Source organism: Prionailurus bengalensis, chromosome D4, assembly GCF_016509475.1.
Source record: "Prionailurus bengalensis isolate Pbe53 chromosome D4, Fcat_Pben_1.1_paternal_pri, whole genome shotgun sequence".
Lineage (NCBI taxonomy): Eukaryota > Metazoa > Chordata > Mammalia > Carnivora > Felidae > Prionailurus > Prionailurus bengalensis.
Genome location: NC_057359.1, coordinates 66,155,154 through 66,210,982, shown reverse-complemented (window position 1 = coordinate 66,210,982; position 55,829 = coordinate 66,155,154). Strand labels below are relative to the sequence as shown.

Below are 55,829 nucleotides of genomic sequence, written 5' to 3'. Positions count from 1 at the left end.
AGAATTTTAATCTGATACCAGTGTACTTTTTTTTTTAATATATGAAATTTATTGTCAAATTGGTTTCCATAGAACACCCAGTGCTCATCCCAATACCCATCCTCAATACCCATCACCTACCCTCCCCTCCCTCCCACCCCCATCAACCCTCAGTTTGTTCTCAGTTTTTAAGAGTCTCTTATGCTTTGGCTCTCTCCCACTCTATATACCAGTGTACTTTTAAAATCCATTTATTTTAAACTTAGTCCATTCTGACCACATATAAAATTTCTTTCCAAAGATTTCCCTTCACAAACTTTCTACACCTTTTCTTTGGTTTCAGATTTTGAATCTAACCCCCTTTTTACTCCAAACAACTAGTCTCATTTAGGACAAAATTACTTTCTTTTTCTTTCAACAAAAATGTATTCCCATTCCTTGTATCTTTTTTACGTATCTCCTACTTTTCTACATATAGAGTTACTTTTTTTCTTTTTATCAGTCTAATTACATTTAGCAGAATTTTAACTCTTAGAAACATTAGTCTCCAGTGAAAACTAAGTAGTAACCAATTGTGAACTTATCTGTTACATCAGAATTTTTTTTAGATAGCAAACTTATGAATCTATTATGCATAAATCATGTTTTTTAAAACAGATTTAAATACCCTTTTTTTTTTTCAGCAACCTGGGTTAGGTTTTGGAATACTTCTACATATTGATCAGGGTTTTCTGAAAATTTGCCCAGGTCCTTTTTATTTGCTTAGAATCTTGCAAGGAAAATGGAACCTTCTTGGGGCCAAACTCACCATGAGGCATTTTAGTCAATAGATACATTGAATGTGCCTTCCTTTTAGGGGGAAGAGTTTTCATCCCTCACAGTCCTGGATAAGGAGGGCTTGAGGGTCTAACAGGTGGCTTTTCTTGAGAAGAGGCATTGGAGGGCAAGTCTGCAAGTTCTTGCCTTTCTCGGTCCCTTAAAGGGGCCAGGAGGTTGACACCTTACAACTCTTACATAAGGAGCTTTTCTTTTATAATATAGATCTAACTTTAAGACAGTACTGTACTGAACACCTCCTTCAGGAGGCCAAGACTCTCCATCTTCCAGGAGATACTTCAGGCGCCTCTTAGCATTGGTAGGTTCAGTATTAAGCCCTGACCCAAATCAGACTCCTGAGGAAGTCTGATGCCACCTTAAGCCATATGAGGTCGCCACGGAACCACTGATTGGGACTCAGCACTGGCTTTGACCCCTTGGTCAGGTTGGAGCCTTTCTGCTGTCCATTTCATTCACACATGGTCACATAGTGACTCCAACCTGCCACCCAATGCCCAGCTCCTTAAGGTTTCGTTCCTTCTTTTTTTTTTTAATTTTTTTTAACGTTTATTTATTTTTGAGACAGAGAGAGACAGAGCATAAACAGGGGAGGGTCAGAGAGAGGGAGACACAGAATCTGAAACAGGCTCCAGGCTCTGAGCTGTCAGCCCAAAGCCCGATGTGGGGCTCGAACTCACAGACCGCGAAATCATGACCTGAGCCAAAGTCGGCCGCTTAACCGACTGAGCCACCCAGGTGCCCCTTTCGTTCCTTACTTCTTATAGAAATACTCAGGGCAACTCTGGGAAGTGATCAGGTTCCTCTTCTGCCTCTTAGGGGCAGGTCTACCAAAATGAACCTGGGTTCTTACCAGTTTGTGGGGCGGTGCTCCCTAAGCTCTTCCTGGGCCTTACTAAGTTCCAGTGTGCTTCCAGACCCTTGCCCCATCGCACTGGGAGGGGCTAGTCTCCTATGGATCAAGCAGTGCACTGGTGCCAGGCGAGGTTGCTTCTCCCCATGCTCGGAGGTTCGCACCCTGGTGACAAAGGAGGCGGGAACGCACCATCTCCAAATCCCAGATGGGAACCCCCAAGAGATACAGCAGGATTCTCGCATAGAGAGACGGGACACCGAGGCTTCCTTTGTCCAGGAAGCAACTTTATTCATTGTGCCAGCTTGGGCTCAGTGGGTTCGAAATGAAAAACTGAGCCCCAAGTGCAGTGGAGTGTAGCTTTTTATGCAATTTCTACTTCTTTGTCTCCCATATATGGTGACACATATAGTCTGATCAGACATAGTCCAAGTCACAAACTCGTGACAGAGCTGTGCATACACAGTACAGGAGTTGATTGCATCATGCTACTTTCCCTTGTTCTGAGGATGCCTCCACCAAATTCCTTAGGGAGGGACGCTACCTCTGCCACAATTTCAGTGTAAGAAAGGAAAGACTGGGTAAAGAGCTCTGCTCTTGGGAAGGAAGCTTAGTCACGTGGTGGCAGACCAGTACCTAAGAAGGTATGTCCAGGAAGCAATTCCTTGTGGTCAGCCCAATGAACTTCAGAAACATTGATGTTGGGTACTCAATTTTAACTTGTTACTGTTCATTTCTGTTATTTTTCCCCTCTGTCATTATACTTGTAGTCAAAGTCTTTTTTACCTGGGATAGTGGTTTTGTGGTGAACAAATTGTATTCATTGTTTGGGTGAAGCATTTCAAGGAAAGGAGAGCACCTCCTTCAAAAGTAGAAGATGGCTGAGAGTACCTGGGATTTTATACATGTTTTCACCATTACCTCCTAATTGTTTAAATTAGATAGGTGGTGGGGCACCTGGGTGGCTCAGTCGGTTGGTGCCCAACTTCGGCTCAGGTCATGATCTCACAGTTTGTGAGTTCAAGCCCCATGTCGGGCTCTGTGCTGACAGCTCAGAGCCTGGAGCCTGCTTCAGATTCTGTGTCTCCCTCTCTCTCTCTGCCCCTAACCTACTCGCATTCTGTCTCTATCTCTCCCAAAAATAAATAAACATTAAAAAAAAATAGATAGGTGGTGATTTTATGCCAATTAGTGTGGGGGATAGGTATATATCTATTTAGGCAAATTCTTTGGAGATGCTTACAGTATGGAGTGGGATTCAGTTACAAATTAGGTGGTAGACTTACAATAAGAAAACTGAATAGCTTGATGGCTTCTAGGTTTTCACTGTATGGTTGCAAATTTTCTGAATTTCTTGTGAATTTCAAAATGCCATGCATAAGCACCAGTAAATTCTGATTTTCAACTTAATAATTTTTAGATTATTTTGTACAATGAAACACGTTTTCTCTTCACTCATTAATTTAACAAATTAGCTTAATATATATAAATTCTTATAACAGTGCCTAGAAATTTGTAAGTTTTTACTCTTGCTATTAATAACTAAGAGCTAATGTAGCTAAGTGAGGTCTTTCTACTATATTATCAATAAGACATGGTAGGATGAACAAAGGTATGACCAGCAACTGGAATATATTTGGATTAAGGATTTCAACAGTATATGATTATAGAGAATGGTATAAGACACATCCTCAAGATTCCTGACTGGCTATTTGTAATACAGTATGGATGTAATATAATTAAGTCGTTAAGGGATTATTCTTGAACTTTTCAAAAGTTTTGAAAGTCGTTCTCCTGAATCAATTTAAAGCTATGGCTTATTAAAGTGCATAAATCCATAAGAGAAAGAAATATTTAAATTGCCTTCCTGAGCTTGGAGAAAATTCTTTTTCTTTTTTTTTTTTTCAGGCATAAGAACATTTTATTTTAAGAAATGTTAGCCTAAGAGAAATTAATTTATTTAAAATTTTAATTATAGTAAATTCCCAAAGTAAAATACCATCAATGATGTTTGTTAGGATGGTATTATTCTTAGTAGTACTATTAATATTAATACTATTTTTTATTTAATTTTTTATTTTTAAAAATTTACATCCAAATTAGTTAGCATATAGTGAAACAATGATTTCAGGAGTAGATTCTTTAATGCCCCTTACCTATTTAGCCAATCCCCCCTCCCACAACTCCTCCAGAGTGTCTGCTTGAATGTCTGACTCCTGATTTCAGCTCAGGTCATGATCTCATGGTTCATGGATTCGAGACCCACACTTGGGCTTCTTCTTCTCTCTCTCTCTCACTCTCTTTCTCCTTCTCTCTCTGGCCCTCCTCTGCTCTCTCGCTCTCTCTCAAAATAAATAAATAAACTTAAAAAAAAAGAAAGTGACAAGTCCAGTTGTCATAGGTATTTTAAGTTTATTAATTTTTTTCTTTTTTTTAATTTTATTTTTTAGTTTTTAAAATTTACATCCAAATTAGTTAGCATATAGTGCAACAATGATTTCAGGAGTAGATTCCTTACTGCCCCTTACCCATTTAGCCCATCCCCCCTTCCGCAATCCTTCCAGCAACCCTCAGTTTGTTCTCCATATTTATGAGTCTCTTCTGTTTTGTCCCCCTCCCTGTTTTTATATTATTTTTGGTTCCCTTCCCTTATGTTCATCTGTTTTGTTTATTAAAGTCCTCATATGAGTGATATATGATTTTTGTCTTTCTCTGACTGACTAATTTCACTTAGCAAAATACCCTCCAAGTCCATCCACGTAGTTGCACATGGCAAGATTTCATTCTTTTTGATTGCTGAGTAATACTCCATTGTATATATATACCAATCTTCTTTATCCATTCATCCATCAATGGACATTTGGGCTCTTTCCATACTTTGGCTATTGTTGATAGTGCTGCTATAAACATGGGGGTGCATGTGTCCCTTGGAAACAGCACACCTGTATCCCGTGGATAAATGCCTAGTAGTGCAATTGCTGGGTTGTAGGGTAGTTCTATTTTTAGTTTTTTGAGGAAGCTCCATACTGTTTTCCAGAGTGGCTGCACCAGCTTGCATTCCCACCAGCAATGCAAAAGAGATCCTCTTTCTCTGCATCCCTGCCAGCATCTGTTGTTGTATGAGTTGTTAATATTAGCCATTCTGACAGGTATGAGGTGGTATCTCATTGTGGTTTTGATTTGTATTTCCATGATGATGAGTGATGTTGAGCATTTTTTTCATGTGTCAGTTGGCCATCTGGATGTCTTCCTTGGAGAAGTGTCTATTCATGCCTTTTGCCCGTTTCTTCACTGGATTATTTGTTTTTTGGGGTGTTGAGTTTGATAAGTTCTTTGTAGGTTTTGGATACTAACCCTTTATCTGATATGTCATTTGCAAATATCTTCCCCCATTCTGTCAGTTGCCTTTTAGTTTTGCTGATTGTTTCCTTTGCTGTGCAAAAGATTTTTATTTTGGTAAGGTCCCATAGTTCATTTTTGCTTTTGTTTCCTTTGGCTCCAGAGACGTGTTGAGTAAGAAGTTGCTGTGGGAAAGATCAAAGAGGTTTTTGCCTGCTGTCTCCTTGAGGATTTTGATGGCTTCCTGTCTTACATTGAGGTCTCTCATCCATTTTGAGTTTATTTTTGTGTATGGTGTAAGAAAGTGGTCCAGGTTCATTCTTCTGCATGTTGCTGTCCCGTTTTCCCAGCACCACTTGCTGAAGAGACTGTCTTTATTCCATTGGATATTCTTCCCTGCTTTGTCAAAGATTAGTTGGCCATACGTTTGTGGGTCCATTTCTGGGTTCTCTATTCTGTTCCATTGATCTGAGTGTCTGCTCTTGTGCCACTACCATACTGTCTTGATGATTACAGCTTTGTAGTATAGCTTGAAGTCTGGAATTGTTATGCTCCTGCTTTGGTTTTCTTTTTCAAGATCGCTTTGGCTATTCGGGGTCTTTTCTGGTTCCATACAAATTTTAGGATTATTTGTTCTATCTCTGTGAAGAATGCTGGTGTTATTTTGATAGGGATTGCACTGAATATGTAGACTGCTTTGGGTAGTATCGACATTTTAATAATATTTGTTCTTCCTATCCAGGAGCATGGAATCTTTTTCCATTTCTTTGTGTCTTCTTCAATTTCTTTCATAAGCTCTCTATTGTTTTCAGTGTATAGATTTTTCACCACTTTGGTTAGGTTTATTCCTAGGTATTTTATGGGTTTTGGCACAATTTTAAATGGTATTGATTCCTTGATTTCTCTTTCTGTTGCTTCATTGTTGGTATATAGGAATGCAACTGATTTCTGTGCATTGATTTTATATCCTGAAACTTTGCTGAATTCATGGATCAGTTCTTTTGGGTTTTACATATAGAGTATCATGTCATCTGCTTGTAATCTTTTGGGTTTTACATTAGAGTATCATGTCATCTGCGAAGAGTGAAAGTTTCACCTCCTCCTGGCCTGTTTGGATCCTTTTATTTCCATGTGTTGTCTGATTGCAGAGCCAATAGGGGAAGGCTCTCAGTTTTTTCCCACTGAGGATGATATTAGTGTTGGGTCATTCATATATGGATTTTTTGATCTTGGGGTATGATCTTTCTATCTCTACTTTTCTGAGGGTTTTTATCAAGAAAGCATGCTGTATTTTGTCAAATGCTTTTTGTGCATCTATTGAGAGGATCATATGGGTTTTGCCCTTTCTTTTATTGATGTGATGATTCACATTGATTGTTTTGTGGATATTGAACCAACCTTGCATCCCAGGTATAAATCCCACTTGGTTGTGGTGAATATTTTTTAAATTTTTTTTAATGTTTATTTATTTTTGAGACAGAGAGAGAGCATGAATGGGGGAGGGTCAGAGAGAGAGGGAGACACAGAATCCGAAGCAGGCTCCAGGCTCTGAGCTGTCAACACAGAGCCCGACGCAGGCTCGAACTCACGGACCGTGAGATCATGACCTGAGCCGAAGTTGGACGCTTAACTGACTGAGCCACCCAGGTGCCCTGTGAATATTTTTTTTAATGTATTGTTGGATCTGGTTGGCTAGTATCTTCTTTAGGATTTTTGCATCCATGTTCATCAGGGAAATTGGTCTATAGTTCTCCTTTTTAGTGGGGTCTCTGTCTGGTTTTGGAATCAAGGTAATGCTGGCTTCATAGAAAGAGTTTGGAAGTTTTCGTTCCATTTCTATTTTTCGGAACACCTTCAAGAAAGTAGGTGTTAACTCTTCCTTAAATGTTTGGTAGAATTCCCCTGGAAAGCCATCTGGCCTGGACTCTTGTTTTTTGGGAGATTTTTGATTACTAATTCGATTTCTTTACTGGTTATGGGTCTGCTCAAATTTTCTATTTCTTCCTGTTTCTGTTTTGATAGTGTATATGTTTTTAGGAATTTGTCCATTTCTTCCAGATTGCCCATTTTATTGGAGTATAATTGCTCATAATAGTCTCTTATTATTGTTTTTATTTCTGCTGTGTTGGTTGTGATCTCTCTTCTTTCATTCTTGATTTTATTTATTTGGGTCCTTTTCTTTTTCTTTTTGATCAAACTGGCTAGTGGTTTGTCAATTTTATTAATTCTTCCAATGAACCAGCTTCTGGTTTCATTGATCTGTTCTACTGTTTTTTTGGTTTTGATAGCATCAATTTCTGCTCTAATCTTTATTTCCAGTATTCTGCTGGTTTGGGGTTTTATTTGCTGTTCTTTTTCCAGCTCATTAAGGCATAAGGTTAGGTTGTGTATCTGAGATCTTTCTTCCTTCTTTAGGAAGGCCTGGATTGCTATATACTTTCCTCTTATGACTGCCTTTGCTGCATCCCAGAGGTTTTGGGTTGTGGTGCTATCATTTTCATTGACTTCCATATACTTTTTAAATTTCTTCTTTAACTTCTTGGTTAGCCCATTCATTCTTTACTAGGATGTTCTTCAGTCTCCAAGTATTTGTTACCTTTCCAAATTTTTTCTTGTGGTTGATTTCGAGTTTCATAGCATTGTGGTCTGAAAATATGCACGGTACAATCTCAATCTTTTTGTACTTACTTAGGGCTGATTTGTGTCCCAGGATATGGTCTATTCTGTAGAATGTTCCATGTGCACTGGAGAAGAATGTATATTCTGCTTTAGGATGAAATGTTCTGAATATATCTATTAAGTTCATCTATTAAGTCCAGTGTGTCATTCAAAGCCATTGTTACCTTGTTAGTTTTTTTGTTTAGATGATCTGTCCATTGCTGTGTTGAAATACCCTACTATTATGTTATTACTATCAATGAGTTTCTTTATGTTTGTGATTAATTGATTTATATAATTGGGGGTGCCACATTTGGTGCATAAATATTTACAATTGTTAGGTCTTCTTGGTGGATAGACCCCTTGATTTTGATATAATAATGCCCTTCTGCATCTCTTGATACAGTCTTTATTTTAAAGTCTAGATTGTCTGATATAAGTGAGGCTACTCTGGCTTTCTTTTGTTGACCATTAGCGTGATAGATGGTTCTCCATCCCCTTACTTTCAATCTGAAGGTGTCTTTAGGTCTAAAGTCGGTCTGTTGTAAACAGCATATAGATGGATCTTGTTTTCTTATTCATTCTGTTACCCTATGTCTTTATTTACTTGTTAAAAATTTTTTTTTCAAGGTTTATTTATTTTTGAGAGACAGCGCGTGAGCAGGGGAGGGGCAGGGAGAGGGGGAAACATAGAATCCAAAGCAGGCTCCAGGCTCTGAGCTGTCAGCACAGAGCCTGATGCGGGACTTGAATGCACAGACTATGAGATCATGACCTGAGCCAAAGTTGGACGCCCAACCCACTGAGCCACCCAGACGCCCCTACCCTATGTCTTTTGATTGGAGCTTTGAGTCCATTGACATTTAGAGTGAGTACTGAAAGATGAATTTATTGCCATTATGTTGTTTTAGAGTTGGGGTTTCTGGTAGTGTTCTTTGGTTCTTTCTAGTTTTTGTTGCTTTGGGTATCTATCTATCTATCTATCTATCCATCTATCTATCTATCTTTTCATCTTTTCTCCCCTCTGAGAGTCCCCCTTAAAATTTCATGCAGGGCCAGTTTAGTGGTCACAAACTCCTTTAATTTTTGTTTGTCTGCGAAACGTTTTATCTCTCCTTCTATTTTGAATGAGAGCCTTGCTGGAATAAGAATTCTTGGCTGCATTTTTTTTCTGATTCAGCACATTGAATATATCCTGACACTCCTTTCTGGCCTGCCAAGTTTCTGTGGATAGGTCTGCTGCAAACCTGATCTGTCTTCCCTTGTAGGTTAAGGATTTTTTTTCCCCTTGCTGCTTTCATGATTCTTTCTTTGCATGAGTATTTTGTGAATTTGACTGTGATATGCCTTGTTGATGGTCAGTTTTTGTTGAATCTAATGGGGGTCCTTTGTGCTTCCTGGATTTTGATGTCTTTATCTTTTCCCAGGTTAGGAAAGTTTTCCACTATGATTTGCTCACATAACCCTTCTACCCCTATTTCTCTCTCTTCCTCTTCTGGGACCCCCTATGATTCTTACATTGTTCCTGTTTTTTTTTTTGTTTGTTTTAATTTTTTTTTGCATTTATTTATTTGAGAGAGACAGTGGGAGCAGGGGAGGGGCAGAGAGAGAGGGAGATACAGAATCAGAAGCAGGCTCCAGTCTCTAAGCTGTCAGCACAGAGCTGGATGAAGGGCTCGAACCCATGAACTGTGAAATCATGACCTGAGCTGAAGTCGGATGCTTAACTGACTGAGCCACCCAGGCGCCCCTGACGTTGTTCCTTTTTAATGAGTCATGGATTTCTCTAATTGTTAAATCGTCCTCTTTTGCCTTAATTTCCCTCTCTTTTCTTTTCTGCTTCATTATTCTCCATAAGTTTGTTCTCTATGTTGCTGATTCTCTGTTCTGCCTCATCTATCCTTGCCGCCACAGCATCCATCCGAGATTGCAGCTCAGTTATAGCATTTTTTTTCATCCAGACTAGCTTTTACTTCTTTTATCTCTGCAGAAAGGGATTCTAATCTATTTTCAACTCCAACTAGTATTCTCATTATCACGATCTAAATTCTGATTCAGACATCTTGATTGTATCTGTATTGGGTAAGTCCCTGGCTGTCGTTTCTTCCTGCTCTTCCTTTTGGGGTGAATACCTCATTTCGTAATTTTGAAGGGAGAAAAGGAATTAATGTGCAAAAAAATTAAAATTAAAAAAAATTAAAATTGGGGCGCCTGGGTGGCGCAGTCGGTTAAGCGTCCGACTTCAGCCAGGTCACGATCTCGCGGTCCGTGAGTTCGAGCCCCGCGTCGGGCTCTGGGCTGATGGCTCGGAGCCTGGAGCCTGTTTCCGATTCTGTGTCTCCCTCTCTCTCTGCCCCTCCCCCGTTCATGCTCTGTCTCTCTCTGTCCCAAAAATAAATAAACGTTGAAAAAAAAATTAAAATTAAAAAAATTATAATTTAAAAAAATTTAAAAAAACACACAAAATCGAATAAGTGGTGTTAGATTCTAGGTGTGTTTTGGTCTGGGTTTTGAAAGGGGCTTGATAGATGAAAAAGGGGAAAGAAAAAAAAGAAAACCATTTGAAAATTTGAAAAAATGAATACACTGAAGTAGACTTAAATGAAATGATGGAAGTAAAATAGAATTTGAAAAAAATTACACAAAAGTAAAAAATATAGTAGAAAAGAATTTAAAATATTTTTAATAAAAATTGAAAATAAAAATGAATTTTTTGTCTTTCTGTATTCAAGAAAAAGAGAAAAAAGAAAGAAAAAAAACAACAAAGAAAAATAAAATTAAATAGATGGACTGGCGAATAGACTGAAATGTGACTGAAATTACTTCATTTTCCCCTAGAAGTCAAACTATGAAGTGCTTTATAGTCCATAAACTAAGCAGGCGGAAAGACTTTTATTCCTTACGAGCGAGGTTGGCCTAGTTAGGTGGGGCTTAATGTACCTGCTCCATTCTCCACTAGTTGGTGCTGCTTAGCTTACTAGGGTGGATTGTTGTGGTGCTTGTAGGTGTGTATGTGCATACATGGGAGTGGTGAAAATGGCGTCACCCAGCTACCCAGTCTCTAGTATTGGAACTCTGTTCTCCCCCATCAGCAATAGCGCACCCATCCTTTGTGTTTGGCTTCTCTCCACTCCCCACTTTTACACAGTCTGTGACCAAGCCCCAAGCAGCACCACCGTCCTGAGTTTTGTCTCAGATGTGGCTGTTTTTCCTGATTCCTTACTTCTGAGGGACTGTGGCTTTGATCTGTTCTGCCCCTCTGCAGGAGGGTCTCACTGAGCAACGGCCAGGTGCCGGCCTCACCCAGGAACGTTTGCGAGACTGTGCTGCTGCCAATGCCCAGAGACTGTGCTGGGTGCCAGCGAGCCCCAGAAAAAGTTCACGAGATAGTGTAGCAGCAGCGTTTCAGTGATTATGGAAAAACACAACATGTGTCTGGCAGTAGGTTTCACTTTTAATAAAACTGTTCCAGCACCAGCAAACATGGTTGTTTTCCCGGGTCCACTGGGGCCTTGCCTTTGGGGACCCACATAGCCTCTAGCAGGTGTCCTCCCAGCAGGGGAACCACCTCTCCCTGTGTGGCCTGAAGAACCCCAGACTCCACTCTGCTCCTGCGGATTCGCCCTTCCCACCAGAGCACCGCCAGGTATGGAGCTGTGGAGTTTCAGACTCTGCACTCCCCCTGTTTATAGAGTCTTAAAGGAGGGAATTTAAACCCTCCCCTTTCTCCTTTCTCCTTTCTCCCTTTTTAGTTTAGTTTAGTGGAAAAAAAACTGTTTCCATTTTTCCACTTTCTCTCCAGCTGCTTTTGGGGAGAGTGCTTTGCCCGTATGCTCCCCCCCACCATCTCTATCCTGTCTCCACATGTAAAAGAGACTCCCTGCCCTCTGCAGCTTCTCTCTCCCCCAGTTCACCTCTCTGAGTTTTGTACCTGCTGAATTGTGTGGTTCAGGTTGTTCATAGTGTTGTGTAATCCTCTGATTAGTTTTCTAGCTGTGCAGGATGAGTTAGTGTTGGTCTGGCTGTATTCATGCACACAAGACACACAAAAAACTTCTAAGCTGTTCTGCCATCTTGGCTCCTCTCTGATAAAAATGTATTTAAAATTTTTTTGTTTTTACATTTTATTTATTTTTGATAGACAGAGACAGAGCACAAGTGGGGGAGGGACAGAGAAAGAGGGAGACACAGAATCTGAAGCAGGCTCCAGGCTCTGAGCTGTCAGCACAGAGCCTGACACAGGGCTTGAACTCACAAACCGCGAGATCATGACCTGAGCCAAAGTCAGACGTTTAACTGACTGAGCCACCCATGCGCCCCCAAAATGTATTTTTTTAAAAAGTTTACTTATTTATTTATTTTGATAGAGACAGGGAGACTTCAAGCAGGGGAGAGGCAGAGAGAAAGGAAAAATCTCTAGCAGGCTCTGCACTGTCAATGCAGAGCCTGATGTGGGGCTCAAACTCCTGAAGCATGAGAAATGACCTGAGCCAAAATCAAGAGGTGGTCGCTTTACTGACTGTGCCACCCAGGTTTTCCTGATTGATAAAAATTTAAAGTGACTCTTGTAGGAGCATGAAATTTGGGATGGATATGTAAAAGAATTTGAAAAAATAAGTCAAGAAAGATGAAGGAAGCCAAAATAGTGCTTATTATATGCTGGGTGCCTTATATGCACCATTTTATTTATTCTCCCAAGAACACCACAATGAGACTGTTAATTATAGGTGAGCATTCTGAGACATAAAAGTTAATTGCCCAAGATCAGATTGCTAGTAACTGGCCTTGTAAGCATAAAGGTCATAGATGTGGGATGCTAGCCCTGAGGTCATTGCTGGCCATAGACAGGCTTAATCCAGACAGAAAACATAAGAAATCTGTGTCTATGTGTTCTGCATAAAGAACCTCTTAATTATCCAGGGCACTGACAAGAGGGTTCCAATGAGGACTGAGTGAAGTAATGTGGACTGAATCTACAGTTTTACCAAAGCAGGGTAGGGCTGGGAAGAGGAAAATCTGGGGAAACTATAGGTAGAGTCCCCATAGCTCTTTCTGCAGCACAGACTAGTATGTGCCTACCTGAAACCCTATAAGATATCCTCTCATTATGAGTAAGGATTCATATGTGCCCATGGCAGCTGGGTCCTGGTTTTCTGGGGTTATCAACTCTGCAGTACAAACTGCATTTGTGGTACAATTGACCTTCTGTAAGAATAATGTCATCAATCATTTCTCCTGTGAACTTCTTGCTATCATGAAACTGGCCTGTGCTGACATCTCAGGCAGTGAGTTCATCAGGCTCATGGTCACAACACTGTATATTGACTATTAATTATCATTATCTTTTACACATTAATCATTGTCAGCATCCTCATATTTGCTTTTCTAAGGGGAGAAACAAAGTATTCTACACCTGCTCAGCCCATCTGAGGTAATAATATTCTACAGAACCATTCTCTTCATGTACATGAAGCCCAAGTCTAAAGACACACTTAAATCAGATGATTTCAGTGCTACTGACAAACTGATATCCATGTTCTATGGGGCGATGACTTCAATGATGAATCCTTTAATCTAAAGTCTCAGAAACAAGGATGTGAAGGAGGCAGCTTCATAGCAGCTTCTTTAGCAAGTTAAAGGAAAAGGTGATTGGACTGTGAACACATTGGACTTCGTTGAAACTTTAGAATTATGTTGGAAGTTTGGTTACTTTTACTTTTTTTGCACTTTTATATTATTTAGCAATTTTTCATAATGAAAAAGCATACAGCATTTCAATATTATGGCATGCTCACTATAGAGAATTTGCAAGATACAGACAGTAGGGTGAGGGAAATAAAGAGGTCACCTATTACTCTAACACTAGGAGATGGGTTTCAAGCGTTTTGAACAATATCTTTTGTGTTCTGTATATACTGCAATGTTGGAATTGGGTATTATATGTCTTTTTATGTTCACCTTTATACATAGTCCTATTTCATACACATCATTTCATCAAATCTTTCAAAATAAATAAGTTCTCTGTTGTGAGAAAAGCAAAACAGAAAAATCCTCAAAACTGCACCCACATTCTCCAGTGGAGAGCCTTGTGTTGTAGTTTCACATTAATCTCAAAATCCTCCTAAGTCATTGGAGATACTATTTTCTTGGAGAATATCTTTCCTGTGGAACTAAGTGTGCAAGCATTTGGGACTATTGAGGGAAACGGGTAAATGCCTTAAGGATGGAGCCTATGCAATCAATCAGAACGTCCTTATTTTATCTTCTTTCTTTGTTTCACCTTACATGTTAGCTCTAGCATAAAGAAAATTTTGCAAAATTAAAACTGGGTTGAAAAAATCAGTCTATTGGTCTAGACAGTAATGTGGACAAGTGTTGGGTTAGATGGCGTCATATCCATGCCCATTTAGGAGAAGCCAGGCTTTTTGATATCCTGAGATCATTCCAATACTTTTCCAAAACTTAGAAGAGTATCTAAGTTCTTGATTTCTAGTGTGGACCTGCATTGATGTCTTGTCTCTCTTACTAATAGCTTTGTCACCTTAGTGATCTGAGAAGGTAGATTTGGGGGGATGTCACACAGGATGTGATATTATCTTGATTTTGCTTGGCTTCCTCCTCACATTTTTACTCTATCTGAAGAACATTTCTAATTTACAGGCCAACAGGAATGAGAAAGTGTGTTCAAGAGTAAGCCACATTCTAGGAAATCCATTAGGCTGGATAAATTTTATATTGATGGAACAGTAAAGTTAGAAGATGTTAGAGATTAACATATTTTACATAGGCAAATAAGAGTTAAGTGCTTGTGGTAATTGGGTATATTAATGTCACTTTTCCAAGTTCAGTTTTTAATTTTAATGGCAGGAATATCAAACAGTCATGAACTCTATATAAGTCCCTTTAACTTCCATCCTAGATATGCACAGATTAAATCTGATGGCAAAGGTTGAGACTATTGATGTATTAGAAGCACACCCTAGTGAGATAGGCTGTAAAAACCTATTAGTGGGGTGTTTGGGTGGCTCACTTGGTTAAGCGTCAGACTCTTGATTTCAGCTCAGGTCTGCTCTCCCACTTCCTGAGCTGGAGCCCTGCAATGGGCTGTGTGCTGACAGCACAGAGTGTGCTTGCAATTCTCTCTCTCCCTCTCTCTCTGCCCCTCTCCAGCTTGGGTGCTCTCTCTCTCTCAAAACAAACAAACAAACAAACAAACAAACAAACAAACAAACATAAAAACCTATTAGTTTCCATAAACACACTCAAAGGACTTTTATTTCCTGAAGAATTCCTGGTATGTAGAAAACCTCTAGAGTCAAGCATATTGTGTTTGACCCACAGGCCATTTTGGATACTCAGACTCTACTTTCTGTTTTTGTTTTTGTTTGTTTGTTTGTTTGTTTGTTTGTTTTAGCTTAAATCAAACTGCTTCCATAAGCTCTCTGGGATGACTGACCTAGGGCCTAGTCTTCTATCAGACTTTAAATTTTTGAATCTACTTAATTAAAGAAAGTAGAAATTATATTGTATCTTTTCTAATGTCTTATTTAATTTTGAGAGAGAGAGAGAGAGAAAATGAACAAGTAGGGGAGGGGCAGAGAGAGAGAGAGGGACAGAAAATCCAAAACAGGCTCTGCACTGACAGCAGTCAACCTGGTGTGGGGCTTTAACTCACAAACGGTGAGATCATGACCTGAGCAAATCAGATGCTCAACCAAACTGAGCCACCCAGATGGAAGTAGAAATTTTAATATGCATATTTCTCCTCAGAAGAGAAGATGAAGATAGTTTTTTCCCTGTCAGTGTTGCAGAATAAATTCTGAAGAAAAGAAAAACAAGTCATCTGTTTTGATGTATCCATATGTTCAAATTGCTAGGCATACATGTTATCACTATAATACCGATATGCTTTATTTAATACTTCAGCCTCTACAGGGTTTTTCCGTTCAGGAAATTTATTTTAAAAGACTTTTCTATTTTTCCAATTCTCATTTAATTAGGATTTTGTGACTTGGAAAACTTAAATTTCCTGACAATTCTGGGAAGGAATTATTGCATAGAAACACTTCCATACTATTATTTAATAATAATAAATGAAATATTTTTTCCCATTCAGAGTGTATTCTATCATTTGTAACTAATCCCTGATTGATATGTATGGCATATGAGGTCATCTTTGCTTTGGTCTGTTTAGTTTCATCTTCCACCAGCCCCCATATGCCTCTCTGTTTATATTCTTGTGATGCTGCGTTATTTTTATTTCCCTGCCTTCATCATGCCATTTCTTGTCTTATACCATGGTGTTATTGTTTCTTCTTCCTGGATGTCCTTCCTCATATTATTTACCTCTCAAAATCCCACTCAAAAAGTTCAGGTATCACCTCTCCTGGCAAGTGTGTCTTGATTCTGAGTTACTTGTCACTTATACTTCCATAGCACATTAAACCATCATTTTATTTTCTATTTTTGAGAGAAAGAGAGTGGGGGAAAAGCAGAGGGAGAGGGAGATAGAGAATCTCAAGCAGGCTCTACTCCCAACACAGAGTCCTATCTGCAGCTCGATCTTAGAACTGTAGGATCATTCAGAACATGAGCTGAAATCAATAGTCAGACACTTAACCACTGAGCCACTCAGGTGCCCATAAACCATCATTTTAATTGCAGCATTACGACCTTTTATTGAAATCATCTGATTACATGGAAATTTTTATTACTACCTATAGGACAGGTAGAGACTGCATCTTGGGCATTTTTATATTCATAGAAATTCTTACTATTGGCTTCATTGAGTAATTGAGTATGTATATAATAAATATATAAACAGTGATTTTAGAAAATATAAAACACTTAATAGAAATATGGGTAGAAGACATGAGTATACAACACATATAAAAGACAATACAGCTATTTAAGACACAACAAAAGTTAAATATTATAGTAGTTAAAAATTCCATTAAAAGGCATGATGAGATACTATTTTAAGCCCTGTAGATTACCAAAAAAAAAATTCCACTCTATTGAAAGCATCATTGATGACAAGAGCAAGAGAAAAATCAGCAGTACTGTAATACTGGTGGAAGCATAAACTAGTATTATCTTTTAGATTCATAAAAATCGTCACTGTTTTTGGCCACATCATTTCACTTCTAGAATTCGATTTTAACAAAGTGATTTGAACTAATTTTGTTGAAAATGATTTAAAAAGAAAAAGAGAAAAATATCATTCAAAAGTAAGCAGCCTTAAGGTTCATCATTGGATCTTTAGAGGGGCAAATGATTTTAGCTTGATTTATTATGTTGTTTTATAATGAATATCAGGCTCCTTTCTGAACTATGGTTGTTTTCAGCTTTGTTTCTTAAACCTTTATATATTATCTGAGGATATCTTTTCTTTCCTTGCCTTTCTTTTCCCTTCTCCTTCCTTCCTTCTAAAAAAACATTTTCCTTTCCTGTACAAAGACTGTGTATTACTTTTAGAATATTTACAATGTAAATATGTGTTCATTCAAAAAGTCAACTTTTATTATAAGATAATTTATAAAGTGAATATAAAATTGTACAGTAAATAATCTATACTTCCAAAAAGGTTGTGTGTGTGTGTGTGTGTGTGTGTGTGTGTGTGTGTTTGCATGTGTGTAAGACAGGGAGAAAAAGAGATTGAAAAATTGAGAGAGAATTCAGTTGGGGAAATTTTGATGACTATACATGAGCCTCTTTATGATTTTTGTGTGAAACAGTGTAATGGGCCTCTTGTAATTAGGTCTTTAGGGCTTTATTTCTGAAGTCTCATGTTTTATACATATTTCATTTATGAAGCAATTTAAAGTTGCTCATAGAGGTTTAGAGAGGTCCTTAAGAACACTTAAATTGTGTCCTAAAGCATGGAGCAGATTCTTTAGATATTTGTGGGTCCACAATGGGGCAGTGTTTTAGCCTGCGCTTTATGGGGAAATTGCCCCATTCCTAAAATGTATGGTTAAGTATCAATTTCCTTCCTATTTTGAACTAGAAGAATCTAATGGTGCTTTGTCTGAACTAGCAGAATTTATCTTTGTATTCACACCTGTAACAGTCATGTGTCTATAAATGTCAAACAATCAGTGAGTTTCTATGGCCAAATGATTACTCACTAGTAGCTGCCTCTTTGGAGGCTCAGCTACTAATGTGGAGTCATGAAGATTGGCTGCAAGTAGAAAAGCAGGACAAAATCATCTGTTGCTGCAACCTAGAGAGACAGGCAGTCTCTGGGTTGAAGGTAAGTTACTGCAAAGGCAGGAAACAAACTTATCATCGATAAGTAGGAGTTGGGCTGATGCTTTAAAAGTGTCAATTTTGAACATGAGGTGTTTTTCTCATTGAGAGATTGAGTGTTAGAAAGGGAATTTAAGGGTCTAGTGACTGCGATGTGGTGGGGGAAAAAGAGCTATGAGACCAAAAGAGCAGTTCTGTATGCAAAGACCACTGCACAACCAACTGGAAGGAATTTGCCCAGCAGGATGAGTTACTTTTTATTAATGTTCAGCTTTTTAGTGTGTTACATCGTATTTGGACACTGTTATTTACTTGAGCGAATTGAGGCTTACTATAGGGTGTACAGTAGACTGTGTTCTTTGGTAAACAAGTCATCGCTGGTCCTCTAGCAACAGCTCAGTTCCATTTGGTTCAGTCACTTAAGAACCAGGTGAACTGTGTTCCAGGTACTGTTCTAGGGCCTCTTTATACAGAGATAACATACGAGGAGGATCCTATGACCAATTTGGATTTTTTTAAAGAAAGTGAACAGTATCGTTTTGTGAACTGAAAAAGAAAATATACCAAAGCAATGCATAGCCAGAAAGACACCTGCTTGGGCATTATTCTAGTATGTTTGCATGCAGTATTGGGGACTATTTTGAATATCTGCTTTTCGATCATTAGGTTATAATTGTAAAAGTGAGTAACTTTTCCTTTTCCTTTTCCTTTTTATGTCAAGAGGCTTGCTAAAAATGTTAAAATAGTCTTAGTCAAAAAAGTTAGTCATGTGTTTTAAGACAAGGAACACACTGGTACCTTACTACAACCCTATATTTTTATAGAGAGAATTGAATTTGATATAAGGCAGAACTTGAGATGATTTTTGCCATTTTGGCACCTAATTTTCTGGTGTCCAGAAGATTGGGGTGACTGTGATAAAGTGTATTAGGATCTGTATGTAGGATGAAATAATACCATTTGTCAGAACATTGTGTGTGATCTGATTAAGCTTTTAAGCTACATGTACTTGATAAAGAAATGACTGTTTCAGAGATGTAAAAAAAAAAAAAAAGAAGGAAGAAATGAACAGAGAGGCATGAAGGAAACCACTGACAATGGGAACCATTGTTGTGCTATTTGCATTATATGCACCAGCTCCTCTAGTCATATAAACAAATATTATGATATAAGTGTTTTTATCTTCATTCTTTACCAAGGATGATGATAATCAGAAACGTACCCAGGCCATCTAGTTAAGAGGCAGAGATGGTGTGTGACCTAAGTTTGCCTCCAAAGTCTGTGTGCCTGACAGTGGTATGGAATGTGCGTGTTAGAATATCATGTAGCATGGGGATAGCTAATGGAACCATGGTTTTGGCAGAGATGATTTTTCACAGGGGTGCATATAATCTTCAGTATTCAAAGAACCCCTGGTGTACCTAATGCCTTTGGGGGTCTCAAGTGGTTTGAGACCTAACCCAGAAAAGTATGACAAATTCTATAAGATGGAAATCTTCTAAAAAATTAAATAATTTTAAAAGTTAGGGCAAAGAGGATTTTAAAACAGGAAAATCAGATTTGGCTTTGGGTGATCCCAAGAAGACTAGTTATGGTCTGAAAATGAGAAGATGGATCCTTATTTCAGAGCAAAGTGCCTCATAACATTAGGTGGACAACGGAATTGAGAATGGAACAAGAATAATAGCTAGCATATTGAGCTATTATTTATTGAGCTATTATTTTGTGGGGAATTTTACTACTCATAAAAGCAATAATGCATTTAATGGAAAGGAAATGACATAGGATATAAGGATAGACCCTTAACCTGGTCAAAGAATAGTTTACAGCTTGATGGTGGGACAGGAGATGGTTATGGGCCTGAAAATCCTAATGATACTATTAAGTATCTTGAGTATTGAAAATTTGACTATATTTAGAGTACCTATTAGTCTCCAAGTCTCATGTAGTGTGTAATACTGAACAAGTTAGAACAATTTTCAAACATACCGCCTTGTGTCCTATGACAATGGATGGTTTGATGTAGTATATGTCATGTAGTGATGTAAGTGAAAGGAGAGAGAGAGGCAGGCAGTGAATCTCAAGAGCTTTAATGTTGCTTTTTAACTAATAAGCAATCTATTCATAAAGTGCCAAAATTTCAAAAAGTAGTAAAAGATATACTGTAAATAGCCAACTTTCCATTCCTGTTAATCAGCTATCCATTTCATTTTCTGGTGATAACTATTCTTGTTTCTTTTTCTAGAGATATTCTATATATGAGCAAAAATGCGTGTATGTATGTGTATCATAATGCATATATAATATTTTTTCACAAATGTTAGTGTGTCATATACTATTAATGCTATTCTGAGCATTAATTAATGCTATTCTGAGCATTAATTTTCCAGTTAATATTTCTTAAAGGTATTTCCACATCAATGCACAAAAAGACCCATATTCTTTTTGACAGCAGAATAGTATTCCATTATTTCTATGTCCCCTTTTCCTGGAAATGTAAACTGTTTCCACATCTGCTAATACAGACAATATGTTAATGAATCAATTTGTATGTAAATCACTTTACACATGTGCTAGCATAACTAGTGATAATTACTTACAGGTAGATCTTGGTCAATGATTATATGTATGCTTTTGATTTTGACATATATTTCCAAATTGTCCTCCATAGAGGATGTACCAATTAGAGTGTACATTGAGAATATAGGAGTTCCTGTCTCCTTGCCCTTAGGAGGCAAGCCATTAGAGGTGAAACCATGCCTTGTCCTTATGAGATCAGTGCATAGACATCTAAAGAATGAGTCATGGTGAGAGATGTAGGAAAATTCTCTGTAGCTCCCTGTGATGTTGGTCACTCAGTTTCTTGAAAACTTTTTTGAATATGTGTGTGTGTGTGTGTGTGTGTGTGTGTGTGTGTGTAGTGTTTGTATATTCATACTTATATGTATAATTATATATAAACTTTAATGTACCAAATAAAATAACGATGTCAATTAACAGCAGGCACAACTTATATATACATATGTATGTATATTACCAATATATATTTTAATATATACTTATATATTACATGTTATACATATATTTGTTGTATATGATATATAACTATATATTGTATATTATGCATAATTATGTATATTATATCCTTAGGGTATATTCTGAAATGTAGAATTTGGTAGAAAAGTCATGCATTTTTATCTGCGATTTTAAAAAAGAAAGATATTTGATAATTTATGGAAATTTAGATAATCTATTACATTATAATCTGAGGAAAATTCTGCAAATATACTCTAACCAAACCAAAATATAAATTAACATGTGGTCCTGAAGAGAATAGAAGAGAAACAGAAGAGAGAGGAACCAATAGTGAACAATGAGTAAATATAGAGTGGTAAATACATTGATGAAGAATATCCAATACGTATAGTGTAAGGGCTGAGAAAGAACTCTCAAAAAGGCTCATTGTAAGGAAATTATAAACACTTCTACATTATTTCACTGACTGAAATTTAGCAATTTGAGGATAGAAATGGGGGAATAAAAGTATTCTTGTAGTTCTGTCTTCATTTAATGTTTGAGGGATAGTTTAGGAGATTAGGCAGCACTCTAGTAGAAAAAAATAATCATTATGAGCAAATGGTTGGGTCCTGTAAGTCAAATTTTGAGAGTAGAGAAAGAGAAGATATCCACTTACTTATGGAATGGTAAAATTGAGTAGAGCGTTCAAGTTAATGAAAACAAATAAGAATGACAACTTAACCAGCAAAAATAAGGAAGTGGGAAAAAAAGAGAATGCACTAATGTAAAGTAAATAAGTTATAAAAATAAAGTATATGGAAAGAAGAAAATTAAATAGATTAATAACTATATTTTAAAGTGAATGGACTAAATACTTTCATATAAGACAGAGACTGTAAAAGGAGATTAAAAATTTAAACCAGATATATGTTACTTATAAGTACTATACTTAAAGCGAGAAAGAGAAAGAAAAGTTGAAAATAATGGGATGCACTAAGAGTAGGCAAAAGCTCCCAAACTAAGAGGAAACAGGAGTGTAATAGAAATATCCTAAAAGTGGAAAATAAAGCACAAAACAGGAGAAAGGCCAATTAAGAACAGTCATAGTTTATAAAGATTATTAGCCATTAACAACACAGAAGTAAGCATATAAAAAAATCCTACTTATATAGGCAGAACATGCTTACCAATATTTATATATAATTTATTAATTATAGATGACAGAAGTTAATTATTTCAAAGGTTTGAATAATACATTAAATAAACTTGATTATATGTATACATGTATGCATGTATTGTGTATCTATATAAAATCATATGTCTCTCTCAAAGAGAATTCATATCTTTTGTTAACATTTACAACATGGATCAAGTAATTGGCTGCCAAAGTCTCCATAACTAGAGAATTATAGGTCATTTCTCATGTCATAAAATTGGAAATAACAAAAATCGAACACAAATATCTAATGACTAGAGTTCAAGAAACACACACTTGGGTAACTCCTGGTTAAAGAGGAAAAGGAAAAATAATTATCTAGAAGTTAATGAAAAGAACATTTCATATCAAAATCTAAGTTTTTAGGAAACAACGTATTTTAAGAGCATGAATTACAGTTAGCAATAGGGAAGAAGGGAAATATTAAGGAATTTAGTTCTTATTTCATGAAATTAGAAAATCCAAATAAGCTTGAAAAAAATTTACAAACAAACTTCTTAAGTTCATAAGACAGGGATAAAAAGATTGGAAAGGATAAATCTATCCAAAAGCCTCCTTTCCTTTTAAGAGAAGATCTGTAATATAGGGAAATGCCTTGTGAGACTAATACAGAAAAAATATCACTTAAGATAGTAAGGAAAAAGGAGATAAAACGTCTCACAAGGGAGAGCACAGATTATAAGGATTAAATGCAACCCTATGACAACACATTTGTAGCAAAATATAAAGTATTAAAATGAATTTCTCTCAAATCTCCATGTTGAAATCTTACTTCTTTCTGAACAATCATCTATTTTGGTTTGATATTTCTTTTGAAACGTTAGTATTAGAAAATATTAGTAAATTAGATTACAAGGTAATCTAGTCTATGAGCCAAGTTCTCTGCAAATTGAATAATTAAGAATTTACACTCTGCAGCCATATGGCTTGGGGTTAATCTTAGTTATACCATTATTTAGCTATATGACCTTGACCTTAGGCAAATTACTTAACTTTTATGTGCTTTATTTTCTTCCTCTGTTAATAAAGATGATGATGCTAACAACAGTAATTGCCTAATACGAATGCCATTCAGACTAAATGAGGTAATGCATAAAGTAAGCAATTAGTAGTGGATTGGCACAGAGTGACAAATAGTAGTCATTATTTTGTCTTTCATTTTATTCCTTTATTCAACATATATTTTTGAACATCTCTTTCTGTGTCCACTTCACTATAGGTACTGGACTGTGGAAGTAAACAACAAAAGTACCTACCTTTGTAAAGTTTACATGCTGCTGGTCAAGACAGATAGTAAACATAATTTCAAGGAGTGACAAATTATAATTTCAAGGAGTGACAAGATCATTGATTTATTGTGTGGTGGTGTGTAGCCAGTAAAAATGGTTTATTGTTCAGTTACACATAAAATACAATGCTAAGTTTTTATTATAACCTCTAGTTTACATATGTAATGATAAATATGATAAAACGGCCAGGCTTCAGCAAGGAAGACTTAGGTTTGAATCTGACTTAGCTCTGATATATATTTACCTTTAGTCAAGTTTACTTAATATTTATACTTTAGTTTATCTGTAAAATGTGGATTACAATACCTCTATTTTAGCACTATGATGAGATTAACTAAATTACATGACACATTGCATGTAGCATAAAACATGTTAGTTTCCTCTTCCTTGCTTTGGTTCATTTTTGTATACTTCTTTTTTTTTCTTTAGTCTTCTCCTTTAGAAATATTTTTCCCTTCTGGAAGAATATGGTACTTGTAAACTAGTACACATTTGAAAGTAATCGTAAGATACACATTTTGTTTTAACAAATATTAATGTTTTACAGGTAAAAGAGAAACAGTAGAATGGAATGGGAAAATCAAACCATTCTGGTGGAATTCTTTTTAAAGGGACTTTCTGGCTACCCAAGGCTTGAGCTACTCTTTTTTGCACTGATCTTAATAATGTATGTTGTCATCCTTCTGGGCAATGGCACCCTTATTTTAATCAGCATCTGGGACCCCCACCTTCACACCCCTATGTACTTCTTCCTGGGGAACCTCTCCTTCTTGGACATCTGCTACACCACCACCTCCATTCCCTCCACACTGGTGAGCTTCCTCTCAGAAAGAAAGACCATATCCTTCTCTGGCTGTGCAATACAGATGTTTCTCGGCTTGGCCATGGGGACAACAGAGTGTGTGCTCCTGGGCATGATGGCCTTTGACCGGTATGTGGCTATCTGCAACCCTCTAAGATATCCTGTCATCATGAGCAAGGATTCCTATGTGCCCATGGCAGTTGGGTCCTGGATCATAGGAGTCATCAACTCTGCAGTACAAACCGCATTTGTAGTACAATTGCCTTTCTGTGGGAATAACGTCATCAATCATTTCTCCTGTGAAATTCTGGCTATCATGAAACTGGCCTGTGCTGACATCTCAGGCAATGAGTTCATCATGCTCGTGGCTACAACACTGTTTATATTGACACCACTGTTATTAATCATTATCTCTTACACATTAATCATTGTCAGCATCCTCAAAATTCGCTCTTCTGAGGGGAGAAGCAAAGTTTTCTCCACATGCTCAGCCCATCTGACTGTGGTGATAATATTCTATGGAACCATTCTCTTCATGTACATGAAGCCCAAGTCTAAAGACACACTTAATTCAGAGGACTTGGATGCTACTGACAAACTTATATCCTTGTTTTATGGGGTTATTACTCCTATGATTAATCCTTTAATCTACAGTCTTAGGAACAAGGATGTGAAGGAGGCAGTAAAACACCTATTGAGAAGAAATGTTTTTAATAAGTAAATGGGAAAGGGACAGGTTATTTTTATAATCACAATATGAAAATCAATTAGGGAAACCAAAGAGCCTAATAGATCGGTTCTTATTGCTGTGTCAAATTCATCTCTCAAATCTCTCAAGCTTTAAAAATTTTTTTGGTGCAGTGCATAATGAAAATAAGTAAATGCCTATGTTTTAGGAGTCAGCGATTATGGTTTTTTCTTATTGTTCAAGAGCTTGAACGTGAGGGCAAGTAGAGGGGTAATGTAATAGTGAGAGAGATTTCCAGACAGGACAATGTTACCCTTTAAATGCTTTTTGATAAGATTATTTTCAAAACCAATTTAATATTTTCTTACTTTATAAGACAGAATAAAAACCTGTTTCAGATTTTTAAAACTGTTAAAATCATGAACTTACAATATTGTATTTACTAAAAAATATAATTTACTTGGAGCTTGTTCATATATGTAATGTTGATTGTCCTCTGTCTAGGTAGCTGTACAATATTAAACTTTTTGGTTCTAGTATAATAATTTTTTATAACTTTTTGTTCATATCCACCTATGAAGTATTAAGTTATTATTCTTTTCTACTTTCAACATATCTACTTTGACAGTCTTTTTTTCTGAAGGCCTTCTGATACATGGGATCTAACTGCTTTGGATGTGGAATTAAATGACTGATTTTTAAAGCCTTTTGAAAATTAAAAGAAAATAACTACTTAGTGAAATATCCATGGATAAAAGTAGAACTATATCTTTTCCTTTGTACCACTGACTTTCTATCCATGAAGTATGTTGCTAATCCAGGAGGAATCTGTTATTATGGAATGGTGGATCTACCTTTAGATGGTTTTTACATTTGGTTTTTATCTGGGATTTCCATTTCTTTTCTATGTTATGGTAACGTTCAGCTTTAAAAACATTTACTTTTATCATTTTATTCCTTCATCTGAATTTCATACTTTAAATATTCATATTAGATTTGAATGATTAATATTATATATTTTTTCTTCCTCTATCATATTATTCTCAGAGTTTTTTTATTTAAAAATTTAAGTAATTTAGGTTATGTTTCTTTTTTAAAACAATATCCTATATTTTTAAAAAAATTAAATTGAAGTTAATTAACAAACAGTGTAGTCTTGGCTTCAGGAGTAGAACCCAGTGATGCATCACTTATATATGACACCCAGTGCTCATCCTGAAAAGTGCTCTCCATCACCCATTTAATCCACCCCTCCACTCACACTCCAACAACCCTCAGTTTATTTTCTGTCTTTAAGAGTCTCTTATGGCTTGCCTCCCGCTCTGTTCTTATCTTATTTTTCCTTCTGAGCCCCTATGTTCATTTGTTGAGTTTCTCAAATTCCACATGTGAGTGAAATCATATGATATCTTTCTCTGACTAATTTATAATACCCTGTAGTTCTATCCATGTTGTTGCAAATGGCAGGACTTCATTCTTTTTAATCGCCAAGTTGTATTCCATTGTACATGTATACCACATCTTCTTTATCAGTTTGTCAGTTGGGTGGACATTTGGGCTCTTTCCATAATTTGGCTATAGTTGATAGTGCTGCTATGAACATTGGGGTGCATATGCCCCTTCGAATCAGCATTTTTGTATCCTTTGGTTAAATGTGTAGTAGTGCGATTACTAGTTCTATTATTAATTTTTTGAGGAAACTCCATACTGTTTTCCAGAGTGGCTGTATCAGTTTGCATTCCCGCCAACAGTGCAAAAGGGCTTCCCTGTCTCCACATCCTTGCCATCATCTGTTGTTCCTATCTCGAGAAGCAAGAAATGTCCCCAGTACATAACCTAATCTTATAACTAGAAAGAAAGAAGCTAGAAAAGGAACAGGAAATAAAGCCCAAAGCCAGCATAAGGGAAATAATAAACATTAGAGGAACTAAATGATATAGAATCCAAAGAAACCAAAACAGATATATGAAACTAAGAGCTGTTTTTTTTGAAATAATAGCTTATGATTCTTTTAGAATTTTAGAAAACTTTAAGATATTAGTTTACTTGGTTTTACTCTGATTGCTTCAGCTTTTTAAACACTGCTTAAAATTCTACGTTATTTAATTGCTAATTTTTATTTAGATTTTAAATTTTTATTGTTTTTTTAACCTTTTAATTTTTTAAAAATCTTGTGTTTACTTTTAATTGTAAAATAGAGATTCATTTTCCCCTTATAGTTCAGAAAGAGGCAGCAGTGAGCATTTTATAAGATACTACATCACAAAAGAAAGGCCTCCTTTATTCCATTGTCATTATACTTCTATCTCTGTCTCCTTGAATCTTTTATTTTTCTTAGTAATAATAGTAGTAAATAATTATTTTCTGGGAATGTCCTTCAAGAAATTTGAGAGAACCACAAGTTCATGATCCTTCCAAGATCCTATATCTATCTAACTAACTAACTAACGAACGAACGAACGAACGAACGACAGCAACAACAAAAAGACCTAAGACCTGAGTGACTTCTTGTAATGGTGTACTTTCTGAAACTATAAGGGGGATAAAATGTTTTAAATTTCTCCAATATGCAAAGCTGTTAGGATATACTGAGCCAACATTTGTCTAAAACCACGAGCTGTCAGCATACTCAAGGAGGTAGTGAAAGATTTGACTGACAAACCACAATAGAGGTTTTGTATAACAGGTTCACAGCCTGATTTACATCAAACATATTTATTCCCAAGATGGAGTTCTTGGGAATTTCTTTCCAGAACAGTCATATATGTATGTCATATATATACTGTGTATATATATATATATATATATATATATATATATATATATATACTGTTTGTCACTCCTTTGCATTACTTTCTTTCATCATCATGATCAGTGAGAAGCTGGCTAGAACCCAGTTTATACAAAATAAGATTTTAAAACATGGCATCAGAGTCGTTTCACTGATTCATGGTTTCCTGACTTTGTTGGATTTAGACTTGGTCATTGTGCAGCTTCCCAGAAAGTGGAACCACCATATTGCAGATTGGCCCTTCTTTGGAAAATGCTTAGGGAGCAGATAGACTAGCAATTTGTAAACTTTAGTTGGCTTTCTTAGGAGAGAGTGATGTGCCATTCAGAGGGGGACAGAATAACTGAAGGGTGACTGAATGAGAGTGTTTAGAGACTACTGGTTGTGGCTGATCTCTTGTTTCATACCACTATTTAGGCTTCAGGACCAGTCATTTCTGCCTGTTCTTCAATGTCATCAATGCTGATGTCATTTTGATCCAGTTTGTCTCATCCCATGCATGGATTTACATTCCCTTCATTCCCTGAACTATAGCTAGCTCTGGGCTTCTATTTACTAACTGAAGATTTGAGGAAGATACAAAGGAATGACAATGCAGAAAAGGAAAAAAGAATAACCCTAATTAGACTTCAGATCTCACTCTATCTAACCTCCACCATGAGCTTACATAAAGATTCCTTATCATCCGTCTCTCCCCTAGGCTCTGGTCACCTGTTATGTTAATAGGGTTCACTGTTTCTCATTTAAGAATTATATCTTACATTTGTTATCATCCTTAGTCCCAGAGAAGCATGACTCCATGTACTTGCTTCTGGACCTTGGAAGACATCAGGTTCAGACCAAAACTTAAGTAGTTGCTGTCAGCTAGGGCACAAACAAAGCGTAATGCCAGTTTTTGTTTGTTTGTTTTGTTTGTTTTGTTTTTGTTTTTGTTTTTGCTTTTCTAGTCAAACATCTTGTGTCTTTGGAACATGATGGCCCTAATAGAATCAACCTTGGAATGGTGACCATATGTCTTATTTGCTCAGAACGAGTCTACTTAGCAGAGTTTCCCTGGTGTAATTAGTAATAGTTCACTTTCATTGTCAAGTGTCCTAGCTTGGATGAGAAGAAAAATTATGTAATGCCTTATAAGTGGAGATGAACAAAAAGTTATAAAAATAATACTATACTAAAATGAAAAAGTTTAATATTACATAGCTACATAGAACAAGGATAATCAGCATTTCATATTTGAATAGACTCCAAATAAATCAGATTCTTTTAGTAATTACAATATTATAAATTCATAATTTTAACTGAGTTTTAAAAATCTGAAACCAGTTTTCATTCTGTCTTGTAAAGAAAGTAACAAAATATCCTGGTAGTCCAAGCCTCCTTACCTTACTTTCTAGAACCTTTATATTTTTACCTTTCATACTGAGATACACAACCCATCTGGAATTGATTAATTAACAATCTCTGGGCAGATCATGCCATGCTGTTTAGGGTGTCCTAAATTGTTTTCCACAATTTACTTGGAAATTTGTTAATTTGCTTTACATTTATTAGACATCAGAGTAACATATTTTTACTTATTTTTATTCTCTTCTGTTTTGTCTCACTAAAATCATTAGAAATACATTTTATAGGATTTCTGGGAGCTCATTTACACCCAGTACTAAGAAAATGGACTTTATATTTATAATTGTATTTTGGAACTAGAAATATTTTGTGTCGTCTACAATTTGCTTGTTTGTATTATAAGAGGAATCTTAATTTTTAAGGAACCTAAAACCTAGTTTTAAATAGTCCTTAGCCATTTTCAGGCACCAATACATTTTTCAAATAAAATTCTCTCATTTTACCTTATATGTCTCAACTCCTGAATATGTTACTCTAAGTACCAGAATTCATAACCAGTACTAAAAGTAATGATAAATGATATAAATAATGAAAACAAATCTGTCACTATTTATGAATAATGCTCTATGATGTAGGATACTCAAATGATCTATAGTATTGGACTTAAAAAGTGAATTAATGTCAACTATGCTTCAATTAAACATTTTAAAAAATTGCAAAAAAGTGAATTTACCAAGATTGCTAAATATCAGTTTAGCATAGAAAAATCATTACATACCAATAACAAGAAAGTAGAAAATAGCATTTAAAGCAAAATTTATAATAGCATCAAAAATATAAAAATATATGACAAGACATTTATATAAGAAAAATCAATAACACATTATTGAGAGAAATTTAAAAATACCTAAATTAATGGATTAGAAGATTCAATAGTATAAAGATGTCATTCTCTCTAAATTGAAATATAGGTTCAAGGCTATCTCAATCAAAATTCCAGCAGATTATTGTGAAAATTTATACACAGACACCAAAATATACAAATGCCAACACTAGCTAACCCACCCATAAAGAATAAATAATTTAGAGGGCCAAAATCAAATCTTATTATATAGAGCTATAGCTAAAAAGACAATGTAATATTTGTGCAAGGATAAGAATAATAGACTAATGGAACAGTACAAGAGGCCAAAAAGAGATCCAAACATATATGGTCAATTAGTTTATATCAAAAATGATACTGTAGTGCAGTGGGGAAGAGAGCTTTCAATAAAATCATATTGAGTCAAATAGTGTACACATAGTAAAAAATAAATCCTGACCTTGCCTGATACCGTACACAAAAATTAATTCCAGATGGATTGTATATCTCAGTATGAAAGGCAAAAATGTAAAAGTTCTAGAAAGTAAGTTAGGAAGCTTGGACTCATCAGGATATTTTCCCTATGGATAAAAATAGGAGAGACAAATGAATAAAATTATGACTCTTTTAAGAGGGATAAAGACCAGGTGAGTCAGTGTTGGATAGGCGATGAAACCATTTATTGCTACATCAGTGTTACATTGTTACAATGAAACAGCATAATAAACAATCATAAAATCTCGGTGGTACACCAAAGTAAACATTTATTCAAGACTATGAGACACCTGGATCCATGTGACCTCAACTAAATTATCTTTATATCTCAAATCAGCTGTGAGTTGGCTTGCTGATTGTGGACTCACTCATTTGTTGGGGATTGACTGACTCATGTAAAGTCGCCTTGGCTGTTGGCAACTGAGGCACCTCAGTTCTGCTTAATGCGCATTTTATCCTCCAGTTGGATAACTTGGACATATTTTCATGATAATAGCAGAGATGGAAAAGAGAGGACTAACCTAAGTGAAAGTGCTTTACTAGTCTCTTCTTGGATTATATTTCTTAATGCTCCAGTGATCAAATCAAGCCACATGTGTAGGACCAAATCAGAGTAGGCAAGCCTGGGAAAGAGTGAAGAATTGGGGTCATTAATATAATTAATATACCACAATTGTATAAGATCACTTAGCTCACCAATAGTCGAGCTGAGGTTTAATTCACAACTCTTTACGTCTGGTACTCATTCCAATGCACTATTCCTTCAAAGACTGTTATATAATCTTTATAAAATCACAATCATTGTGCTAAAACTCAGGGTCTTCAAGGGGCATTTGATAGTAGTCAGTTATCTGATTGATCAATGTTCTCCCTTTACTCTGTGACCATTTAAAAGCTCAGTAAGGATGTTTTGTCTTCTGTTTTTCATATAACTGAAATATTTGGAGAGATTTCTGAAAATAATTCAGTTACTTTACAAGCTCAGAGGCCCTGTAGGAAGGCATTTCTATAGTTTTTAATTGCAGTGTTTGCTATGTAATTCGAGGGCAATCTGCAGAAGGAATGCAGGAGGCAAATAGTCTCCTACAATTCTACTTGCACAAAGCCTGCTCAGCAATCAAGTGTTTTATGGGCCCAGATAACTTGAATTAATTAAAAATTTTTTCACCTCATTTTTTGGTTCCCAATTAGTACATGGAACTTGGAGAATCAAACCCTGGAGAACTAGAAAGTTTCTTAACTTCTTTATGTTCCAGAATCACAGCATTAAATTGTTAAGGGAGTTGGAAGGTCCCTAATAGCAACAGGAGACTTTAGTAGTCTTAGATCCAGGGATAACCCTTTGGAAGTTTTAGAAAACAGAGCATAGGTGGTGATTTTGGCAGAAAAAAATCTTTGTCATTATTTTTCTTAGGCAGTTATTTTTATATTTTTACCAAAAGCTCTGTATGTTGAGAATTTGTGAATGAGGAAAGATCTGGCTTGATTTTTTGCAAACCAAGAGCATCCATATCCTTTTTCATTGCAATTTCTGAATAAAAATACCTCTGCATAACCCACTCTAATACAGTTTTCATGGAGAATTACCATAATTACAAAATTCAGATTCTTTTACTTTTCTGAGCACTGCACAAAGATTCACAAGCAAGACCATGCTGGAGATCAACTTTAAATAGTGAAGCATACATTAGTCAAAGAGGAAGATACTAAGGTAAATGAGAGCAGACCGTATCCATCTCTTTCTGTATCCTCCGATTTATAAAACTGATTCATGGGTCTCAGCTAGGCCAGGAGACCAGAAGAGGAGACCAGATATTTACTTTTAAAAGAAGTACTTGTTGATAAGGAAAATATTGAGTTGAAATGAGCCCAAAATGTGGGACGGAAGTTTTCGATTTGCTTTTGATTTTCTCATTTATCTCAGACAAGTCATTAAACTCCTTCAAGCATCCATCAACTTTAAAATTAGAATGTTGGGGTAGAACTCTGATTTGTTCTGGCTCTGACATTTGGGAAGGAAAAGGGAAGAGATTGTTGGAAAACATTTGGTTATCTTAGCCCTGGCATCTGAAGTCATTTTAGGGAAAGTATCTCAATAAAATGACTTAGGATAGGTGAGACTCTTACAAGCATTGTAAAGGAAGGATAAGGGAAAGAATAGGGACCCAATCTGCATGAGAAAAAGACATCATTATTTTGTTTATAAGAAAAGACCAGACAGTAGTGAAGAAAGAAGAGAAAGCAAGAAGAGCAAGAGCTAGAGTAGGAAAACTGGGTGCTGAGTGGGGAAAGACCACTAGAGAAGCCCTCAGTAGAAGCATGGTGTGTGCCGACCCAAATGAACTTTAAATTTTTTTTTTTCAACGTTTATTTATTTTTGGGACAGAGAGAGAGCACGAACGGGGGAGGGGCAGAGAGAGAGGGAGACACAGAATCGGAAACAGGCTCCAGGCTCTGAGCCATCGGCCCAGAGCCCGATGCGGGGCTCGAACTCACAGACCGCGAGATCGTGACCTGGCTGAAGTCGGACGCTTAACCGACTGCGCCACCCAGGCGCCCCCCAAATGAACTTTAAAGAGCAGAAACCTTTAACAATCACCTTTCTGGAACTAGTCAGGTGTTTCCTATTCACCTATGGATTGGAGGTTGACATTTTAATAGATTATGAAGAAGGACTAAGTTTTTTATCTGAGCCAGTGTGAACCAGCACTGGGTTAGCATAGGCAGGTATAGCTCTGAAAGAAAAGCAGGGAGATGATGAAATCATAAACGTTTTGTGATGTTCTGAAATATTAGAGAGGCCATGGAATTGGGTGGTGGAAAAAGAATTTTAAAATAAGTTAATCTAGGAATTGTCATCTTCCTGTATAGATTACAAAAAAAAAAAAAAAAAACCCAAACAAACTGATTTCAAAGAGGCCAAGTGATTTGCCTGATTATGTGCACCAGTAAGTAGCATGGTTGGATTTAGAGTCCAATTCTTACACTCAGAGGACAGTGGTCTAAAACCCTACAGAAGATGATTGGGGAACACCTCAACCTCTCCTAAGAGTACAAATGGCCATTGCCTTCCCCACCTCACTCTATGTCAAATATTTAAAACTAAGAGCTCATCGTCTTTGTTTCTTAATGAACTAGTTTCTTTAATGTTACAGATAAGGGTGCAGATCTAAATGAGCAGTTGAGAAATCTTAGGCTTTTAAGTTGGCACAGGGACCAATAGTGAAAATGTTCTTATTTGAATATGTACCAAACATTGTCCATGTTCAAGGGAGTGGTGTGTTATTAAAAATCTTGAATGTAAGTTATTCTTTGCTAGTACTATGGGGAACAAGATCTGGAGAAGCTCAGTTGTACCAGGGGTGGGAGCCAATGGGATGTGCACATATGGCTATTGTTCAGTGTAATATACTTGAGTAATGTAGGTATATATAAAGAACGAAGCTGTACTTGAGACAGTGGCATACAGTTTTGATGACTGGATAAATATTCATGAAAAACAAGACTGGAGTTGGTGAGAAAGGTAACAGCATGTAGATGAACTGTTGGTTATAGACGTAAAAATATAAAATGGCATGATAAGTATGAGAAATGACAAAGCTGGTTGTTGTTTCAGACCAGAGTCTGGAGCTGGAGTGTTGGAAGATGAGGTTGGAAAAGTAGGCAATGATGAGGATGTGAGGCTTGAGTGTGTGTGATTGATTGCATTTGAACTCTACTTATAGGACAGTGGTTTTTAAACATGTTCCCATATGTGACTAATTGTGAGATACATCACAAGTAATTAGAATTGCATTATAAAATCCTGAACCTTGAAAATCAGTTTGTTTCTAAGAAAGCGTGGGCTCAGGATGATTCCATATTCAAAAATGCCTTCTTGGAAATGGAAATCAGGTAGTGCGATAGTGATTGGACACAGGTTTATCTTCTATTTATAGTGTACTGCATATCCATGTGTTACAACACATAATTAGCAGGTTTATGAAATGCAACTAAATCCTTTCTCCATGTAAGGTTTTACAAAATTTTTTTTCTTCCCCAGCAAGCCTCCTGTGGTCCTTAACTCGATTAGGTATAATGCATTTTTTTTTAAAGTTTGTTTATTCATTTTGAGAGAGAGAGAGAATGTGAGCAGATGAGAGATGAAAGAGTGAGAGAATGAGAGAGAATCCCAAGCAGTCTCCGCACTGCCAGTGTGGAGCCTGACATGGGGCTTGAACTGAACCTGTGCGGGGCTTGACCATGGGATCATGACCTGAGCCAAATCCAGGTTTGATGCTCAACCACTGAGCCACCCATGCGCCCCAGGTCTAATGCCTTTTTTGATTAAACTAAGTGTCACAATGTCTCACTGACCAGTGTTCCTAACACAGAGCTAAGATTCTTACCCTCTGTGTTCTCATGGTACCCGAGGGTGTATTTATATGATGTTAATTGTATTTATTTCTTTACTTGACTGTGTGATATTTTATTCTGAGCTGCCCAAGAGTAGCTTTTTAGGTAATTCAAAGAGATCTTCAGTGACTTGTAGTGTATTCAACAAATGAATGAATGAGTGAATAATTAGCATGGTATTGCCAGAATAATGATCCTTTTAAAGTACCCCTAACTAATCCCCTTGAAAGATGGTAGAATTTGATTTTCATATATATAACAATGTATATTTTTATTCACTACTACAGATAAACGAAGAGGCATAAAATGGTCAAGGCAAACTTGACAGTCATTTCCAATTTTATTTTCCTGGGGTTTACTCCTTACCCCAAAGTTGAGGTCATCATATTTGTGCTGTGCTTGCTGATGTACCTGATCACCCTGCTGGGTAATATCATTCTGATCTCCATCACCATCCTGGATTCCCACCTACACAAACCCATGTACTTCTTCCTCAGCAACCTCTCCTTTTTAGACATCTGGTACACCTCTTCTGCTCTCACTCCAATGCTGACAAACTTTGTTTCAGGGAAAAACACCATCTCATTCTCAGGATGTGCCACTCAGATGTACTTTTCTCTTGCCATGGGCTCCACTGAGTGCGTGCTCCTGTCCACGATGGCGTATGACCGGTATGTGGCCATCTGCAACCCTCTGAGATACCCCATCATCATGAACAAGAGGGCTTGTGTGCAGATTGCCGCTGGCTCCTGGATGACAGGCTGCCTCACCGCCCTGGTGGAAACAGTATCTGTGCTGCAGCTGTCTCTCTGTGGAAGTAGCATCATCAATCACTTCACTTGTGAAATTCTGGCTGTCTTGAAACTAGTTTGTGTGGATACTTCCAGGGTGCAGTTGATCATGCTGGTGATCAGCGTACTTCTTCTTCCTATGCCGATGCTCCTCATTTGTGTCTCTTACGCATTCATTCTCTCCAACATCCTGAGAATCAGCTCAGTGGATGGTGGAAGCAAAGCCTTTTCAACATGCGCAGCCCACCTGACTGTGGTGGTTTTGTTCTATGGGACAGCTCTCTCCATGTACCTGAAGCCCTCCGCTGTAGATTCACAGGAAATAGACAAATTTATGGCTTTGGTATATGCTGGATTAACCCCCATGTTGAATCCTATCATTTATAGTTTACGGAACAAAGAGGTAAAAGTAGCTGTGAAAAAATTGCTGATTAGGAACCCTCTGTGTGCTTTTTTAATCCCCCATAGCAAATCATAACATTAGTCTAAGGGATGTATTGATGTGTTCAATACGCACCAGAACATTGGACTAAGAGGGGAAGACACTCATTTTAAATAAGATGTGTGATTTCCTAAGTTTCCTCCTTGACTGACTGCTGAAGCTCTAAGATAATATAGACATATGTTACATAAGCATATCTGAAATCTTACATAAAAAGGGCTCATGGTGACAAATTTCAATATTTTGTTTTGGGTGATAGAATGTAAGTATATCTTTAAACATTACGTTAGTGTATTGTTAGTATTCAAAATTATGTGCATGTAATATACAAATGTAAAAACTATAGTAGACTTTTTAGATAGTTTATTATTAACCTCTGTTTTAGGCTGAGTTGTGTCCCTGCAAAACTTATGTTGAAGCTCTCATCCCCAGTACCTCAGAATGTATCTACTTTTGGAGATAAGGCCTTTAAAGTGGTGATTAAGTTAAAGCGAGGCTATCAGTGTGGGCCCTCATACAATTCGAGTTGTGTCATTATGAGAAAATATTTAAGAAATTTAGACACCCATGAGTACACGAGTGTTGCTCACACACAGAAGCAAGGACATAGCAAGAAAGCAGCTCTCTGAAAGCCAGGGAGAGGCCTCAGAAGAAATCAAATCTGCCAACACTTTAATCTTGGTCTTCTATCCTCCAGAACTATGAGCAAGTCAATTTCTGTTGTTCAGCCAGTCAAGTCTCTGCTATTTTGTTGTGGTAGCGTTAAGAAACTAGTACAACCTCTTTTTCAGCATTGCTGAATTTAATGGGAGTAATTGCATAATCTATAAAGTGTGACTATGTTTTACATGTGTGGAAATATTTGTGCATGCAGATGGATGTGTGTGATGTGAATGTCTATGTACAAATGGAGAAGGTCTGCACAAATGTATACTGAATAGAAATGGGGTAGAGGAATGGTAGTCTGGAAAAAATATGAGAGAGTTTAGCAGTTTGTTGTTGGTCTTCGAGTGTTGATGTTATTTAGTAAATTCAAAGAAGCTGCAGGATGTTTCAGTGAAACTATGAAGGCCCTTCCCTTTTTTATTGTGATATCCGCTAAGACCTATATCCTTTAATTCAAGGGTGTAAATGAAGCCATAAGCATTTAGAAACAAAATACATAATGTATTTGTACTATAAAATATACAGTACCCCAAACCCACTAAAATGGTGTGAAGTAGTGAAATACATGAATATATCTTATAATATAAACCACAATATACAAGGAATTAAAAAATGTACACTTATCCGTATTTGTAACATTTGTATGTCCTTTCTGGACCAGATGACTAAATGTGAGGACAGTGTTCAAAACTGCTTTTTATCATGAAGCTGTCACCAGAGTCTATAAAATTGATATGATGCCTTGGATCCTGAAAGCAGTCGGTGAAGAAGATAGGATGAATATGGGATTACAGGGCTGTAGGGCTGGATTTGATTTCTCAGATATGAATGAACAGTCATCAAAGATGATTGGTCCATTGGTGTAAGTAAAGAACTCTAATGCAGCCATTGATTGCATGAGAGGAGATGCCTAAGGATGATGACTTCACAAAGTTAGGGATGTAAGTCACTTGACTGGTTGGCTGTGCATTGATGGTTAGACTTACAGATGAAGACAGATTTGTGAAATCTGGGCAAGAAATCAGGTCTAAAGCTATACATATGTTGGGAAATCTTTTGTACAGAGATGGAAATTGAGCCCTTGGTGTGGATGATGTTGTCTAGTGAGAAATTTAGGACAATTGCCTATAAAATAGTTGGCTATATTTTCCTGTTATTGATCACAGCTGTGGTAAAAATGAAAGTATAGTACACTTGGGATCTAGAGTAAGTTTTCCAAAGGATACAAAATGCTGATTTGATGAACACATGCATCCCAATGTTTTTACCAACACTATCAACAATAGCCAAATTATGGATAATCCCAAATGTCCACTGACTGATGAATGGATAAAGAAGAGAATGGTGTACACACACACACACACACACACACACACACACATACACACACACACACACACACAATGGAATACTACTGGGTGATCAGAAAGTATGAAATCTTGCCTTTGCAACAATGTGTTTGGAACTAAAGTATGTTATGCTAAGCAAAATAAGTCAGACTGAGAAACATAAATATCATATGATTTCACCTATATGTGGAATTTAAGAAACAGAACAGATGAACATAGGGGAAGAGAAGAAAAAAAATGAGATAAAACAGAGAGAGAGACAAACCATAAGAGACTCTGAAATACATAGAAGAAACTGAGGGTTGCTGGAAGGGAGGCGGATGGGGGATGGACTCAATGGGTGATGGGTATTAAGGAGGGCTCTTGTTGGAATGAGCACTAGGTGTTATATATAATTAGTAGAATCACTAAATTCTACTCCTGAAACCAATACTATACTATTGTTAGTTAACTAGAATTTAAATTTTAAAAATTTACATTTTTTTGTTTCTGTATAATCTTAGTGATTTTAGGAGATTTCTTTTTTTTTTTTTAATGTTTATTCATTTATTTTGAGAGAGGGAGAATGTGTGCACATGCCCTCAAGCAGGGGAGGGCAGAGAGACAGGGAAAGAGAGAATCCCAAACAGGCTTTGCCTCGATCACCTCCCCCTCCCCCAGTACACACACACACACAGTGTGGGACTTGATCCCATAAACCGTGAGATCATGTCCTGAGGCAAAATTAAGAGCTGGACCTTTAAATCAAAGAATTACCCAGGCTCCCTGATCTTAGGCAATTTCTTGAATATCCGAATCTAATTTCCTTGTTTATGAAATGGGAATAATTTATTTAAAAATTTTTAATATTTATTTTTGAGAGAAAGAGAGAAACAGAGTGTGTGAGTGGGAGAAGGGCAGATAGAGAGGGAGACATGGAATCTGAAGCAGGCTCCAGGCTCTGAGCTGTCAGCACAGAGCCTGACAGGGGACTGGTATCCATGAACCGTGAGATCATGACCTGAACTGGAACCTGGTGCTCAAGCCACCCAGGTGCTCTGGGAATAATTTAATATATTTATAATAATTATTTAAAAATTCATATTTGCTAATTCCCAAAGACCACCTGACAATTAGCTATGATGATAGCCTTATCACTTTGAGAGTCATTTTTTTGATATATTTTTTGGACTAGACTCTAGATCCAGTTAGTTTCAATTTACCTATGATTTCAAATGTATTGAGCAATATCTATGAATGTGTTATACACCTAGAACTGACATTCTGGTAGTTTTTAGGGATATAAGCATAAAATACCTCAAGCTATCTCTTTCTCTCTCTTTCACCCTTTCTCTGATTGTCTGAGCTGAATCATTCCCTGTGTGGTGTCCTCTTGATTCTACTGGGTTCTGACAACCTGCACTGGGCCTCCCTTTCATGTTGACATTTTACTTATTCCATCAGGTCCAAACATCCTGCTGAACAAAACAAGCAGGGATTCCCTTCTGAACTCTGTTGGGTTGTTGAAACCTTTGCTGGGTGGCTCTTGAGCAGAGCCGCTCTCCCCTATCCAGCTCAGGTTGTGGCACTGTACCAGGCAGCTCATCTGTATTACGTATAAATACATGTTATGATATCACATAAAAAATAAAAGTTACTACTTACTAGCAATTTCAAGGGGATTTTTTTGAAAGGAAATATTTAAAATGAGACTATTGCTTCTGAAAGAGTAAAATTATCAGTATTCCTAAGGATTTATCCAATTGATATATTTTTCCCAGCAATTGCTTATTACAGAATAATTAGACACTGATATGATTTTTGCCTTAAAAATCATAGCACATAAATCGTAGCACATAAAAATATGTGTTTTACTTGTTCAGTAGACCTACCTACAGATGGTCATACGTTAAAATGGTTTGACTTAGGATATTTTGTCTTCATGATGAAATGAAAATGATATGCATTCAGTAGAAACCATACTTTAAAATTTGAAATGTGGTCTTTTCCTGGGCTAGTAACATGTGGTATGATAATTTCTTGTTGCGCTAAGCAGTGGCAGTGGCCCCAACTTCTAGTCTGAGCCACATGATCATGAGAGTAAACAGCTGATTCACTCACAACCATCCCATACCCATACAACCATTCTGTTTTTAAGTTTCAGTACAGTACTCAAATAAGTTATATGAAATATTCAATACTTTATTGCAACATTCTTTGTATGAGATGGTTTTGACCAATTATAGGCTAATGTAAGTGTTCTGAGCATGTTCAATGTAGGCTAGGCTAAACTCTGATGTTCAGTGAATTAGGTGTATTGAAGACATTTTTGACTTAATGATATTTTCAACTTTCAATGGGTTTATCAGGATATAACCCTATCAGTTGAAGAAGATCTGTACTGGATTTTCTTGGAAAAGCTTAATTTCATTTTTTCTTATTTCTTAAGGTTTGCTCACTTCTTATACCAGTAGTGTCTACATTTTTATAACAGTCATTTTCATAAAAGGTGAAGTTATTGTCTTCACATTTCTTCCAACTCCTAAATTCTGTAATTTGACATACAATCTTTATTGTTCTCTTTATATGAAAAGCTTTTGTCTCAAATCTATGAGCTTATTTTGTGCATGAACTCAAAGGTATAAGTTTTTCATCCTTTTCTCCAGAACCAGTGTCTCCTCATCAATTTTCTCATAGCTCCAAGCACCTCTGTATTCCTCAGGCTATAGATGATAGGATTGAGCATGGGAGTGACTACTCCATAGAATAGAGTAATCAGTTTGTCAAAAGCAGAGTCTTTGGACTTTGGCTTCATATATGTGAAGAGGATTGTCCCATAAAACACAGTCACTACTGTTAAGTGGGCTGAACAGGTAGAAAAGGCCTTTTTTCTTCCTTCTGCTGAATTGATTCTTAGTACAGTAGAAAGGATGAAAATGTAGGAGATACAAATTAACAATAATGGAGAAAACAAAAATATTACATTGCCCAACATTATAGCAATCTCATTCAAGGAAATATCTGCGCAAGCCAGCTTGACAAAGGCCAATATTTCACAAACAAAGTGGTTAATGACATTTTTTCCACAAAAGGGCAACCGTATTGCAAGTATAGTTTCTGTCAGTGAATTGAGAAAGCCTAGTCCCCAGGAGAGGGCTGCCATCTGAATGCAAAGTGCCTTGCTCATGATGATGGGGTATCTCAGAGGGTTACAGATGGCCACGTAACGGTCATATGCCATCACTGCTAGAAGCACGCACTCGGTGGACCCCATAGTGTAGGAGACAGACATCTGAACAACACACCTAGTGAAGGAGATGGTTTTTTTCTGTGATAGGAAGTGAATCAACACTGAGGGGGTAAAGGAGGATGTGTAACAAATGTCTAGGAGGGAAAGATTACCAAGGAAGAAGTACATGGGCGTGTGGAGGCGGGAATCCAGGAGAATTAGTATGATCAAGGTGCTGTTCCCCAGCAGGATCACCAGGTACATCATCAAGCACATGACGAAAAGGAGTTTTTCCACTTTGGGGTACTCAGAAAGTCCCTGCAGAATGAACTCAATCTCTGTCCAGTTCGTCCTGTCCATTTTATTTTTCTATACCTGGAGTAATCCAGAAGAGAAAACTGCATGTGAGCATAACGCGTCAGTGCCTATTACCATGTGCAGTGAGAGATCACTGGGGGAGGGGCACCAAGTGTGTCCACACTAGCTGGAGTGGTGCTAAGAGCTCTGAGTTTAGCGTTTTGAATTTCTCTTCTGGTACATATAGGAAGGGATTGAAGACGTGTAATAATTACATTGATAGCTTATTAAAAATATAGGCTCTTGTATTCCATTTCCTGAGATAGTGATACACAGTTCTGAGGCAGGAAAGAACTATTTGCATCTGAACAAACATCTATTATTTCCTGTTCTTTGGACCCACAGACTCCACTTTGAATATCATCATTTTGGAAAGCTTATGCTTAATCTGTTAAAAATAACTTTGTATTTGATTTTATTTCATGGAAGTCATTAACAATATTATTAGTTCAGGGTTTTATAATTTACTAATATATTCACACATATTACTCATTTTATCATCACTATAATTCTCTGAGAGTGAAATTCACAGAGGTAAAATGTATATAAAAACACAGTGAGTGATCCACTATTCCAGTCTGCATTTTCTGACTTTATATCACCTGCCCTTTTATTTATTTTTAGTTTATTCAGTGTTTAGAGAGATTGCTAATGGGGGAATGGCAGAGAGAGAGGGAGTTGGAGGTTGCACAGCGGGCCCTATGCTGACAGCAGAGAACCAGATGCGGGGCTTGAACCCAGGAATGAGGAAATCATGACCTGAGCCAAAGTCGGATGCTTAAGAGCCTGAGCCACATAAGTACCTGCTCTTTTTGAACAACATGCTATTGCCCTCTCCAAATTATGTGAATTGTCTAAGGAGTGGGAATCAAACATCTTTTAAATACTGTTCTCCAGATGATCCTAAAGTTCAATGTGGAAAAAATCCACCTGTCTAGTGGAGTGCCTCCAAATTTTAGTATACAGACAAATCACATGGGGGAAATTTGTGAAGGGTTCTAAAATTTCTTTTAATGTTTATTTATTTTTGAGAGAGAGAGACAGAACACAAGCAGGGGAGGGGCATAGAGAAAGGGAGACACAGAATCTGAAGCAGGCTCCAGGCTGAGCTGTCAGCACAGAGCCAGACGCGTGGCTCAAACCCACAAGCCATGAGATCATGACCTGAGCTGAAGTTGGACACTTAACTGACTGAGCCACCCAGGCACCCCTCTAAAGGATTCTAAATTAGTAGGTCTGAATTGATTCTAATTGATTCTAACTGATTGAAATCTAACTGATTTGTTAACATGTTCTCAGATGCTGCTGCTGTTGCTGTCTGCAGAACTCACATAAATAGCAAGGCCTTTTAGACCATTTCTCCCCAATGCTATTGCAGAATGCCACTACTGCTTCCCTTGTATGTAGGACTGTAATCGAATAGTAGACAATGCAAAACTGAATATTCTGTGACACTTGGAGTTGAGACATCTGTGTGAGTGTATTGCACTCAGTTTTGTATTCTTTAGATTTCAGATATACAAGCAGTCAAACTACATACAGGAGAGTCTGTTTTTTGTTTCTGTCCATATTAAAGTCCTTTCTCTTCCATTTGTTGAATTTGCGATTAGGGCCAATAGTGTCCAAAAAAGGAATTTGAGATCAGCTCAAGCATCTGAGTTGTGCATCATAGAGCATGGAGCAAATAACTTTAATTTGAAAAAATTTGAAGAGTAGATGTTAGTAGCTGACAGTAAATAAATCAAAGAACATAATTTTGAAAACACCTTTTCATTCTCAAGGTTTTCTACCTAACTAAAAAACACCCTGAGGGGGAAAAAAAAAGACTGATCCTATAGACGAGTTTCTAGTTAGTATGGTTTTTTTTTTAATGTTTATTTATTTATTTCAAGTGAGAGAGAGGGAGATACTGGGAATGAGAGAGGGAGATAGAGAATCCAAGGCACCATCTGCACTGTTAGTGCAGAGCATGAGCTGGGGCTCCATCTCATGACCTGTGAGATGACCTGAGCCGAAATCAAGAGTCGGAGGCTCAACCAGCTGAGCCACCTAGATTCCCCCCGCCCCCACCCAGTTAATGTTTTTAATCAAGGCTGTGTGAGGCACCTGAATGTCTCAGTTGGTTAAGCTTCCTACTCTTGGATTCCTCTCTGGTCGTTATTTCACAGTTCATGGGATGGAGCCCTGTGTCAGGCTCTGTGCTGACAGCCAAGAGCCTGCTAGGGATTCTCTCTCTCCTTTCTCTTCCCCTTCCCCACTCTCTCACTCTCTCAAAATAAATAAACATTAAAAAAAATTAAACAAGGCTGTGTTTATGGTTAAGGCTTTGGCATTTCTCTCTGTGATAGTCATTTGACGATAGGTTATGCTGCTTTCTATGATGACTGCAGTTTACAATGGTGAAACATATTCGTCAGCATAATATGATGTTTATACGTCTTTTGGCTATGGAAAGGAGGGTTCTATTCCAATCCAAGCTGACTAGGCTTTTCAGGCATACATTACAAAGAGAGTAGGAAGGGTTGGGTAAGACAGGATATATTTCTATTTGGTATTAGGATAGGAATGTGATTGACTGTAAATGCATATATCACCCTACTCTGAATCTGAAAATAAAATTTTGATAGAGACTTTGAAGGAGCATCAGTTGTCCAGGATCTGTTGTTTCAGGGGTGTTGTGAATTCTGTCAAAAATACCTTTTATTTTCTAGGAACATCTCCTAAAAGTTGATTCCATTTGGAAATTACTTGTAGCAAATAATGATGGTATACATCTGGTATCCTGACAGTTCAGAGATAATTGATGTAAAAAAATTTTCCCTTACAACATAAGAGAAACCACCAATGTGCTTTAATGCTTTCAAATGGTTAGGGTGGGGGGAAGGATAATGGACAGTATAGAGAAAATTACTTTCATTACTCTTGTAATGCTAGTGTGACTTTTAGAAAGCAATCGACAAACACTCTTGTTTAATAGCAATGTGACAAATCTTTTCTTCATTTTAGCTTACTTCACTAAAATAGTTTCCTGGGAACAAGGGAAAGAAAACTTTTAAGACTCTTGATAGTTTCTAAAAAATCACTTCCCATGCAAAATGTATATTAGATTATTCCATTTTTATTAATCTTTGCCATTACTGGATATTATCTTTTGAAACAGTTTTTCATTCTTAGCTCATGGCAGGGGAATTATTAAAGAATGATGGCACACTAATTTGATGGGGCATTATGCACTTATTAATATGACATTTGTGACAACTTTGTATTAAAACAAAAATGATATTTAAATTATGTGAAAATGTTTAAGTTGGAAACAGAAACAAAACTACAGCATTTTTCTTCTTTTTTGCAAAACTAAAACTTAAACTAAGATAGCTTAGACAGAATAGAAAGACTGGAAAGGAAAACCCAAAACATTAATGGTTACCTTAGAGACCTTTCTCATACTCTTCTGAATTACCCCAGTTTTTAAAATAGATAAAGATAAAGAAGGCATATTATTAAAAAAGAGAAAAACACTAAAGCAAGTGTCCAGTTATTTTAGGAAGACTAACTCAGAAAAAAGAATGTTAAAATAATTTAAGTAGTACAATTATTGCCTCAAGTGCCTAGAAACTACACATTGAGGCTGAGCTGTACTGGTGTGTCCTATCAGATTATTAGAAGGAACCCACTGTTACTGGTAGACAGAGAGCATTTATAATCCCTACTCAAAAGCTTCCAAAGAAGAGTGCTTTGTGTTTTTAGGAGCTACACCAAGATAGGGGACTTGAGTTCTTGACTTAATCATGCATTATCAAAGGAGAATGCAGGCTGTTGATGCCTAGCACAGAATTATTGTTTAGAAGATGACATTCCTATTTGAAAAGGATCTGAACTGGCCTGGATCCTAGCCAACCTCTAATCATCTTCTCCCAACTCCTGGTGTTTTATAAGAATTAACCACTCTGTGGTTCAATGCCCTTGGACTTCATCTGGGCACTATTTTAGTGTTGTAAGAGACCTAAGGAAAGTCTGTGACTTTTTATCCAAGCCAGAAGTCAAGCCCTCTAACTTTCTAGAAGGAAACTTTTTAACTTTCTATAATTTTTTTCATTTTGTTTTATTGACTTAGCTACTTGAAGACCTAATAGTTAAAGTACTAAGATTTTTCAATGTAAAACACATGCTATCTGTACTCTAAATTCTCATTAGAGGAAACAGTCCTATCATCCTCTCCAGATCTTCTAAAGATATCAATTAAGACAACTGATACTGTACAAAAATGAATGGACCTGTTAACTCTCAATTTATAGATTTTATAAACTCTAATATTCAACTAATATGCCACATGAAAGATATATTATTTTAGCTTACAAAGAGAAGAGAAAGTTGCCTGTGATGTCCTAGTATGAGGCGCTTCATATAATTTTTATCATTTAATCTTCAAAATAAGCCAAATGTTATTATGGATTTTACCAATGAGGAAATTAGTTTGAAATTTCAAAGGTTAAGTACCATGATCACTGTCTTCTTTTAAAGTTCTTATTTAAATTCTAGTGAGTTAACATATAGTGTAATACTAGTTTTGGCTGTGCAATTTAGGGATTCAATACTTCCATACAACACCCTGTTTTCAATATCTTATAGTTGTTAAATACCAGAAGTATGATTTAAATCCTTATCTTCATGATTCCCAAGCCCATTTTTAGCACTATAGTACATTTACTTACTGATAAAATTTCTTCTTATAAAACCACTGTTTAATATGACATACTTAACTTTCAAGCATCCAAATGATAAAAATACACATAAAATATATCGAAATCCTTGGAAAGCATTGAAGGCATTTATTGTCTTCTTCTTATGAAGACACTATCCACAAAAATGAATTAAAATTTAAAAAAATAGCCAAAGATCCTTTCTAATGGTCTAGTGTGGACAGTTAAGATGTAGGGTGGTAGAATTGATTTACATAAGTGGGAAATAAAAGAATTAATATTTCTTCTTTTGCCTTGGACCCCTAGAGCTAAATTAACACCTATAATTACTTTAGCCCCCTGTTACACATGTTTTGTTTGTAATCCTGTTTTTACCATAAACACTTTTAATTACAAGTTTCCTCAAACCCTTACTGAGCATATTTATGTGTGATTAATATATAAATTATTGTGGGCTCTTTCTCGAGATAATTTTTATTTAAGATTTTAGTGAACTATATACTTGAATACAGTAGCTTTTCACCTATTATTTATAAGGGTCTGTTGTATTACAGGCAACTTTCTATTCCTCACTACCCTCTTTGTGCTATTTGGGGATTTTTTAAGAAATTTAAATAATATCCTGCTCTTGATGTTGTCCCACCAGCAATGATCACCTCAACAAAATAAACTCGTTATATTTATTGATAGGATATTTTCCTTTGGAAATGATATTAGTAAAACTTTTCTCTTTATCTTACCTCCTGACTATGTTTTAAAGTCATTCTCACCATTCCATTCTATTAAGTAATAGAAAACATTTCCAGCGATTTGAATTCCTTCTGCATTTTTCAGATGAAACCAGAAGATTCTCACTTTGAAAGATGTTTGTTCTCCTTCCTAAAAAGAAATGTGAGAAAGAATTGCTACAACCAGGCAATTGGTCTGCACATGAATTTTCCCAAGAACGTGTCAAGGAAAGAAAACATATTAAAAATAAGGACCCATGATGCAACTCTGGTTTCCCAGTATTTGTGCTAAAGTTGATGCTTACTCGAGAGATTCAGTTTCACTTGGAAGTTAATTTAGCACTTATTTTTACAAACTTCTTCAATCCCTAAGGTTGTGAATCAGAAACAGGATTCTCTAGAGATCAAAATCCCTGACTCCCGCACATTCTAAAGACCCAATTATCTTCACTTAAAGAGAATCTTCCCCAGCCATACATTTCTTGGAGTATTCATTGAATATGACTGTATTTGATGGCTTCTACAGAAGCTGGGGTTGGAATCAGAATATGTCCAAAAGGTCTCAGAAGAGTTAACCTTTTACCAAAAAAAATTTTTTTTATTCCACAGATAATACCAGGTCAATCCTAAAATACTCCTAAATAGTCCTTCCACCTCTTTAAAGTCTTTTTATCTTTCATATTTTTGTTAGTTCTAGACCATGCACTACACATTTTTTCTTTACACCAGTATAATCATAGTATATAATTAGTATTTGCCACTTTATAGCAATGTTTTTGTGATTTTTTTAGTCTTTATAATATTCCTTTTTAACATTTGAAGAGTCTTTAATCAAGTGGAATTAGTGTAATCTAGCCTATAATTTTAATAGTATTGGATAGTTTAATTTGTCTCAAATTCATGAGATTTTGGTATAATGACCATTGGTATCTATGTATTAGGCTAACTAATCTGCTTTTCCTTCTTCTCAAAAGCAGGTATCACCATGAACACAGCCACTCAGGGACGCACTCCTAGAAGAGTGAATAATCTCCTCCCTGTGTGCGCCAGACTTTGTTCAGATTGCTGTTTCCATGCCATCTGTTCCTGGATTGTTTTCCTGCCTTCTCTCCAGGAGCATTGCAGTACCCTCTGGGCTCTATCCTAGCCAAGCCTGCTGACCTTCAAAACTCTAGGCTTTAAGGCCCATTGGATGTAAGAACTCATGAAATTCGGCCCCTCTGGTTTTCCCAGCCAATGTCTTTGGGGAAACTTTCTCCTTATGTGTTTCCCTGTGTGCTTTTCTCTCTCTAGCCTTTCTCCATGAGGATGGCTCCCTCCCCTCTGCAGCACCCTGGGTCCTTTTCTCCCCCAAACCAGGTCTCTCTACTTGCTACCTTCTTTGAGGTGGCCTCTTCTCTCCTTTTAGTTGTGGAGATTGTTGTGGCGGTGTTTAGGTTGATTCTGGGTTATTTAGGATGATTTGATAGTTATCTAGTTGTGTTTGTGGGAAGAGATGGGTCTAGTGTCCTCCTACTATACTGTCATCTTCCTGCCTGCTGCCTTTTGTAGTAGTTTTCCATACTTTTCTATTTTGGTGAGGGGCAATTATGAGGTCATCATAGTACATCATTTGATGGACTATTGTACATCCATTAAATAATATTTTTGAAGAATTTGTGTAAAAAATAATGTTATAAAAATAAAAATAATGTTAATACTTATGTTAACAGTGTTACATGAAGAAAAAACAAAAACTAGTTTTTTTCATTGTTTGCAAAGCCAAAACCTAACTAGGAAAGCTTATGTGTGATAGACGCTGGAAAGATCTATTTGAAAAATTAACCAAGGTACTTTTTCCTAATTGTTTTAGTTCTCAAATAAATATGGATACATATGAAAAACAGAAAATGTAATTTTAAAAGAGATGAAAAAATTGAGGTATGTGCCTTATTGTGTTAGAAAGTTTAATTGACAGTAAAAAAGTAATCTCTATTTAAATAATTAAAGCAATTTCTTTAGGTCTGGAGATTACACATTGAGGCTGAGTTGCCCTGCATGCACATTAGGACATTTTTTACCTTCTAGGTGATGACAGAAAAGCTAAGTATAGTTTTTTTAAAGAATATTTTTGATGGGTGCCACTTTATTGAGCCATTAGGTTTTATAAAATTATGACCCATATCCTAGCTTTATTTATTTTTATTTATTGTTATTTTTTAATACAATTTATTGTCAAATTGGCTAACATACAGTGTGTAAAGTGTGCTCTTGGTTTTTGGGCTAGATTCCAATGGTTCATCATTACACACAACACCTAGTGCTCATCACAAGTGCTGTCCTCAATACCCATCACCCATTTTCCCCTCCCCCCACCCCCCCCATCAACCCTCAGTTTGTACTTTATATTTGATGGTCTCTTATGGTTTGCCTCCCTTCCTCTCTGTAATTATTTTTCCCCCTTCCTTCCCCCATGGTCTTCTGTTAAGTATCTTAAGATCCACATATGAGTGAAAACATATGATATCTGTCTTTCTCTGACTGACTTATTTCACTCAGCATAATACCTTACAGTTCCATCTACATTGCTGCAAATGGCATGATTTCATTCTTTCTCATTGACAAGTAGTATTCCAGTGTATATATAAACCACATCTTCTTTATCCATTCATCAGTTGATGGACATTTAGGCTCATTCCATAATTTGGCTATTGTTAAAAGCACTGCTATAAACATTGGGGGGTACATGTGCCCCTATGAATCAGCACTTCTGTATCCTTTGCATAAATTCCTAGTAGGGCTATTGCCGGGTCATGGGGTAGTTCTATTTTTAATTTTTTGAGGAAACTCCACACTTTTCCAGAGTGGCTGCACCATTTTGCATTCCCACCAACAGTGCAAGAGGGTTCCTCTTTCTCCACATCCTCGCCAGCATCTATTGTTTCCTGAGTTGTTATTTTTAGCCACTCTGACCGGTGTGAGGTGGTATCTTAGTGTGGTTTTGATTTGTATTTCCCTGATGATGAGTGATGTCGATCATCTTTTCATTAGTCTGTTGGCCATATGGATGTCTTCTTTGGAAAACTGTGTCTATTCACATCTTCTGCCCATTTATTATTCTGGAGTATTTGTTTTACGGGTGTTGAGTTTGGTAGGTTCTTTATAGATTTTGGATACTAACCCTTTATCCATTATGTCATCTTTTCCCATTCTGTAGGTTTGCCTTTTAGTTTTGTTGATTATTTCCTTTGCAGTGAAGAAGATTTTTATCTTGATGAGGTCCCAATAATTCATCTTTGCTTTTAGTTCCCTTGCCTTTGGAGATGTGTTGAGCAAGAAGTTGCTGCAGCTGAGGTCACAGAGGTTGTTGCCTGTTTTCTCCTCTAGGGTTTTGATGGTTTCCTGCTCACTTTTAGGTCTTTCATCCATCTTGTGTTTATTTTTGTGTATGGTGTAAGAAAGTGGTCTGGTTTCATTCTTCTGCATGTTCCTGTCCAGTTCTCCTAGCACCATTTACTAAAGAGACTGTCTTTTTTCCATTGGATACTCTTTCCTGCTTTGTCAAAGATTAGTTGGCCATACATTTGTGGGTCCAATTCTGGGTTCTCTATTTTAGTCCACTGGTCTATGTGTCTGTTTTTGTGCCAATACCATACTGTCTTGATGATTTTACAGCCTTGTAGTAGAGTCCAAAGTCTGGGATTTGTGATGCCTCCTGCTTTGGTTTTATTTTTCAAAAATACTTTGGCTCTTTGGGGTCTTGTGATTCCATACAATTTTTAGGATTGATTGTTCTAGCTTTGATAAGAATGCCAGTGCAATTTTGATTGGGATAGCATTGAATGTGTAGATAGCTTTGGGTAGTATTGACATTGTAACAATATTTATTCTTCCAATCCATGAGCATGGAATGTTTTTCATTTTTTTGTGTCTTCAATTTCTTTCATAAGCTTTCTATAGTTTTCAGTGTATAGATTTTTCACCTCCTTGGTTAGATTTATTCCTAGGTATTTTATGGTTCTTTGTGCAATTGTAAATGGGATCAGTTTCTTGATTTCTCTTTCTGTTGATTCATTATCGGTGTATAGAAATGCAACTGATTTCTGTACATTGATTTTGTACCCTGTGACTTTGCTGAATTCATGTATTGGTTCTAGCAGCTTTTTGGTGGAGTCTTTCATGTTTTCCATGTAGAGTATCATCTTATCTGTGAAAAGTTAAAGTTTAAATTCTTCTTTGCCAATTTTGATGCCTCTTATTTCATTTTGTTGTCTGATTGCTGATGCTAGGACTTCCAGCACTATGTTAAACAACAGTGGTGAGAGTGGACATCCCTGCCGTGTTCCTGATCTCAGAGGGAAAGCTCTCAGTTTTTCCCCATTGAGGATTATATTAGCTGTGGGCTTTTCATATATGGCTTTTATGATGTTTAGTTATGTTCCTTCTATCCCAAATTTTGAGGGTTTTTGTTAAGAAAGGGTGCTGTATTTGTCAAATGCTTTTTCTGCATCTATTGACAGGATCATATGGTTCTTATCCTTTCTTTGTTGATGTTATGTATAACATTGATTGATTTGGGAATATTAAACCAGCCCCACAGGCCAGGATGAATCCCACTTGATCATGGTGAATAATTCTTTTTATATGCTGTTTTGTTCGATTTGCTAGTATCTTATTGAGAATTTTTGCATCTATGTTCATTAGGGATATTGGCCTGTAATTCTCTTCTTTTGTGGGGGTCTCTGCCTGGTTTGGGAATCAAGGTAATTCTGGCTTCATAGAATGAGTCTGGAAGTTTTCCTTCTGTTTATATTTTTTGGGACAGCTTGAGAAGGATAGGTATTAACTCTGCTTTAAAAGTCTGGTAGAATTCCCCCAGGAAGCCATCTGTTCCAGGACTCTTATTTGTTGGGAGATTTTTGATAACTGATTCAATTTCTTCACTAGTTATGGGTCTGTTCAAATTTTCTGTTTCTTCCCATTTGAGTTTTGGTAGTGTGTGTGTGTCTAGGAATTTGTCCATTTCTTCCAGGTTGTCCCATTTGTTGGCAAATAATTTTTCATAGTATTCTTTGATAATTGCTTGTATTTCTGAGTGATTGGTTATGATAAATCCATTTTCATTTGTGATTTTATCTATTTGGGTCCTCTCTCTTTTTCTTTTTCTTTTTTTTTTGAGAAGTCTAGATAGGCGTTTACCAATTTTGTTTATTTTTTCAAAAAATAAGCTCTTAGTTTCGTTGATCTGTTTTAGTGTTTTGTTTTTTGGTTTTTTTTTGGGGGGGGGGGGATTCTGTATTGTTTATTTCTGCTCCGATCTTTATTATTTCTGTTCTTCTGCTGGCCTTGGGGTTTCTTTGTTGTTCTGATTCTAGTTCCTTTGGGTATGCTCTTAGATTTTGTATTTGGGATTTTTCTTGTTTCTTGAGGTAGGCCTGGATTTCAATGTATTTTCCTCTTAGGACTGCCTTTGCTGCATCCCAAAGGGTTTAGACTCGTGTTTTCCTTTTCATTTGTTTCCATATATTTTTAAATTCCTTCTTTAATTGCCTGGTTGACCCATTCCTTGTTTAGTAGGATGTTCTTTAACTTCCATGCATTTGGAGCTTTTCCAAACTTTTTCCTGTGGTTGGTTTCAAGTTTCATAGCATCGTGGTCTGAAAATGTGCATGGTATGATCTCTTCTTTTGTATTTATTGAGGGCTGTTTTGTGACCCAGTATGTGGTCTATCTTGGGGTATGTTCCATGTGCACTCGAGAAGAATGTGTATTCTGTTGCTTGAGGATAAAAAATTCCGAATATATCTGTCAGGTCTATCTGGTCCAGTGTATCATTCAGGGCCATTGTTTCTTTATTGGTTTTCTGTCTACATGATCTGTCTATTGTTGTAAGTGGAGTATTAAAGTCCCCTGCAATTATCACATTCTTACCAATAAAATTGCTTATGTTTGCAATTGTCTTATATATTTGAGTGCCCTCAAATCGGTGCATAGACATTTATTTATTTATTTATTTATTTATTTATTTATTTATTATTTGTTTTTTAATTTACATACAAGTTAGTTAGCATATAGTTCAACAATGATTTACCCATTTAGCCCATGCCCCTCCCACAACCCCCCAGTAACCCTCTATTCTCTAAGAGTGTCTTATTTTTTGTCCCCCTCCTGATTTTATATTATTTTTGCTTCCTTTTCCTTGTGTTCATCTGTTCTGTGTCTTAAAGTCATCATATGAGTGAAGTCATATGATATTTGCCTTTCTGTGACTAACACTGCTTAGCATAATACCCTCTAGTTCCATCCATGTAGTTGCAAATGGCAAGGTTTCATTCTTTTTGATTGCCAAGTAATAAGAAACCATATCTTCTTTTAACATTCATCCAACGATGGACACTTGGGCTCTTTCCATTCTTTGGCTTTGTTGATAGTGCTGCTATAAACATTGGGACACATGTGCCCCTTTGAAACAGTGTACCTGTATCCTTTGGATAAATATCTAGTAGTGCAATTTCTGGGTCATAGGGTAGGTCTGTTTTTAATTTTCTGAGGAACCTCCACACTGTTTTCCAGAGTGGCTGCACCAGTTTGCATTCCCACCAACAGTGCAAGAGGGTTCCGTTTCTCCACATCCTCTCCAGCATTTGATCAATTCTTTAGCTTTCATTTCTTCCTGGAATTTCTTTTGAGGAGAATTCTTCCATTTCATCATTTTGGCCAGTTCCCATGTCCTAGCTTTAATGAGATATGTTAAAAAAATAGTAACTAATCCTTTTCTGTTACAAAATGTAAAAGAACAATTCTCTTTGCTTGAAACATTGTTCTGAGATGACTTACTTGGATACTTCAATTAAGTAATGTTGGATATGGGATTTTGAGGATGCATTATGATTTGAGGAGAAGAAAGGAAAAATAATGGGTCAAGAGCTCTGCTCTTAGGAAAGAAGCTTACTCACATGGTGGTAGACCAGGACCTAAGAAGATAAGTCCAGGAAGCAATTTCGTGTAGTCAGCTCAGTGAACTTTGGAAGCAATGATGTTGGGTACTGTATTAATTCATTTAATGTTCAGTTCTGTGATTCCCCCCCCCCGTGATTGCACCTGTAGTCAAAGTCTGTTTTACCTGGGCTAGTGGTTTTGTGGTGAACAAATTGTATTCATTTTTTTGGTGTAGCCGTTCAAGGAAAGGAGAGCACTGTCCTCAAAAGTAGAAGATGGCTGAGAGTACCTGGGATTCTATACATATTTTCACCATTACCTCCTAATTGTTTAATTTAGATAGGTGGCGATTTTATGCCGATTAGCGTGGGGGATAGGTATATATATATATATTTAGGCGAATTCTTTGGAGATGCTTACAGTACAGAGTGGGATTGAGCTACAAATTAGTTGGTAGACTTACAATAAGAAACCTGAATAGCTTGATGGCTTCCAGGTTTCATTGTATGCTTGCAGAATTTCTTAATTTCTTGTGAATTTCAAAATGCCATTCATATTCACATAAGTACCAGTAAATTCTGATTTTCAACTTCAATAAGTTTTAGATTATTTTGTACAATAAACACTTTTTCTCTTCTCTCCCTGATTTAATAAATGTGAATTAACTAAATATATATAAAATTCTTTTAACAGTGCCTAGAAATTTATAAGTTTTTACTCTTACTATTGATAACCAAGAGGTAATGTAGCTATACATTACCTAGTATAGCTATGTAACAGGTCTTTATATTATCAATAAGACATGGTAGGTTGAACAGCGGTATGGACAAGAGCCCTGGGGTATATTTGGATTAAGCATTTCAGCAGTATATGATAAAAAGAATGGGATAAGACACATCCTCAAGACGCTGGATTGGCTATTTGTAATACAGTATAAATGTAATATAATTAAGCCTTTAGGGGATTATTCTTGAAGTTTTCAAAAGTTTTGAATGTCTTTCCCCTGAAGCAATTTAAAGCTATGGCTTAGAAAAGTGTATAAGTCCCTTAGAGCAAGAAATATTTAAATTGCCTTCCTGAGCCTGGAGAAAATTCTTTAGATAATTTCCTGAGTCTTCATCTTAGGGCAGTGTTTTCACCTTGGCTTGAAGGGCAAATGAAATCTTCCATGGTCTCAAATATTTATTTTTATCTTACTTTTGAACTAGCACATCCAAAATACATTCCCTTTGTAATCAATCATATTTGGCTGTAATGTATAGAAGTTTTTAAAACCATTTTAAATAGTACCTTTGCCATCAATGTTTTCCAGACCACAAGGCCTGTGACATTATGGTTCCTCAGTGGTGATACCTTCAGATATTCATCAACCTCATGGAAAATTTTGTACAATTGGCTGCAAATAGAAGATCAAGCAAAACAATCTGCTGTGCATTGCAACCTAGGAGGTGAATCAATCTTCCATTTAGAGGTAATTGCTGAAAACATACTAATAACACAAATCTAAGGGGATGTCTGTCCAATGAACTGAGTTGAAATAAGCCATGTGTTTGGGGGACAGAATATTTCTTACTATAAAGAGTCTTTACAGAATAGGAATGAAAAAGTTCCAAGAGGATTTTCTTTGATATAATGAAAAAATGGAGACAAAATTAAAACACATGTTCAAATAACAATTTGAATATCCAAAAAAAAAAGATGGATATTTAGATGTAGAATTTATCTTACTGGGAATAAAAATTCATTTAGTCAGAATATAGTTTCTGGGTTCATGGTTTTAGTAGTGCTTACCTGTCTAATGGTATCATTTCCCACTGGTCCAATGAGGTACTATACAATAGGAAGCAGATTTGCAT

At 36.5% G+C, this 55,829-nt stretch overlaps 3 protein-coding genes and 1 pseudogene across 3 annotated transcripts; 3 read left to right on the top strand and 1 right to left on the bottom strand.

Moving 5' to 3' along the window:
• Positions 1-12,752: 12,752 nt before the first annotated feature.
• Positions 12,753-16,239, top strand: LOC122474412 (annotated as a pseudogene).
• Positions 16,240-24,003: 7,764 nt separating this feature from the next.
• Positions 24,004-25,314, top strand: LOC122474259 (olfactory receptor 13C2). Its single transcript, XM_043565108.1, has one exon. The coding sequence runs from the start codon at positions 24,004-24,006 to the stop codon at positions 24,958-24,960; it is 957 nt and encodes a 318-aa protein (XP_043421043.1). The 3' UTR covers positions 24,961-25,314.
• Positions 25,315-35,093: 9,779 nt separating this feature from the next.
• LOC122474513 (olfactory receptor 13F1-like) lies at positions 35,094-36,119 on the top strand. The gene has a single exon (XM_043565412.1). The coding sequence runs from the start codon at positions 35,121-35,123 to the stop codon at positions 36,081-36,083; it is 963 nt and encodes a 320-aa protein (XP_043421347.1). The 5' UTR covers positions 35,094-35,120; the 3' UTR covers positions 36,084-36,119.
• A 4,495-nt stretch (positions 36,120-40,614) lies between these two features.
• LOC122474339 (olfactory receptor 13C7-like) lies at positions 40,615-41,630 on the bottom strand. The gene has a single exon (XM_043565225.1). It carries the CDS (start codon positions 41,628-41,630, stop codon positions 40,692-40,694), a length of 939 nt encoding a protein of 312 aa, XP_043421160.1. The 3' UTR covers positions 40,615-40,691.
• Positions 41,631-55,829: the final 14,199 nt, after the last annotated feature.

What these genes read in the sequence shown, in the direction of transcription:
- LOC122474513 (XM_043565412.1), top strand. Translation starts at nt 35,121, where the DNA reads ATGGTCAAGGCAAACTTGACAGTCATTTCCAATTTTATTTTCCTGGGG.
- LOC122474339 (XM_043565225.1), bottom strand. Translation starts at nt 41,630, where the DNA reads ATGGACAGGACGAACTGGACAGAGATTGAGTTCATTCTGCAGGGACTT.
- LOC122474259 (XM_043565108.1), top strand. Translation starts at nt 24,004, where the DNA reads ATGGAATGGGAAAATCAAACCATTCTGGTGGAATTCTTTTTAAAGGGA.